General features: G+C 40.0%; 7 protein-coding genes across 17 annotated transcripts in view; 2 read left to right on the top strand and 5 right to left on the bottom strand.

Moving 5' to 3' along the window:
- The window catches only part of ppef2a (protein phosphatase with EF-hand domain 2a), a 14,784-nt gene extending 3,951 nt beyond the window's left edge, over positions 1-10,833 (bottom strand). The window contains exons 1-17 of one of the 4 annotated variants that reach the window (XM_086315134.1): positions 10,065-10,833; positions 9,909-9,917; positions 8,807-8,934; positions 8,656-8,710; positions 8,392-8,567; positions 8,104-8,218; positions 7,766-7,812; positions 7,064-7,230; positions 6,934-6,970; positions 6,088-6,237; positions 5,658-5,996; positions 4,250-4,435; positions 3,945-4,087; positions 3,245-3,351; positions 2,386-2,552; positions 1,507-1,589; positions 1-591 (exon numbers count right to left, since the gene is read on the bottom strand). The exon at positions 1-591 is cut by the window's left edge and continues 3,951 nt beyond it. In XM_086315134.1, the coding sequence (XP_086171260.1) occupies positions 333-591; positions 1,507-1,589; positions 2,386-2,552; positions 3,245-3,351; positions 3,945-4,087; positions 4,250-4,435; positions 5,658-5,996; positions 6,088-6,237; positions 6,934-6,970; positions 7,064-7,230; positions 7,766-7,812; positions 8,104-8,218; positions 8,392-8,567; positions 8,656-8,710; positions 8,807-8,934; positions 9,909-9,917; positions 10,065-10,125 (2,229 nt within the window). In that variant the 5' untranslated portion in view covers positions 10,126-10,833 and the 3' untranslated portion in view covers positions 1-332. Of the gene's footprint in view, positions 592-1,506; positions 1,590-2,385; positions 2,553-3,244; positions 3,352-3,944; positions 4,088-4,249; positions 4,436-5,657; positions 5,997-6,087; positions 6,238-6,933; positions 6,971-7,063; positions 7,231-7,765; positions 7,813-8,103; positions 8,222-8,391; positions 8,568-8,655; positions 8,711-8,806; positions 8,961-9,908; positions 10,004-10,064 lie in introns of those variants that run through there. The other 3 variants (XM_086315130.1, XM_086315133.1, XM_086315131.1) reach the window with 3 other exon arrangements.
- A 1,126-nt stretch (positions 10,834-11,959) lies between these two features.
- Positions 11,960-17,705, top strand: LOC147317796 (flavin reductase (NADPH)-like). 2 transcript variants are annotated; one of them, XM_086315129.1, is made up of 5 exons: positions 11,960-12,034; positions 14,814-14,981; positions 15,069-15,270; positions 15,562-15,726; positions 15,957-17,705. In XM_086315129.1, the coding sequence occupies exons 2-5, from the start codon at positions 14,847-14,849 to the stop codon at positions 16,112-16,114; spliced, it is 660 nt and encodes a 219-aa protein (XP_086171255.1). In that variant the 5' UTR covers positions 11,960-12,034; positions 14,814-14,846; the 3' UTR covers positions 16,115-17,705. The 2 variants fall into 2 exon arrangements, with proteins under 2 accessions (XP_086171255.1, XP_086171254.1); XM_086315128.1 differs by lacking the exon at positions 11,960-12,034 and adding an exon at positions 13,717-14,556.
- Positions 17,706-20,004: 2,299 nt separating this feature from the next.
- Positions 20,005-35,375, bottom strand: LOC147317795 (long-chain-fatty-acid--CoA ligase ACSBG2-like). 4 transcript variants are annotated; one of them, XR_015131882.1, is made up of 15 exons: positions 33,910-34,067; positions 33,584-33,777; positions 32,455-32,738; positions 31,482-31,570; positions 30,774-30,894; positions 30,587-30,667; positions 30,363-30,512; positions 27,873-28,040; positions 27,613-27,794; positions 26,684-26,914; positions 25,119-25,336; positions 22,649-22,788; positions 22,316-22,559; positions 20,385-22,049; positions 20,005-20,333 (listed from the first exon to the last, which is right to left on the bottom strand). XR_015131882.1 is itself a non-coding variant. In XM_086315126.1 (15 exons), exons 2-15 carry the CDS (start codon positions 33,951-33,953, stop codon positions 21,958-21,960), a joined length of 2,238 nt encoding a protein of 745 aa, XP_086171252.1. In that variant the 5' UTR covers positions 33,954-33,981; positions 35,112-35,375; the 3' UTR covers positions 20,005-21,957. The 4 variants fall into 4 exon arrangements, 3 of the variants coding, with proteins under 3 accessions (XP_086171252.1, XP_086171253.1, XP_086171251.1); XM_086315126.1 differs by adding an exon at positions 35,112-35,375 and having other exon boundaries at positions 20,005-22,049; positions 33,910-33,981; XM_086315127.1 differs by adding an exon at positions 35,112-35,375 and having other exon boundaries at positions 20,005-22,049; positions 33,910-33,978.
- Positions 35,376-36,997: 1,622 nt separating this feature from the next.
- hint2 (histidine triad nucleotide binding protein 2) lies at positions 36,998-39,866 on the bottom strand. 3 transcript variants are annotated; one of them, XM_086315123.1, is made up of 6 exons: positions 39,362-39,866; positions 39,040-39,119; positions 38,822-38,959; positions 38,626-38,730; positions 37,363-37,435; positions 36,998-37,275 (listed from the first exon to the last, which is right to left on the bottom strand). In XM_086315123.1, the coding sequence occupies exons 1-6, from the start codon at positions 39,435-39,437 to the stop codon at positions 37,184-37,186; spliced, it is 564 nt and encodes a 187-aa protein (XP_086171249.1). In that variant the 5' UTR covers positions 39,438-39,866; the 3' UTR covers positions 36,998-37,183. The 3 variants fall into 3 exon arrangements, with proteins under 3 accessions (XP_086171249.1, XP_086171248.1, XP_086171250.1); XM_086315122.1 differs by having other exon boundaries at positions 39,040-39,411; XM_086315124.1 differs by lacking the exon at positions 39,040-39,119 and having other exon boundaries at positions 37,001-37,275; positions 39,181-39,410.
- On the top strand, positions 39,720-45,225 carry mrps30 (mitochondrial ribosomal protein S30). The gene is made up of 5 exons (XM_086315120.1): positions 39,720-40,506; positions 40,876-41,021; positions 41,455-41,560; positions 42,424-42,600; positions 44,248-45,225. Exons 1-5 carry the CDS (start codon positions 39,933-39,935, stop codon positions 44,505-44,507), a joined length of 1,263 nt encoding a protein of 420 aa, XP_086171246.1. The 5' UTR covers positions 39,720-39,932; the 3' UTR covers positions 44,508-45,225.
- A 124-nt stretch (positions 45,226-45,349) lies between these two features.
- Positions 45,350-50,073, bottom strand: emb (embigin). The gene is made up of 9 exons (XM_086315121.1): positions 49,914-50,073; positions 49,107-49,184; positions 48,500-48,683; positions 48,130-48,212; positions 47,814-47,950; positions 46,738-46,893; positions 46,195-46,315; positions 46,055-46,088; positions 45,350-45,974 (listed from the first exon to the last, which is right to left on the bottom strand). The coding sequence occupies exons 1-9, from the start codon at positions 49,984-49,986 to the stop codon at positions 45,914-45,916; spliced, it is 927 nt and encodes a 308-aa protein (XP_086171247.1). The 5' UTR covers positions 49,987-50,073; the 3' UTR covers positions 45,350-45,913.
- A 2,246-nt stretch (positions 50,074-52,319) lies between these two features.
- Positions 52,320-67,695, bottom strand: malt1 (MALT paracaspase 1). Of its 2 annotated transcripts, XM_086315116.1 has the most exons (18): positions 67,279-67,695; positions 67,005-67,190; positions 65,802-65,968; positions 65,480-65,601; positions 63,775-63,922; positions 61,672-61,850; positions 61,433-61,529; positions 61,286-61,333; positions 60,152-60,175; positions 60,003-60,047; positions 58,883-59,086; positions 58,390-58,567; positions 57,361-57,432; positions 57,155-57,282; positions 56,587-56,736; positions 55,706-55,863; positions 55,453-55,578; positions 52,320-54,306 (listed from the first exon to the last, which is right to left on the bottom strand). In XM_086315116.1, the coding sequence occupies exons 2-18, from the start codon at positions 67,151-67,153 to the stop codon at positions 53,815-53,817; spliced, it is 2,487 nt and encodes an 828-aa protein (XP_086171242.1). In that variant the 5' UTR covers positions 67,154-67,190; positions 67,279-67,695; the 3' UTR covers positions 52,320-53,814. The 2 variants fall into 2 exon arrangements, with proteins under 2 accessions (XP_086171242.1, XP_086171243.1); XM_086315117.1 differs by lacking the exon at positions 61,286-61,333 and having other exon boundaries at positions 67,005-67,695.
- Between the last annotated feature and the right edge of the window lie 447 nt (positions 67,696-68,142).

Raw genomic sequence — 68,142 nt, 5'->3', positions numbered from 1 at the left:
AATGCAAAAATCACCCATTTTTGCATTTAATTAAATTGTTATTTTCTATAAGATGCCTTTTGTTTTTCAGTTTTGGACTATTTTAGGAATATAAAGGAGACGTGAGTTGCTCAAGCTGCTGCGTTTTGCCCAGACTTCCACCGCTTCGAACGAGCATTCGCCGTCAAACACCCTGACCTCTAACCTCCTCCTAATCCCCTGTGATCCAGGCGGCTGTTGCTCAGCATCATCCTGCATCTTTATGTGCGTCATTAAAAGCAGCTTGCGTTGGCTGCAGCTCCCTCTCCTCCCCTCTGCTGGACGCCGAGCTATCTGTTTAACACGCTTTTTCATCAAATGTTGGGATCTCCCTCCAGCTTGGTGAGGTCGGAGGCCGTGCCCATGAACATGCTGCGTCCTCGTTCCAGCCGGCTCTTCTTGTCCGTGAGCCGAAAGGCCTCCATGAACTCGTCAATGTCTATGCTGCCGTCATGGTTGCTGTCAATTGTGACGGCCAGGTCGGAGATGGCCTCGTCGGTGATCTCCATTTTCAGGTAGACGCTCAGCAGCTTCCAGGTCTGACGGAAGTCCTGCATGCTGATGAACCCTGAGGTGGAGGAGAAGGAGGAGGAGATTAGAGGTTCAAAAAGGAGTAATAGGCAGAAACTGTTAAAGAAAAGTGTTGCTGTCTGTGTTTGCATGTGATCAGAGAGGCGGGATGAAAAGACTAGTAGATCAGTGGGTTAGTCATCGTTAGGAATCAGGCGACTGTAACCTCCTGCTGCCTGTTTCGCACACTACAGGTGGATTAACAGAGGCTAAGCTCAGCAGACGTCTCCCACAGACACATCAGAGCCCTGACACACTTTACTCCGTCTCTCAATCATCTATGTAGATTATAAAAGTTAAGTAATTCCTTTTTCCTTTGGCAGCAGTTAAAAATTAAGTTAAACATAACTAATATATAACAAATAAATCAAGAGAAAAGTGTGCAGAGTAAATATGACAAAACAATTATCTCAATAAGGTAAAAATCCAAAGCCACAATACATACAGAGACATTTTAGTTATTTAATGAAGAAAAGTATTTCTTTCATGTCTTTTGAAATTAAATCTGGCACCTGTTATATATTAATATTAGGCACATATTACTATGTAATTAGTAAATTAAATGTTTTAAGGCAAAAACTGACATTTAATTGAAGTTATATAATCACTATATTTCTGACTGAGTGCATTTGGTTGCAGCTCAGGAGGTAGAGTAGGTCATCTACTAATCAGAAAGTTGGTGGGTTGATCACTGGCTGCTCCAGTCTGCTTGCCAAATATCCTTGGGCGAGATACAAACCCCAAGTTGCTCATCCATTGGAGTGTGAATGTGTGTGATAGAAAGGACTTAAACATGTATTTTTTCTCTGTGCTGTTACTTGGGAATGATGCAAAACTGAGCAATCTAAGGGTAATATATTCCATTAGCAGATTTGCTTCTGCATCGAACAGCAATAAACAGTGGGTGTTTTACCTGAGTTGTCCGTGTCTACAATCCTGAAGATTGTCTCCAAAGTGGAGCGGTGGCGATACAACGTTTCCAGCAGACTCTGGTCAATATGCTGCAAAGACCAAAAGAAGAAAGTCTCATATTCATAAAACAACACAAATAAAGTACAAAAAGGAACATCTGCAGCATTCTGGTGATATTTTATATGCAGCATCTTTCAGATTGGTCAGAAAAATAATGTTGTTTAAGCAGCAAAACTCTGTTTGAATACAACCTGGCAACTGAAAAGATTTATTCCCACGCAGATGTTAATTTTAGGATTCTGGTAAAGATGTTCTTAGTCATCTTTAGGGAGGTTTTCACCTTTTCCCAAAAGGCAAAACAAAAACAAAGGTCAATCCTAGAGTGTTCTGAAAGAGGTCACGTTACTTAATTGACTTCTGACATTTATTGTCTCAAGTTGGTGTCAAGGGGCGTCTCATTTCCCTATTTTGTCCATCCTCGCCTCCCCTGTTTTCCTGCCTGTGACCTGGAAATCTATCTCACTGTGCCATCTTGAAGCAACTCATTCCTAACTCATTCTACTTGGGTAGACAGGAAGGTTACAAGGAAACCTGTAATCGATGATACACAGGTGTATCCTTTACAAATAATTTAAGTCAACAACACATGACAGCAGCATGACGCCACGGAATACACACCGTGCCAGGAAAAGGACACAAATCAATGTTCCTTTGTATCCATTTAACCAATTTCAAGGGTGGAAGGGCAATTTATCTTTTCTACTTCTCTACAACTCCCTGAATCTCGGTATAAAGATCCCTTTTCTAAAGTTTCTCCATATTACATTATTGCATTTTCATGTAAACATTGCTACATCAGCTAAGACAGAGCCGGTGAGTTCTTACATCTGTTTTGGATCCTGTGATGGCAAGCTCGTTGAACCACTCGTAGTAGTCTATCGTGCCTTCGCTGTTCTTGCAGGTGACCAGCTGAGAGCGAAGCATCCTCCAGGGCAGATCCAGATGCATCACACTCTCCACTGCAGAGGCCCAGTCGTTCAGAGACAGCAGACCTAATAGAGGTGAAAGGTCATACTAATTATAAGAGCGCAAAGCTCTAATCCAAGTTTGATCACTGTCTACCTTGTCTAGATTATATCTAAGAAGTATTTTGCCACACAGTTTGAAAACATTCACACTAAAATATTATACTTTGTTATTTTGTGACACATTAAAGCCCAGAAAATGTAAACAGCAGGCTTTTTCTCTGCATCAGGAAGACTGTGAGAGCTAACCAAAAGCTAACTCAGTTCTGTTTTCAAGTTTTTCCAATTCTGTGTGTAAAATAATTAATAAACTACCTTTACTTGTAGGCTGTGTTTCAAAGAGAATCAAATGTTTGCTTATCCAAAAATATGTTGAAAAGTCCAACAACATCCATCCAAGTACCTTTTTTTTCACACTATTTTGTGTTAGGCAAAGCTGTTTGTCTATTGTAAGTGAAATTAAATCCCTGAAACAGAAGTTTCTGTGAAACTCTGAAATCTTCTGAGCTAGACTTTCACCCAGCCCACACGTTGTTTTCATCCTGCACAGGGATCATTATGTTCCACACAAACACAAAGGTGTGGGCTCATATTTCTTTCCAGCAAGTGAATATCTCTTGAGAACTACATGGGAAAAAAAGAAGGAAAGATCTGCAACAAAAAGTAAAGACTGATCTGATGAGGAATGAATCAGTTTATGAAACTCAAACTACACACACCTTTGTTCTCGCTGTCAAACTTTCTGAAGGCACAGAGGAGGTCAGACTTGTGCGCAAACAGCTGCTCCCTCAGGACTCTGAGAGCTGAGCGCTCGGTTCGCCCAACACTGCAGGTGACGAACGGCAAACACAACAGCGTGGCAAACAATGGTTATCAAAGAAAGAGGCAAAAACGGTTTCTCATCAACGTCAGAAACATTTCAGGTGCTTAATTTGTGAATTTTTAAAGTTAATAATGTAGATAAGCTGTGTAGACATGCGGAAACCACTAGTTTCATAAAGCTTCCTTATTGTCTGTTTAAAGGGAGCCTATTGTACTTCCCCTTATTATCTGGCCTGTGTATTCTGTTATAATGGATGCTAGTCATATTAAATGTGGCCAAAGTCTGACATTAGAAAGTTAGTGTATCTCAGGCTTCAGTCTGCTTTAACGGGTCCATAGCAAACAGTTTTTTCTACTCTCTCTACTCTTGGCTCTGGCACACATCTCTGACTGTGGACAGAGGTCTGAAGGTCTGCTTCAGACTATGGATGAACTGAGGTTCTGCACCAAGGCCCTGCATAATCAATATAAGGATTATTTTGATCAGTGAATTATGCAAAGCTACTCTAGCCTTTTAAGACTAAACCAAGTTTGAATTAAGTGAAGAGATGATCTGATAATGAAGAATTTATCTAATGAAGTGAGTGTTAGTAGTACCTCTGTCTCACAGTGAGCTCTCTCGTCATGCTGCTGGCCTGATATTGAATCAAATAAGGCACAAGGTCAGGGCCCAGCTTCACGTAAGCCCCCCTATTGCTCCCCACGTCATAGTAATTGGAGGCAGAGAACAGAGTGAGGACCTGGGTGAATGAAAGAAAGGACAAACCTGTCACTGAAGAGGAAGGAAACACTGATGCTGATCAGGGGAGAGGTTTATGGTACATATGATACTTTAGAGTGAGGCTGATTTTGGTTTTAAAGTACTGAATTTAGACAGCGAGCTGTAGGATTACTGAGCTGACCTTACGGTTGTGGCAGAACTCATAGCCCTCCTGTTTGCACTCATGGGAGCGAATGATGAGCTGCAGATTGTGTCTGTTCAGGAAGTCCTCGGTGACATCAGGGCCCCAGTAGCAGCCTCCACCCCTCACCTCGTTGGGTATGCATCCATCCTGAGTCATCGGGTCACTCCACAGCAGGTCCAGGATCTGGTAGGACAAAGAACTCAAAGTCTTAAAGTTTCTCTACTATATTTAATAACCATTTCTAGCATTGGTGCGTAGTCCAACTTTACTGTCTGCTATTCAGTAAAAGATAAACATTAAATAAGATAAAAAATAAAACAGAAGAGTCAGAAAAAAACCTGTGGAAACACCAGCTGGGGAAAAAGCTAGCCAGTTTTTAAGAGTAGACTGAAGTCAGAGCAGAGAGATTAGTGACGTGGGGGATTACAGCCTCTGAAGTCTTACGCAGGCAACACACAGCACCTCCTGTTAGGTGAGCGTTGATTACTGTCTGTTTGTCTTTCAGGCTATAACTTGAGCAGGAGTGAGGTGAAAGGTCACGACTTCTGACAAATAGTAAGTCAGTATAAAAATATGTGAAGAGTGTGAGTTTGTGGTCAGGTTAGACTGGTGGGAATTTATTTCATTGTTTAATATACATGGGAGTAAAACTACTGAAATCTTACTACAATTTGTCACAGTTACATGCTTCACATCATACGAATTGTAATATTAGACAAAGGCAACAAGAGTAAATAGAGTAATATTTATTAAGGAAAAAAAAAAGCTATCCAAACCTACCAACCTAACATGAAAAAGTAGTTGTCCCCTAAATCTAATCTAATCTAACGTCCTCACCAGCATGACCTGCAATCAAGGAAACAAGTTTTTCAGATTGCTGTGGAGGAATTTTGGCCCACTCTTCTTTGCAGAATTTTTGAAATTCTGCCAAATTGGAAAGTTTAAGGCTATGCCAAAGCATTTCAATGTAAGTCCAGACTTTGACGAGGCCACTCTAAAACCTTCATTTTGGCAGTAATGAGGCCTGAGTGTGGCTAGTGAATGTGAAAAATGTGGTTAATCACAGTTACTTCATGATTTAATCAGGGTGGGAGTCTGGTAGATTTGGTTAGCTTTTTCTCTTCCCATCATCATTTTAAAAAAGACATATTTTTATTAAATTGGGTTTTTTTTGTCTGTTTTTTAAAAGAATTTGAAGCATGCACATGTGACAAATACACAAAGAAAGTGGATTTTGTAGTGGATTGTTTTTTTCCCCCTGTTTCAGCTGTCTCCCGTTAAACATCTGGCTTGTTTACATTTTTCTAGTTTGGGAATAATAAAACTGATTTCGTTCTAACACCGACACAAAAGACTCATTGTTTACTTAGCAGCTTCTAAGAAAACATCTCTGCTCCATACTCGCCTGTTTCCACTCATCCACGGTGTTGTCACTGCTGACAGAGTCGGTGGACAAACACAGAGATTCTTGCTCCGGTTTGTTGATCTGGGCGTTCAGAGTTGGCTCTTCCCTCCTGCTGAGCTCCAGCTGGTTCTCCATGTTCACTCTGATCCGATCCGAGAAGTCCTGCAGCGAACGATTTTGGAAGCAATATCGGGTTCCCATGGGTTTGGGATACGTGAAAGAGGCCCGGCGCTGGAAGACCCTGCTGATGGCTGCGGTGTCCACATCTGCGTCCGAGTCGATGGATATTCCCGCCAAGCTGTGGTGTCTCTTCTTCGGAGGTCTCAGAGCCGAGATGTACTGAAGGAAAACAGGAAAACACAGATTACACACATTGCAAGGATAGTGATGAGTAAATAACAGCTTTACTCATCACATGCTGGTTCCTCACAATGTGTCTGTCAACTCTGGCGAGGACGCCGAGGTCCATGGAGTCAGAGATCCCCCCGTGGAGGACCAGCACCTTCTGGTCGATCACTGTTGCTAATGGCAACCAGCTGAAAATCTTCTGCAGCAGCTTCAGGATCCTCTTCCCGTGCATCTGATGTAAAACACAATCAGCAAAAGTTACTCAGTTAGTGCTTTTTTATTTCTCTCCTTTGTTTTTGCTCTCCTTGCAGACAGAAAGTCAGTTTGCTAAGCGGTAACATGTTTGTGAAGAGTTTATAAAGTTACATTAACAAGGAGATGCTTAAAAATAATGAAATTTTCAGTTTTAGTTTACAAAAATTAAACTCCATTTGTTGATAAGATTGAATGAACCCACAGTATCTGTCTAACTTTAGCATCAAATCACAACCTTAATCATCTCAAAGTGCTTTATATATAGAAACCCAACCATCTACCGTTGGTTAATCCACCTGCAACTGGGAACAGTGGGAACAAAGAACCCTTAGACAAAACTAGTTTATTTCTGTGTGTGACTGAGATGTTGCACTGTAACTTAAGACAGCATGCAGTAAGGAAACCAGTAAGGAGGACACTTTTTGTATTCCTTCTGTCAGTCTTTGGACCAGCTCAGTCCCCCTGACTCAACAGAGACCAGATGTCACCTTCTTTAATGACCGTAAATCCTCTTAGCAACGTGGAGGAGTGACTGGTCTTATGTACATAAGACACTGGTTTAGATTGAGCTTTCCTGGGAAGGCATGGGTAAAGGTAACCACGTAAGTTTTGATTTGCTGCTGCCTAGAAAAGCAGCGATAAGGAGGTGCAGGTTTGCATGAGATGAACCTACCTTGTACTTATTCAACACCTCCTTGGTGAAGCCGTACCTAAACCATCCAGAGGAGTAAAGAAATAAAAGTTTGAATGACAACAGATGAATTTGTGTATACATACACGTGGTGTATGTTTATTAATTTCACCTGAGGTTGACTATGTGGTCCTCGTGGTTTCCTCTGTTCAGGTAGACATTACTTGGGTAAACGAGCAGGAATGCAAACAAGATGAGGAGGATCTCAATAGAGTCCCTGCCTCTGTCCACAAAGTCTCCATTAAACACATAGGGCTTCTCTAAGGACGGCATGCCGTTCTGTCACGTAAACAAGATCGAAGGAGTGCACAGTTAAAGGGACAAGCCGCAGTTTAAGTGTAAACAAATCAACCACATACAAACAAACCAAACAGTAGATTAAACCACTGATGCAAAAAAAGCTGCAGGTAAACTGAAACTAAAACCACCTGATTAACTGACAAAGAAGTTAATCAAAGAAGCACATCAAATACTCTGATTACAGCACCTCAATGCAAAACATGAAAATCATTAGATTCTCAGGAGTTTAAAATTATATATATTAATCTTTTTTAAATTATTTAACTACACAAAAACATTTTTTAAGGACATTTTTGGAAAATTATCCTTAAATTATCTTGAACATATGTAGCAGGTTTGAAGATGAAGCAGTGATAGCAATGAAAATGATGAATTTTTATTGATTTTAATAATCGTGATTTGTAAATTCCATTTTTTAAAATGGTATCTAAAGCTCATCAGATGAAAAAAATCATTATTCTGGGTTCAAAGATGGGATTAATTCAGCACATTCAAAATGTTTAAGTTTTCATACCTTATAGAAAATCAGCAGCAGGTCTTCCAGCTGTCCGTGCAAATCACCTGTAACAACAGGACAGAAGGGGCTGGCTTAAAAATGACTGGAATTTACAGCACACTTAATTTGTATCTATACTTTAATTTAAATTCTGCAACTTTAATGTTTCACTCTCTTCCACTATGAAACAATGGTTTCTGTTGGCCAGCAGAATTGACCAAAGTCCAGTTTCTTATAATAAAACAAGACTAACATTTTAACGCTTCTTTGATTTTTCATTGTCTTTACTAAATATTTCCAAATTTCATCAGTTCCATGTGCTTTACCACCACTATCAAAGAATATCTTTATCATACCACAAATCGTGATTTCTTTGCTGTGGCAGGTGGAGATACGGTTGATATTTGGCAACATGCGGAGCAGTTTCCACGTCTCCAAGAGGAGCTGAAGGACGTAGCGTGAGTGCAGCTGCTGCTGGGAGAGAAACGTGTTAGCAAGAAGGCCTCCAAAACAGAGAAAGCAAAGTCATAAGCATATAGGAAATAACTAGGACCACTGCAAATAAAGCTTTTTACATTACAATGCAGTCAATTAATGGCACGTGCTGAACTTGGATGTAGAACATTTTCTCCAAAAAGACCTACTTTCTTATTCCTGAAAGCCTCCACCAGACCGACTGCTTCCTCTACCGTCAGAGGAAAGGTGAGATGAGGTCCCGAGTAAATCTCCGGCACCTCGATGTTCTTGTAGCAGAAGTACCTCTCCCACTCTGCGTCCCGGCAGACCTCGTTCTCTCTGAAGATGTGCGAGATCAAATTTCCTGCAAGGTGGAGATGGTTCAAACTCAGAGATTTGATTTATAGAGGAAAAAAACAAAAACAAACTCAGAATAAATGCAGAAGTCTTACGTTCATTGCTCGATGGTGTGAAATTGTCCATGAGGTAGCCAAGGAAATTATAAAGCTGCACAGGAAAGAGACAAAAAGGTTGTAGTTTTTTTGTTAATTGCTTTTTATTAAACACTCAGGTCTCGACTGGTTTGTGGCAGCAGTTTCTCACCTTGATCTGGGCCTGCTCTCCAGAGTATTCGATGGACTGGAAGATGTTCCAGGTGTATCTCCGCCTCATCTCTGTGCGGGCGACGTACTGACGGTACCATCGCTGAATCAGGATGGCAGCTCTTATGGCTGAAACACAGAACACATGTGATCAAGAAAAACCTCACATTTTAATCATTTTTTTTCACATGCTACTATTGACACACACAGTATAAGAGGCGCTGCAACACAAAAATCTGCTGTTTTTAAAACCTTTTTAAAGCAAAGCAGGCAAAATTTCAAAACACTTTTGTATTATTAGACTTGACTACCAATTCTAAGACTTTTATTTCCTGATGTGCATTCAAGTTACAAGAGAAAGCTTTAAACTGACTTCTCAAATAGTGCTTGGAGGATAAACCAAGAGGCCAAACAAGGGTATTTATACTATAGCGGTACTATAGTGGATGTGGTGTCATCACCTTTAGATGGGGCTGAATTCAGCGCATTAGATACCCAGAAAATGTCTCTTTCTGAATTAGTTTAACATTGAAAAAGGTTTAATTTTAACACAAGTTAGGATCTTTTTCTCCTCTGAAACAAATATTTTTCTTCCTAACTGTAACTAAGTATTGGCACCAAAACCCAACCAAATGTGAGTTAAAGCTGGAGTTGTAGGTGTCCGATACCCTGTTCTTCCAATTATCTCAGATCCTTTTTTTTTTTTTTTTTACCTTGAAATACTCTTAAAGGACTTCAGGAACACTTTTATTTCCATTCAGATTGGAGGAACAAACAGTTTAGCTGGATAACTTGTTCCTAACTTCCCTGAACCAACACTTAGCAATGAATTTCTACAAGTAATCTAAGAGTAAAGTTACTGTTAAATTTTAAAAAAGGCATAGTGGCAGTTTTATATCTGTATGGTTGACTTTAAAACCATCATCAGAAACAGATACAGGTGTTTACTTTCTCCACTTTTCAATTAAAGCTACATCCTATCTGCAACTTTTAGTAAAAATATTTCCACCTTGACCCAGATACCAGAGGTCTGAGTTTATGTCCAACATCTGCCAAACAGAAACATCAACAAGACAAAAAAAGGTCAAGCAGATGTGGCTTACTTGTAACAGCTGCAGGCAGCAGAGAAAAAAGAAACACCAAAGGACAAACACAAAGACAACACGTAAGAGCCAGAATAAGGAAAAACAGGAAAGAGTAAAACTTTTGCAATCAGCGTGATTGGTCATCGACCATGTATGTCAGTGTATGCGTATCACCTCTTCCACTGGATGTGGTGTGTTTGTGGAGATGGTTAGACTTTGTGACGCCACATCCCATGACTGTTCCTGTTCAAAGGACCAATCAATCATCTCATCAGTGCAAAAGGATTCAGAGTACATTCGGGTAATTCATCTGCTAGATATAATACTTGAGCACATATTTACACGGGACTGCTTAAGTACTAAAGAGTTTTAGGCTTTGAAGCCACTACATTGTTCTCAGGCTGAGATAGAAGTTCATTACTCTGCTTCGTGCACGTTTTTTAATAGCTCTGCTTCTTCTTTTTTTAACTCTAAGGCACCCCTTCATTGACACTGAGAAATGCTGAGCATGGCTCAGAAGCAGCAGCAGTAGGCAGAGAGCTGGAGGACACTGAACTCGTTCAACTTTGTGGCCTTTTAATCTCATTATCCGCTGGTTGGCCTCAATCCTGCCACACAGGACTGTTTTGTCTGAATTCTACGAAGGGTTATATAAAGCAATCTATGGAAAAAAGGAGGCAGAAATACCTTCACAGCTGGAAACCATTTGGCACAAATCAGCATTGAGAATTTGGAAAAAATCTAATAAAACAATGAGCATTGAATTCTGAATGGTTTGGTTTGTTTGATTATTTCATATTGTATCACATTTCAGGAACAAATTAAAGTCTTGTTCTATGCCAAACGTGGATACAAAATTTAGTAATATATGACCATAAGAAAAGAACCAAAACTGTGATGTTTAGCATCTTTTTTCCCAGTTTGAACCTGCTTTTTAGTTAGCTGCTGTAGAAATCCATCTATACAGACTTACTCAACTATTACATCTTGAAATCCGTTGCTTACTTACGCAGTCACCTTCTTTATCCAGTCACCACTTCCCAGGTTATTTGGCTGTCAGCTTTCAGTTCATTTGAGTGTTTAAAAAGCCCTTTGCTGTGTTGCATCCTTCACCAGAATAGCAGCAAGATGTCAGTTAGACCGGTCATTGTACAGAAGCTTCATGTATGAAGCAACCCCGACCATGCAGCTCTCCTGGAATGTGGCTGAAGCTGCTTTAGTCTTTAGTCCCTTGGTGTGATCACATAATCAAAGCACAAAGCCACAAGTGGATAATCTGATCTAATGACCTGATAGGTCCAAATGGGTCTTCATGTAGGGAGATGGAAAGGTTTCAGCGGTAAACATTGGTGGCAAGAGGAGACCAAGTCTGTGTTTACATGTGAGCACCTACTGATGATATGTCTGTAGATAAAAACAAATTCAAATATTCTTCACCATTGACTTGATTTTATTTTGGATTTCACTGACCGTTTTCTTGAATACTCAACCCCCAAGCGCAACAGTTTCTTCAACTCGGATCCTTTTTTTATGATCGCTAAAATTTTGGTGTGTGGGATGTTAAATTTTTTTTAAACCTTTGAAGTGGTGACAAAACATATCTCCAAAAGTTGATTCTGTTCATCTGGACGTAGCGTCATCACTTGGATGAGTGACGAAACGTTTCGTTTTACTTACCTGGATGATTGAGTATGCATCAAGAACATAAAGGCTAAATTTATACACCATCCATACCCAACGCATAGATTTAACCTAGAATAAATAGCATCAGCATAGAGCACCGAAGAATAAATTAGTTTTTCAAAAATCATTTCTGGTTCAAATTTCTGCTGACTTTATAGCTTTTGTTTTTCACAAGAAAATATCTTAAAGTCGAAGATGTTTGATTTGGGTTTTAAAAAACCAAGCAGACGTTACATTTTAGAAGTATTTACTGCGAAATTTGTACTTGTAGTCATTGGAAATATTTACACTAACTTTCTAACTATAACTTCGACATTAGCTTTGAGGGGGTCATGTTATCTCCCTCTATATAACGTCAAAACAAAACATTTAAATCTGGGTTGAGGATAAACAATTACAACGCAGCTGAACGCTTTCGCTCTTGAACGCCTCCCTCACGGGACGCTTTCATAATGACGCAGGTGAGTGAGGAGCTAAACGTCCTTTTCTGCATGCTGCATGACAACAGACTAATAATTTGGGTTAATTTGGCTCATGGTGTTTTGCGCTAAATCTTTTTCTTCTTTTTTTGCCTCTAAATGAATAAATGAAGAAAACAAAGACATAGCAAAAGCGGAAATGCAGCTTCTGGTTTGTGTAACATTAGAGATCATAAAGGTTCAGGGTGGCAGTTATTCCCTGAGTTTCCGGTTTAATAGGCATTTAAAGACATTGAATACAAAAGCCCCGCAGTCCCAACATGTTTCTGAAAGTCACAGCCGCGTAGGCTGTTTCCCACTTTTTTTTTAGCTTTATGTAAGAGGTTATATTGCCCTGGTGCTATCAGCATGGTTGAGTCAAACATTAAAGAGTTTACAGCGTGTGGACTCTTAAAAAGTTAATCCACTGAAAAGGGCTTAAGAATAAAAGATCATAAAAGTAATCACGTGTCCCGATGTTTTTGGTAGTGTAGGTATCATTTTCTCAGCACCTGGATCGCTGTTTCTGTTGTAAGCGCCTTGAGGCGACGTTTGTTGTGATTTGGCGCTATATAAATAAAATTGAATTGAGTTGTTTGTGTCTTTGAAGACAAGGAAGCTTTTTATAACGCTGTATTGTTGTTAAGGGAGGTCAACATATCAGAATTTAATGTAGGAGCTGCTGTTTTTAGGATTGTTATTCAATTTTGGGCGTGTAGCATGATTTCATAATCCACTTCACTACTGAGCGACGGGACAAAGGCAAACTGTAGATGTGAGCTGATTAATGAACTTGTTAATTTAGCGGCGTAGGGTTAAGGTGTTTAGCAGGAGAAGCAGTGCCCCACAGCGTCATTGCAGCTACTGCAGTGGGAAACTGTTGTGGTTTATGAAAAAATTACAAAGTGACTTTAGGACTCACACACAGGCAAAACTCTACAGGCTGTTCAGTCCATTAAGCCCAACCAGTCATGGCATATGACCTGAGCCCTGTTCTGCTGGAAGTTTCTTCCTGTTAACAGGGAGTTTTTCGTTCCCACTGTCACCTACTGCTTCCTTAAAGGTTTTTTTTTTTATTATTTTTTTTATTGCTGGGCTTTCCTGTCTGTTTCTCTTTCTCTCTATAGCCATTGTTTGGCTGTTTATATATTGATTGATTGATAATACTTTATTCATCCCAAGGGAAATTGTTTTAAAGGCTGCCAGGCGATCCAGCGCCATATGTCTGTGTTAACAAGCAGTTGGAGTGGTGTACATATTAAAGTCACTGATGAATGTTTATATAGAACAGTCACTACTGATATAAAACTGTTGAATGAGGGAAAATGGTAAAATTAGAGTCTGCATGGGTGGGTCGCCTGTTTGAGCTGCAGAGTTACACAACTGCAGAGAGGCTGTGGTCCTGATCAGTCCTACTGGAGGTAATTAATAATTGTAATGGTAATAATTAGAATATAAGAGTTACTGCAGGTGTGCTTCATGCAAAAAATGCACTCTCCATTTGGAGTCGCTCATATGGATCTTGCTGCTGCATACTCGATAAAGATTTTTTTGACTTGCGACTCCTACAAAGGGTAAGCAATACACCAAAACTGGATTGCATTTGTACTGACCATTAATAGAGCCAAATGGCTGGTGTTTTTTAAAAAAAATTTTAAAGCTCTGTGAACAAATTTGTCATCTCCAGGTTTTTGTGGTGTTGATGCACTGGTGTTGGTATGAGTGTTACTTACAGTAAAATTGATGTGGACACAGTTAAAGCTAGATCACTAGATGTCTCATACCACTAACAACACATAAGCACGGGATGTAACCTAACCCCTAAAGCTCTGTGTTGTGGCCACCAGTTAAATCTTTTTTCTTTTAAATACTTCTACTTAATTTCTGAGAGAATCCAGTTATTCCATCATTTTGGGATGCCACGTGGCTTTAAAACTGAAATCACTTTTAAGTCTCAGCCTCAGGTGCAGTTATAAAAGTTGAATTCTTGAGTACAGTTCTGTTTTGTAATTGTCTCTAATGTTAAAAACCAAAGAACTAATTCTTAGTGGCAGCGGCATGGTGTTTGACGTCACCATTACCCACAAATGAAAGGACTGCCAACAATCTGAGGACAGACGGTTCACTGCAAAAATGCCTGTGTTGTCCGCAAACAGTGCTCATTTAACATAGCTTCAAGGAATCAGCTCAGAGATGCTTGTCATGATCTTCTAAACAACATCAGTTGAAATTCAGTCAACAATATTGGCTTAGTTTCTGCAGCGAGCATCTGACCAACAACCTCATCATCATCCTCTGCAGTGGAGATGATCCATTTACCCCAGTCTGGATAAAACAAAGGGAACCAATGTGCAGTTTTGTTTGACTGATAGAATGAAAGTTTTCATCTCTCTTCATCATCATATCATCGTTTTCATCCAACCAGATTTAATAATTTTTAAAAATTATGCTTTCTTTTCTTTCTCACACACATCCATGTTTCCAGGCTGGAGATGTGATTTCACAATCTTCTGCTCTGACTTCAGGTGCCAGATTGTCTTTACTGCACATTCATTTTAGCTCTTAAGAGATCAAGAATTGTAGTAATTCATTCATTCATTCATTTTTTGGGGGGTTAGTGATGCACAAGGACAAGCTGTTACATGACAAACCTAAATTTCTCTGAAAGGACATTTTTATTGCACGATAAAAGTAGTTTTATTACGCTTGTGAAAGGGGGAGGGAACTTCAGTGCTGTTAGTTTGAGCGATCAGAGCATTCACAACGTTGTGTTCTGCTTTAGTTGCAGTCTTGACTTGGCTCCAAGCGTTAGAGGATGAAGATCGCTGTGGTGGGAGCCACTGGGCAGACTGGACAGTATCTGGTCAACCAGGCCCTGCTGCAAGGCCACGTGGTCACAGCCCTCGTCAGGAACCCGGGGAAGCTCACCGTGACTCATGAGAATCTCAAGGCAATTATCTGTTTTAAGCTCTGTTACGTGCAATCAACAAAAGTAATCATGCACATTTTAACAGTCAGTCTTGTAACTGTTTTCCAGGTGGTGACGGCTGATATTTTCTCGGCAGACAGTATGAAGACTCATTTCAAAGACCAGGATGTTGTCATGTCCTGCCTCGGCTTCCCAGCCTCCTTCTTCACCGGGGTGACAGGCTACACTCGGTCCATGACTGCTATGGTCAGTGCGATGCAAGAGACCCAGGTGAACAGGATCATCACCATGACCTCCTGGTACACAGAGCGTAAGTGCATCACACAGATGTGGCCCTTTAGATTTGTTTTTTAATGTAACTGATATTTCTGAACTTGCTTTCCCAAAATGTGAAGGACAGGTGTCAAGGTTTGGCTTTGAGTCAAATGATTAAAAGCTTCTTTTTTAGCTGATTTATGAACATAGGCTACGTTGAGTCATGAGCCTGAACTGAATATGTCACTAAGAAAACGGATGGAGGCACTTTCAAAAACTTGGGCTTTGAAGGTTATTTGGCTTTTGTGGCTCAGGCTGTTCACTGTTTTTGATTTACTTTTTTCAGCAAACTCTGGAACTCAGTCATCATACCTGATCAGATTCCTCCTGCTGCCATTAATCCGAAGTGTCCTCAGCAACATGTATGAGATGGAGCAGCTTCTGCAGAAGACGGAGGACATCAACTGGACTGTGGTGCGTCCACCTGGCCTCAAGAACCTTCCGGCCACAGGTAAAAGCAGACGGATTGCATCATGGGTAGGGGGTGTCAACAGAGAATGGCGGAGCTTAATTCAGTGGAAGCTTTCTGACTTAGTGGGATCTATTTTGCCTTAGTGCATAGTCTCACTTTGCTTTGTATAATTTCTCTGAGATCAGCAAATCATGGAGTTCAAGCATGTAACTGGACAAACTGTTAGGTTTTTTACTATCTGGCTGTTGTATTCTTTTTGTCCTTTACAGCTCAAGAGTTTCTAACCCATGAGGGATACTTTGTGCCTGACAACAATGGTCAACCTCCAGGCAGCGCAGTAGGAAGAGGAGACGTGGCTCGCTTCATGCTCTCTCTGCTCAACAGCAACGCCTGGGTCAAGAAGGGAGTCGCCATCACTACTAAATAACAAAGAAGAAGCCAGGCTCTGTGCTCCAACATATTGGCTGTATCCATGCAGGGAGACATTTTTCGGGGATATTAATCTTGCAATATTTACAGTGAAGCATTCAGCGTCTGGTGCATTAAATAATTAAAGTTGTAGTCCTCAGTTTTTTAATGCAGTTGAATCTATTGTTTTGTATTTGCGTTTTACAAATTTAGTGCTTTTATTCAGTCATATAAAGCAACGATCTATAGGCACAACTCTTAATGAAGCTTTGCTTCATAAGATGGGAGTATGTTTATAGTTTATGTGGGTAAAGTATCGTGATTGATTTCTCCTATAATCAAACAGCACTATGTTTACAGCTTGGCTTAAACTTAGCTTTAATAAAATAGCAAGTCCCCCTGAAATCTAGTAAGAACAACCCATCTGAAATTGTTTTTTTTTTTAAGCCTCCAAGCATGGCAATGTATCCATTGTAAACACAGCCAGAGCTATCTTCATGGTGAGATTCCGCTGAAGCTGGAATAACTGGTCTAACTGGGGTGAAGTGCCTATTAGGAAAAAAGAGTTGCTAGTAGAAATAACTGTCTAACTGATCAATGTTATTTTATTTACTTTTTAAAAAAAAAAGTGTGTGTGTGTGTGCGCGTGCGTGCGTGCGTGTGTGTGTGTGTGTGTGTGTGTGAAAACCAGTGACTAACTGTGAGTGCCTTCCCATGCATATTGCACTGTCAGACACATGATGGCAGTGCTGTGCCACATCTAGTAGTTTTAAGTAAAGCAAAGTTACTTGACTCTTACAGGTCGTGTCCATAAAAAAAAAAAAGTAATGACAGGTTATCACCAAGTGCTCTGCATGTGTTAAAAAAAAGAAAGAAAAAAAAGTACTGTACAAGTTGTGTGAAATGAACAGTTCTGAAAAGGGTGAAGGAATATTTGTGCTAGAAGTTCAAATACAAGGAGCAAATTTAGGAAATATCAGGTTAAATGAAATCCTGAGTTGAGAATTCTTATCAGAGAAAATTATTTGTTGCTTGTATGAGTTTTAGTTGCAGAGTCGCACCCAGCGTCGTGTTTTTGAAGAAGTTGATTCCAGCGAAAGTTTTCACTACTGCTTTTTTTTTTTTTTTAAGTGAGGATGTGGCTGTGAGCTGTATGCAGGAGTAAGAGAGTGTTTCATATTCGGCCACTCACATGAGGTGGGGGTTTTTTTTGTTTTGTTTTTTTTACCTGCTTACATAAAAGCAAACTGGCAAGTTACCAGAAACCTTAAGGAAAAGAATTCCAGAGTTTCCAACCCAGTCACAAGCAATCGTTCAAATGCTTTTCATAGCTAAGCACCTGGTCCAGAATCCAGACACACCTTCTCACTCTGGTGGTTACTGTATCTTGTCCAGGCACACTTTCACATGTAGACCGGACCCACTCTACTTACCGAAGTAGAAAAAGAAAAGCCTCACTTCATTTTTTTGTTTTTGAATGATGATATAACTTCCCAGTGTCAAGTTCGTGTTAAGGTTTGTTTTTCATTTTCACATTTACCTATTAAAAGTAATTATTAACACAGTGTGACTACAATGTAAAAAAAAAAAGTAAAGAGATGTAAACCTTCTCTGTGGTATTACTCTTTTCCTCCCATCTGGCAGCTCCATCCTCAACATCCTTTGTCCAGTCTATCCACCATCGCTCCTCTCCAGATGTCTGAATCACTGACTCCACAGTCATTGGTTCTAACCATCAATCTCTTTTCAAACAACTCAACCTGAGCTGTTTCTCTGACATACTTATTTCTAATCTTGTCCATTGTGGTCACTCTCAACAAAAGCAAGAATCTTAGCATCTTCAACTATGTAAATTCACATGAGTAAAAACCTTCCTCTTGCAGATAAAAAACAAAACAGTTATCAGTACTGGAGACTGCGTTGCTGATTCAGCTGATAAATGAAAAAAACTGAGTCAGTTTGGCTCTGACTCTGTGAGAGGACGCAGATGAGGATGACATCAGCTGTTTTAATCAGATGCCACATAAAGAAAAAGGATTACATGCTCAATGTTCTAAAGCAGGGGTGGGGGAACTCAAGGGCTGGTGTCCTGCAGGTTTTAGATGTGTCCTTGATCCAACACAGCTCCTCCTCAGCATGTCTCAGTTCTCCAGAGGCCTGGTAATGAACTAATCATTTTATTCAGGTGTGTTGACCCAAGGTGATGTCTAAAACCTGCAGGACACAGGCCCTCGAGGCCTAGAGGTCACCCACCCCTCTTCCAAAGTAATATGACAGCTGATGGTTCCTGCAGTAAAATGTTTGTATACATTGCTTTTCTGCTGCTTTCGTCCACTTACATGCCAGCTTAGTGATTATTTATTTCCAAATTTTTATTAGAATTATCACGTGTTTAAAGATAAAGAAACTTGTTTAATTTTGGTAACTGCAGCTTGACCCTTACACTTGTGAACATGTCACATAAAAATTTTTTTCGTGGATCAGTCAAGCTCTGCTGGAGCACCTCTGTTCATTCACAAGTGAGAGAGAGAGAGAGAGAGAGAGACAGTGGAAAACATCTTTCACAGAACATTGTGTTAGAGATCATGATAACAAACCTGTATTCTGCTTTCTGTTCCGTGACAGAGTAAGGCATGCTGTATCATGTGTAGGTGATCTGATATTATCGTACCCTATTTCTGTAGTGAACATGAAACCACATTCCAGTACAAAAAAGTTGAGTGGACAAACAATGCAGGAGGATAAGATGTAAATTTTCTGCTCAGTTGAACAGACTGTCTCTGGCCAAAATGCCATCTTTATCTGAAACAAGTTTATCCAAGGATGTAATCTGATTTGTCGGAAAGTGGAAAAGCAGGCATATTATTCCAGTTTATCCTAAAGACACCTCTGTGTGCAGTTGACATGTGATCTACCATGCAAGTCCTGAAATTAGGCCAAGCTAAATGTAGCTTGTGTTTTTCCCATGCTTTAGGTGTTGCCTCTGGCTTTGTTGCCTGCAATTGTGCACAGTCTCGCTACTCATGCACTTAAAAGCGCAATACAAATACAGGCCATTTACCATTTAAATATCCCTAATCTAGCTGGATCTTTTTGGTAATGAGGTTGTCCACACTTAAAGACTTAAACTGGAGCCTGGGAAGCTTTTCCTTATTCGTGTCCAAGAAGTTTTTTTGTTTGTTTGTTTCTTTTTTAGAAGAGCTGAGAAATGTATAGTCATTATTGCATTATTGGCTCAGTGCTAAACTGACAGCTTCACAGCTCCCCGAGTCTTCAGTTGCTCCAAAACACAACAGGTGGGGTAAGAGAAAGAAATGATATTTCTCCCATACTGGCTTCTCATCACTGGATCTGCCGCACCTTCCTGAGCCTGGTTCTGCCTGAGCTTTCTTCCTGTTAAAAGGGAGTTTTTCCTTTCCACTGTCGCCAAAGTGCTTGCTCATGGGAGGTTGTCCCATTGTTGGGATTTCTCTGTATTATTCCAGGTCTTTGCCTTACAATAGTAAGTGCCTTGAGGCAACTATTGTTGTGATTTGGCGCTAAGTAAATAAAATTGAATTGAACTCTTTTCCTCACATATAAAGTCTTAAATAATCAGGTCCCATCATATCTTAAAGACCTTAAGATATCATAATTTCTGCATTTATTCAGGTCTGGATCAGGCAACCCTGAGCCAGGTTATGCTGCTACAGGCTCAGGCTGATGAAGGATGCAGGGACCTGCGGAGCCTGGTTCTGCTGGAGGCCTCTTCCTGTTAAAGTGAAGTTCTTTTCGCTTTAGTAAGACTTTTACTAATGAAATTGAAGGTCTGTATCCTTGAACTTCAGGCACTGAAGCCTTATAATGCATATACATACCTTTTAGTGAAACAATAGGCCATATACATTTTAAATATAGGACACAGACACATTTTTTAATTACAGTTTGGTCATTTTTAATTGACTATCATAGAATGATAAAAGAACCCACCCACCACTTTAATCACACTCTAGATCTTGTTTTAACATATGGCATAGAAACTGAACATTTAACAGTGTTTCCTGAAAACCCTCTCCTGTCTGATCATTTCCTGATAACATTTAAATTTACAATAATTGATTACACAGCAGTGGAGAGTAGACTTCATCACAGTAGATGTCTTTCTGAAAGCGCTGTAGCTAAGTTTAAGAATATAATCCACCCACTGTTATCATCTTCAATGCCCTGTACCAACATAGAGCAGAGCAGCTATCTGAACGCTACCCCAACAGAGGTCGATTATCTTGTTAATAATTTTACCTCCTCACTACGTACGACTCTGGATACTGTAGCTCCTGTGAAAACTAAGGCCTCAAATCAGAAGCACCTGACTCCGTGGTATAATTCTCATACGCGTAGCCTAAAGCAGATGACTCGTAAGCTGGAGAGGAAATGGCGTGTCACAAATTTAGAGGATCATCATTTAGCCTGGAGAAACAGTTTGCTGCTTTATAAGAAAGCCCTCTGCTGAAAAAGTTTTTCATACATTTATTACTTCCAGGCTGGACTACTGTAATTCATTATTATCAGGATGTCCTAAAAACTCGCTGAAAAGTCTTCAGCTAATCCAAAATGCTGCAGCAAGAGTGCTGACAGGGACTAGAAAGAGAGAGCATATTTCTCCTGTTTTGGCTTCCTGTTAAATCCAGAATTGAATTCAAAATCCTGCTCCTCACATACAAGGTCTTAAATAATCAGGCCCCATCTTATCTCAATGACCTTGTAAGTACCATATCACCCTATTAGAGCACTTCGCTCTCACTCTGCAGGCCTACTTGTTGTTCCTAGAGTATTTAAAAGTAGAATGGGAGGGAGAGCCTTCAGTTTTCAGGCCCCTCTTCTGTGGAACCAGCTTCCAGTTTGGATTCGGGAGACAGACACTATCCCTACTTTTAAGATTAGGCTTAAAACTTTCCTTTTTGCTAAAGCATATAATTAGGGCTGGACCAGGTGACCCTGAATCCTCCCTTAGTTATGCTGCAATAGACATAGGCTGCCGGGGGATTCCCATGATGCATTGAGTTTTTCCTTTCCAGTCACCTTTCTCACTCACTATGTGTTAATAGACCTCTCTGCATTGAATCATATCTGTTATTAACCTCTGTCTCTCTTCCACAACATGTCTTTATCCTGTCTTCCTTCTCTCACCCCAACCGGTCGCAGCAGATGGCCCCGCCCCTCCCTGAGCCTGGTTCTGCTGGAGGTTTCTTCCTGTTAAAGGGGAGTTTTTCCTTCCCACTGTCGCCAAAGTGCTTGCTCATAGGGGGTCATATGATTGTTGGGTTTTTCTCTGTATCTATTATTGTGCGATTTACTGTACAATATAAAGCGCCTTGAGGCAACTTTTGTCGTGATTTGGCGCTATATAAATAATAGTGAATTGAACTGAATATCTCAAAATAAATATTAAACTGTGTCAAACTGTACATGGAGAAGCACAAATGTAAAGTTTACAATTTGCACATGTGTGATTGGATAAATTCAAACTACTGATATTCATCTCACATTATAAAAATGGCTTTAATCTCCAGTCTTTGCCAGGTGAGATTACCTTTAGGAAACTGGCAATTAACGCTGTAAAAATCATTAAATACACACAGCTGCTTCAGGTATATAATACATATCTTACATATCTTTTGAGCTACAGTGGGATTTATGATTCATGATATTTCCTTCAGAAACTGACAGACACCAAGCAGTATCTGTGTCATCATACAGTCTATATGTGGCATGTTCGAGTGATATGTTTGGCAAAATTTTGACTCTGACTTATGTCTTTTATTTACAAAAAAGTATGTATGTCCATACATCCCATGACCTCCTCTCACCCCTGTGCAATGCACTCTATTGTTTTCCTGCAGCCACTGCATACATTTCATTTATTTTCTCCTGGTACATTTTCACAACAATGGGCCTCTTCAGTTTCATGGTGGGTCCTAGAAGGACAACAAAGAAAAATAGGTTATTTTGATCTCATGATAAAGTTTAGCATTCCGCTGAGCTTAAAGAGATTAAATCACTGCTGAAAAGACTCCACGGAAACACTGTTTGGCAGTCACTCCAGTTACAAAACATTGACCTCGGTTAAAAATGATTAACAGTAAGTTAAAAAAAAAAAAGCAGAAGCAAATACTTACTTTAAATGGCAGTGCTACATGTACTATACTTGTAGGAAAAGGAAAATAAATTTCAGATAGCTGACCTAGCTCTCCTCCGGTGACGGAGAAGTCTTGTTCCACTATAACCCACTTCTGGACTTTCTGGGCATTGGATGTTGATCGGGCATTAACACGCTCAATGCCAGCCTGAATGGCACTGTAAATAGCTGGCTCCTTATTGGCTATAATCTCGGACACCTTGGTTGCTTTTACGCTGTGCTGTCGGCAAAATTCCAAAGCCTCTTGATTCAGCTCATCTGTGGGCTCGCCATTGTCATCCACGACACACTGCAGAAAAAGAAACAGAAGTGGTAACTCTTTTTTTTTTTTGCTTATTCAGCAACAATGCCTGTATGCAAAAAGAGAGGATCATTTACTTTAAGTGTGAGCAGCATGGAGAGGAACTTGAGCTTGTCTCCAATTAGCATGGCGTTGCTGATGATGGGCAGTTCAGACTTCACTGCATCTTCAATGGGGACAGGAGGGATGTTCTCGCCACCCGCAGTGATGATGAGCTCTGTGCAGGAAAGACAAAAACGCGTCACCTCTTATTAAGTTGGCGTATCTCAGTATCTGGTTGTAGGGTTTTAAACAACTAGCAGTGAAAATAGGTAGTTAGTTCCACGCTTGACTTGACTTTTATGCACTCACTACACAAAAAAGTGTGATTAGACAACAATTCTGAAAAAGCATACTTTGAATTCTGCTGATCATTATGTCCAAATCACTATTTTAATTTATTATACAAACAGATGGGAATTACCTTGAGTAAAATGTCAGTTAATGGTGTAAAAAAGAGAAGAAAGAATTAAAGCTAGAGAAGACAATCATCTTACACCAGCTGTAAGTGGTATTAATTCAAACTGTAAGTCTCTAGGCATCACAGGAACTCAGCCATGAAATGTCCAGGTTCACATTGCCGAAGCTCTAGCTCTGCTGACTCAGTAATTGCAGAGTATTAAACCTACTCTGGCATTAACATCAGCTCAAAAACTGTGTGCCAGGAGCTTCGTGGTGGCCGAGCAGCTCCTGTAGGTTTAATGTGTAGGTGGCCCAGTATTTTTGTCCGCAAAGTGTAAGTAAGTTATGTGTTTGCTTGTTTGTTTTTCAAATGTATAATGTACACTTTTCAAAACATAAGATGTTCTTCTAAAGTGTGTGCTATTTTTCCCCCAAAGGAGTTAGATTTTAATGCTGGTAGTGCTCAAATAATCAGATGGTAAATCTGTGACATGTTTGTGTCAGCTCCTCTGGCGTTGTATTATTAGGGTAATATTTCAACTACTGTTAAAGCTAAGGTAGCTCTGACAACTTTATATACGCTCACAGTCGCTTTATTAGGCACACCTTGCTACTACTGGGTTAAACCCATTCCCACATAGCAGACAGGTCTGGCCCTTTTATACACGTGTGTGTGTGTGTGTGGGGGGGGGGGGGGGGGGGGGGGGGGTCAGAGTGTGACCCCATAAAGACTTCCCTAAACCTGCTAGTCTGGAAGTCCAGCAGTTCATCTAAACAAAAGGCACTTAGACTAAAACTGACATAGTTACGTTTACCCTACCATAAAACAAAAAAAAGGTACGACCTCTCCCATGCTCCTAGGATGTGGGTGTGAATGCCAGACCACTCTGGAATGCACACAAAGTCTTGTAGTGAACAACAGCCTAAGTCATCAAAAGGTCAACATGCAGTATTCTACCATATGCAAACTTATATTATTAAAAGATTATACTGACTACTAAGTGCAATTTTCTATTGACAGCATGCCACATCCGGCCCAATTGTGGTTTGGTTTATGTGGCTCAGGCTCATAGAAAACAGGTCTGGCATCAAGCTGGCATTTCTGACTGACTGGTGTCATGGCAGGGTGTATGTCAACCAGAGGTGGGCTAGGTCTGGCAATGATGGCACTATTTATGTTCCTATGTTCCTATTTTAGTTAGAAGATCCATATGCCATGTTGCAATACTGTACTGCTATGGTAGCCAACGTTTCAAAAGCAGGTTTGACAGGTTTGTGAGTGTACACTTTATCCAAAACCTAGTGACGGTTTACTCATATTTGCCACCAGGTGGCTGTAGAGCAGGTCACCTACTGGTCGGAACGTTAGTGGTTCGATCCTTGGCTCCTCCAGTCTGCATGTCAAGAGTGTGAGTGTGAATGAATGTACTTAGGAAGCACTTAGTTTAGAGAAAGTGTGTGATTGGGCCATGTTGTATAGAGTGCTTTGAGTGATCTGGTAGAATAGAAATAAGAATCAGTCCATTCACTGTCTGAACGGAGGTTTGTCAAGTTACATTTGCACTATTATGTTCTGGCACACAACTTACACATGGCCCACATACCGCAAAGAATTGTGGCCCAGATTTGGTTTGCCAGAGGTAATCCACACTTGGGCCAGCGCAGAACCAACAGTATGTCTACACCTGGCCTTGTGCTGGCCCATGTGTGGGCCACCTCTAGCAAACCAAAGGGCCGTCATTCTTTGCGGTACGTGGGCCATGTGTAAGCACATAGTGTGGGCCAGATCTGGGCCACACCAATTTTGCTATGTAGGTTTTTGCCTTCAGAACTGAACTTTTCTCTCTGAGCAAGGTGCTGGAAACAGGGCAGCAGTTTGAAATGATTTATGCTTTGTGACATGGCATGTTTACCCACTGGGTTATATCTTAGACTCTTCTTAGTGCTTGAACTAGGAAATAGGAAAGCATTTCTGAACTTGGTTAGAAACAGGTTCAGCTGTTTTGTTGCCAGTGGCAGTCAATAGAAGTGTGATAAGTGTGTCACAACTATAACCTAAATGTGTCTTTTGGTGCATTTTCTCCCAGATTCAGAGCTATAGCTTACCCTTGATCCTTCCTGTGATATACAGAAAGTCTTGTTCATCATATCTTCCCAGGTCTCCAGTGTGCAGCCAGCCATCCTCATCCAAAGCCTCTGCTGTTTTGTCTGGCATGTTCAGGTAGCCCATGAAGATATTACGACCCCAGAAACAGATCTCTCCATTCCCATCCGCATCTGGATTCACCAGCTTTATCTTACAGCCTATCATCACCTTTCCACAGCTGGAAAGACAAATCAAAAGCCAGTGATGTGACCAGAATCTGCATTAAAACTTTTAATTGAGCACATAGAAATCAGAGCAAAATAACACAAATGTGGCTTAAATATGATCATTTAACATTTTAAGGAGATGGTTGTACTCCTAAAAACAACAATAACTCCTGGCCCTGACACTTTTTTTTTATATTATTGACTTTTTACAGTAAGAAGCTCCGTAACAAAATTAAATATTTTAATACGTTTGGACAAACATTTTCAAATTGTGTCTGTTTTCTGATGCTTTAGTCTAAATGAACCATCCTCATTTTTATTTAGACGGGAAGTATGAATATATAAAGAGCTGTGGCTGCCTCATGAAAAAGAGAGATCATCTGCAGACTGCAGAGATATTTGAAATAACACATGGTAATAATAGATAATGGAGTCAAAAAACTAATCATCACACAAATTACTAAAACTAAAAATATACAAAATATACAAAAATATGACAGAAAGTGTCACAGAAAGAGCCCAGTTAAGCAGAAGCATCGAGGTTGTGTCATATTTTTTTTTATGTTTTTATTGTTTTACATGTAAACAGGTGTTTCCTCAGGCTTTTAGGACTTATTCTTATGCTTTTAAATATATTTCGCTCTTTCACATACAGTTTTTTTATTATTATTATTATTTTAGAGTATTTCTTCCCTCTATTTATGTGTGAGCATGAGCACTGTCATACAAACTTCCCCTTCACTATAAAAGAGTTCACTTTACTTCTGCTCTATTTTGAATTTATTAGAAAGTTGGTATTTTATACTCAGGCTGTTTAACCAAATATAAGGTTGTTGTAAGTTCCTGGTAATATGGGGATTACCCTGTAACTAGTTTATCAAAGGTCAATGTCAGCACTGGACAACGTGGGCACTTGTAACATACCTGCTCATCTTTAAAGAAATATGCCTCTGCAGTCATCCTGAGCTCTACAGAGCTTGAAGTGACTTTCAAGCTCAGTACAAAAACAAACTCCAATAAACCCACTGTTCAGCACCAAGGAGCAGACAAAGTTAAGTTTTTTTCCCCCTCAGAAGGCAGTAAAAACAAATTCAGAGCTGGAAACAGTGAATCTAGGACTTCAGATGGACTGAAGTGTTGATTCAAAGAAGTTTTGTTGCTGTGATTAAAATAAATAGGCCACTGCTAAGAAGTCTTTTTCCTTATTAGATGCTGTCAGGTTTTTGTTTACAGTTATTACGTTGGCTATAATCTATCAGGTATGCTTGATGAAAAACAACCATCTATCACCTTCAACACAATATTTTTTGACCCCTGCTTTAACCACAATCCAACACTTCAGTCACGTCGATGTCTACCTTGTGACGCGGTATTCATCGATGGAGATGGTGTGAGGGCCAGAGCTTTCACTCATGCCATACAGCTCTTTCAAAGGGATGTTCAGGCTCATGAAGTAATCCAGAGTGTCTTTGGTAATCGGTGCAGCTCCAGTGCAGCATATTCTGCAGCGGTCCAAGCCCAAAGCAGCACGCACCTTCTTGAAGACCAGATTATTAGCCAGCATGAAGCCCCACGGCACCTGATTCTGTCTGTAACACACAAAATAAACCAATATTTTATCAAAATTATTGAGGATCTTTTTTGTTTAGGAATAATGAACTTAACGAAACTTAAAATATGATTTTAAATAAGGTTTTTCTAGGTAAAGCTGAGCATCACTGGCCGTAGTGCAAAACGCCTGGCCAGAGTCTTGCATGATTTTTTTTTCACTCTCTTTCTCCTTTTATTTGTTTAACCAACACAAAGAAAATCAAAGTAATTTGAGAACTGACCAGCTTCAGCCTAAGGCACCTTCTTTTATGTTGTGCAGACCTGATTGGCCTCACCCTGCTGGGTTATCCTGCAGCCCTGGTTTGAGACTTTCCTCTTCTCTTCATGTTTCTTGCTTTACTTTGTAATTTTATAATTTATTTATTCTGTCCTCTTGTACACTGTGCAAGTTTCTTAATGTTTTTCTTGTTTCTAAAATTATTCTGTAAATAGTCCGCTCACAGTGTTTGGGGGCTTGTCCGAGTTACTTCAAAACTGCTTTGAGAAAGGCAAATTTACTACAGTTCTCAACACTATGAGATAAACAAATACGTGAAGAACCGATGACATTACCATCACTCACAACTGCACAAATAAATCTTTCTATGCATTATGAATGTTATAAAGTGATGGCCTGGGGATGTTAAACTGTACAAACATGTGACGTGTTCGTCTAACATCCCTGCTGCTGTCTCACCCATTCATGACACTGTAGTTGTACTGCAGGCCAATGGACTTGGCAAAGCCTGCCACTCTCTTCTTCATTGGGGATGCTTTGGCTCCCACAGCTTTCATCTTCTCCTCGATCTTCTCCCACACACGAGGAACTCCCAGGAAACAAGTTGGGCGAACCTCTTTAAGTGTGTTTACTAAAGAGCCCTGGAAAAATTAATGGTCATTACAGTCAAATATATTTAGTTAATGTTTCCTTTTTCATGAGGTAATAGTCATGCTTACTTTAAGGGCATCTGGCTCTGCAAAGTAGATGGTCCCAGCAAAGCCCATGCAGACCCAAATATCAATCATCTGGGCTGCGACGTGGCTGAGCGGCAGGTAACTGACCAGGATCTCCTCACCGCCTTTTGCTTTTAATATGGTACATCCCACATGGGCAGTCCATGTTATCTGCACATTTAAAAGTGGGGAAAAAGTCACCAGGTATTTTCTTTCGCCAAATATTTGTCTTGAATCTTTAGAGTACTCCTCTCACACATTGATCGAAACAACATTATGAAATTACAGTAGAAGAACTCGCCAGATTATATAAAAGCTCTCTGGTTGAACCACTAGTGCTATGCTTTAACTCTTTGAAGAGTTAAAAGCTTGTCCTTACAACCTACAGCCTGCATAAGATATGCTGCAGTAATTCAGCTTGTTGTGCAAATTCAATTTTATTCATGTTTATTAAAGGTGCTAGAACTAAGCTAATGAAGTGAAAACTGGAGCTTCATAATGAACTATTCCTGATGCAAATGAAACATAAAAAAATAGAGCTCAAATACTTAAAAAGCAGTAAATTGGTACAAGACTATCTCTCTATCTAAGTTTTTATTATTTCAGTTTGGTATGTTTTCATATGTTATGTGAAGTGTAACATTTTGCTCTCTCTTGCAATGATAAAAAATACCAGATCCAGATTTTGGAAAGTTGTTCACTTCTAACTTGAATCAGGCTCAACTTCAGGCAAAATGTTTATGTAAATCCATCCATGAATTGAATGAATTGTGCTAACAAGCGAAACTAAGCCAGTTATTTTGGCTAATCTCCTTCTACGTGAAATTTGTGGTTTTTCTGACTTTTGATCATTTAGAACAGGGGTGTCAAACTCAAGGCACACTTTAGGTCACGGGCCAAACAAGATAAATATTTATTGAACACACTGTTTATGTTTTTTAAACATAAATATGAATAAAAAAAAGACAGGAATAATATTCCAGATTAAATAAACTTAAAAAAATAAACTTTAACTTTAAATATTTTGCTCTTCATAAAAATATATCCTGTCAAAATTATGCAAGTTAGAAATATGAACATGCTGCCAAAACCCCCAGAAAAAATAAATGAAAGCATATACAAGGTTGGAGCCGCATGTAGACGGAGCTGGGCATTGCTTCAGGAATGGAACTAATAAACTGTGCGGGCCATTCAGAGTCGTATTTTCCCTTGAGTCTATCATTACACTGCAGCTCCATCTGAATCTGCACATGTGCAGTTCAGCAAAGTCCGCTGACTTGGTTCAACATTAATTGGCAACAGGGAAAGTGAGGCAAGTTGCACTGGTGCATTTGTGACAACTTCACTTGAAATGTCTTCACCGCATCATACATGCCATGTCCATGAACTGACAGATTTCCTTGCTGAGCTCAAAAACTCTATTGAGAATTTTTATCCCAACTCAGCCAACGGACCTCTGTATGATGAGGAATGTCGGCAAACTCTGAATCTATTTCCCACATAAAAGACTGAAATTGACGGTGCTTTAAACTTTTAGCTCCGATAAAATTTACGGTTTGCGTTACGGTGATCATTACATGCTCCATTTTTAGGACTTTACCACACAGCCTTTCCTGCTGTATGATGCAGTGATATGCAGTTCTCCCCCTGCATCTTTACTCGCATCCTGCTGACTAGTCCACTTTTTTCACCGCACAACACCGGCGCTCCATCTGTTGTAGGTCCAACAAGTTTGTCCCAGGGCAGTTTCATGTCGGTTACACTTTGACATACGTTTTAAAAAAAGTCTTTTCCTGTCATTGTTCCGTGCGATTTAATGTTCAATATTTCCTCTCCACGGATGAAGATGGCCAGCTGTGCAATGTCCATCATGTCTATACTTTTCTTGTCTATACATGTCTGTACTTTTCAGCTTATCCTGACGTTTTGTCTCGTAGTGCCGTCTTAAATAAAATTCCTTAATTACAGCCACATTAGCTCCACTAATAAGACACACGGGTTTACCAGCAATGCCAGTGTAACTACCGCCCCTCCCACCTCTGCCCAGCGCAAAGCACAAGGCTCGCATGCAGAGTGAAGCGGAAATAAGTGCGAGAGAGAGAGAGAGAGAGGGTGAGAGAAAGAAAAAAAAAAAACAACCCATGGCTCGCGATAAGGAGCCGGCTCACGTCGTTCACGTCAAGGATCCGGCTCTAAGAGCCATTTCGTTTGCAACCGACACATCACTAATGCATAACAATAATAATACAGCTATATAAAATGATCACGCGGGCCAGATATAAATGTACGCCGGGCCGGATGTGGCCCGCGGGCCTTGACTTTGACACGTGATTTAGAACAAGACAGAAAAAAGCTGCAATCTGAGCCTTAACAATTTGATGGCTACTTAATAAAATTAACAGTATTCAAAGACTTTTCAGTTCAATCTTAAATCTTAAAAGCCAATACCTTTTAGAAGAAGAGAGAGAGAAATCTCTTGTCAGGGCTACTCACATTGTCATGGCTCAACATGACTCCTTTAGGGTTGCCAGTGGTTCCAGAGGTGTAGATGAGGGTGCAGCACTCATTGGGCCGAAGACTGTCAATCACAGCATTCAGCTGCTCATCGGGCACATCCTCTCCCAGCTTCATGAACTCTTCCCACTACAGAAATAAGGAGGTTGAATCAAAACAGTGCATCAATGATAAGTAAATAAATGTTTGCTATGTAGACGTACTGTATACAGGAACGGAGCTTTCTGCTGTAGCTCGCCTTTGTACTGAACAATGGCTCTCAGATGAGGTAGATGATCTTTAACCTGTTAAAAGATACAAAGATAACATGTGAGGACAGAACCTCACTCACAAGTAATACATGTATTACTTTATAAAGAGATGGTGGTGAATTAAGATGAAACTGCCGACCTGCAGGATTTTGTCGAGCTGTTTCTGGTTCTCCACAACCAGGACATTGGCCTCACAGTTGGCAGCCACATACTGACAGGCCTCTGGTGAGTTTGTGGTGTAAATCCCGGCTGCCAGCCCTCTAAGGGACAAACAATTGCTTGAGCTATATATTACCTTGTATGAGTCACTGTCATGTGTTACCAGTTTGGCTACAGCTTGATGTGAAGTGGAAAATAATTAGATATTTTGTTTGGTGAACAGAAATGAGTATTTTTTTAAACTGTAGATTAAGCAAGAAAAACTAAATAAAGTGAGGGGTGATTACGCCTATCCCAGCTGGCACAGGGCGAGAGGCAGACGGCCTTTCACAATCACACTGATTTTAGAATCAAAAATTAACCTAACCCTGTTCCATGTCTTTAGACTATGGGACACAAATGGAATTCATTGGAGGAATTCTATTTGTGCACTTGTGCAGTTTGTGGCGGTGTCCGAACTGCACAAGTTGAATGTCCCTTAGTACTTCCTGACAGCTTGAAAAAATGCCAAATATCACATCCACGTAATTTTAACTGAGCCTCATGTGGGTGGAGACACAAACAGAGGTTCTGAGATAAGAAAGGACAAAGATAAATGTGCATGTCAGACAGTGCAGAGGTAACACAGGTCCAAAAGTAGACTAATTTAAAATGTTATCAGATTCAGTTCCTTATAGAGTGATCTTACCCGGCCAAGATGCAGCCGATGTCTGAGATGAACCACTCAGCGGAGTTGAATCCCAGAATCCCTACACCATGGTAACGCTCCAGCCCCAACTGATAAAAACAAAGGACAGGTAGATGCTTTTAAAGAAGAAGTGACTTTAATTACACAGCGCAGCAGGCGTATACCTTCGTTACTTCTGCGTCTTGTTTCATTAGCCACTCCACTCACACGGGACACAGATATGGCTGTGAAACATAAAACGTAACACAAGCTGGGCATTTCACACACCCAAGTTTCCAGCATGCTGTTCTCACATCAAGAAGATTAAGATAAGAAGTGCTGTTTATAAAAACTGGGCCAGGAGTTAAATGATTTATGCAGCCTTCAGTTCAAAAAGTATTGTTCAGTTACATAAACACAGCTTTCTAATTAAAAACAACCAAAAAACAAAACAAAAACCGAGTCGATGTTTGTTTAAATCAGAATTCTAACAATCATTTGGTTACTTTGTTTCTAATTCAGAGCATTTGATGGCTTAAAAGTTCTAAGTTTGCGCTTTATAGGAGCACAAGTGTCAAATCCTCTAAGCACCTGGGTTTGAGGTTAATTCAGGAGGCAACAAAGACCTTTTAAGGCCAAAGAGCAAGAATGGGTGCAGGAAAGGTCTAAGGGAGTGATCCCCAGCATCTGCTGATCTCTTGGTTAAAAATGACAACTCTGGCAACTTGGTTTACAACTAACTTTGTGAATGAATGACAACAGCATACGTTAAAATGAATGACTGCACTGTATGCTAAATAAATGCTTAAATTATTTAATTATTTCACAATTCTTAAAATCCAACTTTACTCTATGAAATAATGTTTAAGGCAAATTAATAACATTCTAAAGATCTACGACTGCCAAATAGCTTCTTTGCATTATATTTGAAGTTCACTGAAGTGTAATTTTTGTTCAACAGATGCAGGACGATTTGCAAAACAAGCAAACAAACCTTGAGAAAGCTTTTCGCAGCTGCACGACACTGCTGGTAGTATTGGTTCCAGGTTAGAGTCATCCACTGGCCATCTTTTTTGGAAACCAAAGCTGGATGATTCCCATACTTCTCGACTGTCTCCAGGAACATCTGATGGACGGTGATGGGAGCCTCTGAGCCTGGCCCTGATTCCTCCATTCTCAGCCTCACTGCCTGCTCTCTGCCGGTGCTCCATAACTGGTCAGCTGGGGCTAGATTTGTTGCCAAATGGGCCGTCGACAGGGGAACTGCCTTGGGCTCTTCTGTATTGCGAGAACAAGGGCAGCTGCATATACTCTCCATGAATCACAAGTCAAAAGACACAGCTAGTCAGGTGTATCACAGGACTGCAGATATCTCTGTGCTGTTACCCTAGGTGAGTTACTTTAATGTGCAGTGTGCAGTGAAGGCTCTGCTGTTATCTGAGCTGAAACAGGAAGTTCCACATTACAAATGCATACCTAACAAACAGGTTCAGCCAGAAGAAGTCATGTGATTTTAGTTACAGGACTGAATGAGCACACAGACAACATACTAAATTCTGCCATCCAGTAAAAATTCTCGAGTGTTTCACGTGGTTTTAAAAGGCATGTTCAAGACGATCTTTAGCACTTGATGCCCCAGTAATCCTGTATGCTTCAGCATTCCTAAGAAATTTTAAAGCCTTGCAGCCATCTGTCTTTATGAGAGGAGTGATTTCTTTTAAGTGCTATTGTCTTTTTTGTTTTCATATTTCCCGAAAATTTCTTTTCCTTCCAGCTTGCGGTCATTTTATGTCTGAAAATATCTAAAATGATATTTATTTTCTTGTTTCCCCACAGAGTAGGTTATATCTAGCCTTAAATGCCTTTGTGTTTTGACATTTAAAGTGACAAAGTTTATTCATTAGCTTTTTTACAGTTTGCAAATGCTTTTACGTATTCAGTCTTCTTATTGAAAATAATTATTTAAATCAACCTAAAACAAGATAATAAACAGAATTTGTTGAAAAGAAGTGGGTGTCTTTCACTCTAGCTTCTTATGTGAAAACTTTGTGGTTTCCACCCAAGGACAGACAATTTTCTTTTAGTTTGGAGGCATACCGTTACCATCGCCATTTCACCCTTACCTGTGGAAAATCCTTCAGTAGCTCCCTTCTGCTCAGACGATATGGGAGGCTGGGTCAGTAACTCAGTGTTACTGAGTGGATGGATCTTTGGAGGCAGTGTTGCACTGAAGTCGCCCGTCTTGGCTTTCCCATTGAGTATGACAGATGTGTGGGTCTTTATATCTGTGGCATCTGACTCAGTTTGAGCAGGAATGCTGGAGCAGACATTGAGATGACACGAATGAGAACTGATGATAATCGTAAAATCTAATTTTTAGATAGTTTGAAAAGAAGTGGTCCTATATTATCTATTTGACCTGCCCAGGGACTCATCTCTCTTTACATACCTTTCCATGTTACCATCCATAACTGCAGGGCTATTGCTCTTCATAAATTAATTTTCTTTGAGCTTATGTCTGCTAGAAACAGAGAAGATGAAATTAGCATGAAAACCCTCCAGAAACCCTCCACCGAGGACTCTCCAAGCAGTTAAGATTATGAAACAGCATCACTCCACTCATTTATATGTGACTGACATTCACCAAAGTCAGTGCAACAGGTCACAGCCAGTGACCGCATGTGCTGCCAATCACACACGCAGCAGCAGTGCATGTTGAAACTACTAGTATTGCGGCAAGAAGCATTGCTAAATCCACGTAGACTTACTTTGCCTCCAAGCAGCACCTTTCACCCAGATAATCGTGAAAGTGCTGCCATTACCAGTTAACATACTGAATAACAATCATGTCAGACTTAAAATAACTCTTCCTTGGCCTGTGCTCTACACAGTGAATGAATGCCCTCTAATGTGAATATTTAGCAACAGCAGAAACAAGTGAAAAGTTTTCTGCAGATATTTTCCTCCAAGTTCAATTAACTGCACCAATAAAAGCAATCAGTCTTTTTGCAGGGATGTAACAACAATAAATCTGATAATCAATGTTGCACCAGATTTCTAACAAATGCTGACTTTGTGTTAAAGATTGAAATCTGTCAAGATAAGCAGGATCTCAGTCCAACCTCAAAATTTCAAGATTGCCCTTGACAAGATTTCTCTGGACCAAAGTTCATAAACTTACAAAACTGCAGTTTGGCAACATTAAGTAGCAGAGGAAAAACCTTTGCTCCAGATTATGTAAAAACTTTATAAACTGTCCTGTGATGCAAACAAATTCATTTTAGCCTCACTGGTGACTTAGTTCTCACATTACACAGAAAAACACCTTAACTATTGAAAATGCATTGGAAAATCTAAAAACAGCAGCAGTGAGAGATGTTAACTCTCTGTGGATGTGCCTGCTCACATCTATTCCTACGTTTCAGTCATATGTTTGATTTAACACATTCACTATGCATCTCCAGAGCCGTGTTTAACCTGAAGTGTACATACTCAGTGAGGAAAAATGGAAAAAACAGCACAAACAAGTCTGAATTTCTATGAGTAAAAATAAATCTTTATGCACATCCTGCAGTCTAAATAGCAGTTTATTCTTTTCTCACTTAACACATTCAAAAGACAGAAATCTCTGCTGTAGAAATGATATCCTACCTTCTCTGCTGACAGACCCAAGTGGCATCAACTTCAAGGCTGCAGTCAGGTGTGAGACAAAATTGCATCAACCTTTGCTCAATGCAGGTTCACAGATGTTGCCCCCTGGGGTAAATATCAACGCACAGGGGATTTTGATAAGATTGACGTGTTCCTTGGTCTCACGAGACTTGCACAATCCTTTCAACATCTCCTGCAGAGGTTGTGTCAACCAGATAGAGCTGTACAAGGAGAACTGGCTAAAAAAAGTTTGGATTTGCACTAAAAAGAAGTGAGTTTAATCCAGTGGGTTTCAGATCTGCTTGTAGCTTTGTTTGGAGTTTCTAACAGCTATAGGCACTGGTTATATTCAGTTGCAGGATTATGTGTCAAGCATCCAATAAGATAACAAAGCTTTGATGGGTGGGGGTATTATTAAAGTGTTTATTGTCTCAGTTAAACTTGTGATGGCGGTTATTATCACATGAAGGATGAGGCCGGTCATAGAAATAGATTATAAAACTAGATGATATCTCTCTGGGTTTATGAGGCGATACTTTGACCTAGCAAAAAACAACAACAACAAAGTTTTCAGCATAAGGACAACTTGTGCAAATCTTTGCCCACCTGACTTTATTGGCACATCAAGAAAAAGGAGATGTCAGCAATAAAAAAGGATGCATTCCTTTTAAAAAAAATCTCTTTAGTTCTTTTCTGAGATATAAAAAGAAATCAATAAGAAACGATAATGGAAAAGAAATATTTAATCATTAACAGAGTCCTCTTTTAACCATCTTCTATCCTCCCTGCGCCATTAAAGGCAGTGAACACTGTTTTCTAAGCAAATATAGGGGAAATGTTATGCTTTTGACACATGGTTACCTTGCTCACAGGAACTAAGGTCACTGAATCATACCACCTAGTCACACCATAGCCACTCCAACTGTGACTCACAGTGGTAGTCTGGGCACAAGCCATGTGTTTGAACCATTAATCAGGGGCTTCATCAGTGCCAGCAGCCATACCGACCAGACGGACACTAAAATACACACAAAAATGAGCTGCAGACTGCCTCCCTTTAAACGGGGTCCAATTTGTGATAAGGCTCCACAGAGATAGTAATGGTTATTACATAATAGACCATATACATTTCTCTATTATGAAACGTCTCCAGTGGACGAACATTGCTGACTTGTGTTCAGTGCAAAGTGTGAAACAAAAATACTTAAAACATCAAACTTTTTGCAGTTTTAAAGGTTTCTTCCTTATTAACAACTACGGAAAGCTTACTACTTATTAGTGCTTTACAGCAATACAGCAAGTTCGTTCTAGGAGCAAAACATTTAACCCCTACAGGGTGTCAAATCAAAGGGCCCACACATAAGAAAGCAAATATAAAAATAACTCAAGTGTTTTAAAAGAAAACAAATACAAGTTTAAAAGGTGTTGAGTACAGTCTGGGCAGGTCACTTGTATTTACTGTCTAGGTTTATTAGTTAATATATGCTTATATCACACATATATATTTGCAGCTCCGTTCCCGAGGTTACACTATCCTGTGGGGGGTTGCAGGAGGAGGAGGATTTTCCACAGCATGGCAACCTCAAACACTTCATTACTGTTAAAGCATTAGTATAACATTATATAATTAATCTTATCCTGGGCTTGGGCGTAGCTCCTCAGTTCATTTGCTGTCTGAAATGAGCTGTTGAGAAGGTTTGAAGAGCAGGTGGGTGAAGGAATAAACTGCCTGAAGCTGAGTGTTTCTGGGCAGAGTGAAGCATGAACTTTTCCTCTGAGAGGGATTACTCGCACATATCTGACCTCGTTGTTTTGAATCTTTGCTCTTAAATGTGAGCTGCTACCATGGTAACAGTATCCTGACTTGATTAGAGATTAAAGAACTGACTTGAGCTTTATTGTTCCATAACAGAATGTGTCTTTATTTGCAGCCATATCAAACATCAACTTCTGACTTTTCCTTTTCACACATTTTTTCCAACATATTTACATTGACATCAGCTTTGTGTATAAACAGGTATTATGCCATTATTATTGGATTAAACTGAGACACCACAGTAAATGTGAAGCCCTTATCCTGGTGGCCATTTCATCTGTCTTCCTCCCAGGACGTGGATGTGAAGGTGGTAGACGGACTGAGCACCGTGCTTCCCGTCGTTGATCACTGGGAATTCAGTGTGGATGTAAACAAACAGTCTGTATAGTCACATTAATGTCTGGAGAATCATTACGGTAAAATGGTCTAACTTACCCACTCTGTACCCTTCAGTCAGAGATTCTTGCTTTGCCACATTTTTGGCAACAACCAATAAATGTCCTAAGAGCTGAAAGTGGAGAAAAGGAGAGCTGCAGAGATTATTTCCAGTCGACAGTGAGCTGTAAATGAAGCAGTTATGACTTCTTAAAGATTAATATTTAGCGTGTCCGGTCACAGAGGAGACCAAACTGGATGTGAGACCTACAGCAGGCTCATCCAACTTCGGGACTGATCCTGGGATTTCTGAACTACTTCTTACATGGTAACTTGCTGTGATACTAACCTGGACTAGAGCAAGTTACGTTCCAGATCAGTAATCATCAAGTATGAAATCAACGCCTACTGACCACTCAGATCTCCAGGAAATAGCGTCACCTTTCGTGAAGGATTCCTCAGACGTCTGTGCACGTACAGTAGGAGGTTTTAAAGTTTTTTAAATATCGTCTGAAGTCTTTGTCTTTTGGTAATGAGCACCAATAATAACAACAGATTCATACAAGAAACTATTTGTTGATTTGTTTTCTTTTTCCAATTTTACAACAATGTTATTGCTCTATAAGTGTTACTATCAAATCCTAAAACAGAACACATATTTGTGCTTGTTGATTTTTTTTTTTTTTTAATCTGATTTAAAAGTAGTATACGCCTTCTGTTTTTAGATTTCTTCTTTATTCTTAGACTGTTAAACAAGGGAATCTAGATAACAACAGTAATATCTGTCTGTATATCTACCTAATCTGTGTTTGAATTTTAATCTGGACGGCTCGACTCCTTTACAACTTCCCTGCTATATTATTTTATTTACCTGATATCTATTTAGGATTATAGGTTGCTTCCCTTGTGGGAAATATGAGGCTGCAGACCAGCCCACATTTGTTGCTGGTTATTTGATGTCAACACTGCCCATTCAATGCAAAAACACTCATACTGGTTGTTACATTAGGAAAGCCAGAAAACAAAAGAACATCTGGGCATATTTAACCTGCTCTTTGGTCCAAGACCCTGGTTTAAGGCTACACTCTGGGTAGTACTGGTTTCAAATGAGGGAAAGGTAGTGCCTTTAGTGCTTCACCTATAGATTTCTTCCAGTGCTGTGACAACAGTTTGGGGTGAGCTGGTTCTTAAATGCTCTGGAAATTAATCTCACAGACATGTCAAATAGTAAAAAACATAGACTTATAAAAAGGGAGCATGTGCTGCACAATCTCACTGCTTGTGACATGATCTGAGAGTCTAGACAAGAAAACACCAGTTTACCTCAGCGTCATCATCTTTGGCCTCACTTATTCTGGGAATAGGAATCCTTGGAATAACCAGGAAGTGAACAGGCGCCTGTGGACTGATATCCCTGAATGCCAAACACTGATAAACACAGAAAAAAAAATCTTATATATGAAGGACTGAACTGCAGAAATGTAACCACAAAATGTTTATTTATGAGCTCAGACTGTACCTTTTCATCCTCATAAATGATATCTGCAGGGATGCTTTTGTCGATCACTTTGGAGAAGATGGTTGGAGCTGGGGAGCCGTACTTCTTGCTGGCTTCCTCTGCCAGCCTCACCTCGTCACTTTTGGTGCACAGGGGTCTCTGGGGGTGAACAACAGGCATGCATCACACATGGGAAAATCAAAAAGCTGCTTTAAGTACGTGTCGCAATGAAACCAAACCTCTTGGTGGTGGTGGGGCACTCCAGGTTCACCACAGCCACCACCAGTAGGACAGGTATTGTCAACATGCTGTGCAGCAGCTAATGAAAGGAATATGTTGACAAGAATGACAACAGGACGGTTTATTTTGATAGCAGATACCTCGCTTCGACAAACATGGGGGAAACGGCTGAGCTTAGCCGCTCTTGTCCCGAACAATGGTGTCCGCAAAATCTGACGACAGTACATAGCTGGCTTTTACAGTTTTGGTGGAAATAATTTTGTGTCTATATATTTTTAAAGGCCGAACAGCCTGTTTATTGACAAAAACACTGCACCTCACCAGAGCCGTTGCACCGTCTTAAAAGTCCAACTTTGACGTAGCCTTCGGGTACTCCCCTACCGTTTGGATTGTTCATGCTGCATCAAATCTCTACTAGCGTCTGCCACCGTTTACAATAAGCTACATAGAAAATACACAGTGTAACACGAGTATGACGTTTTTTGCTATAGTTTTGAATGATTTTGGTTTCAAAGTTTAGCGAACGTTTTAGATTTGTACCCACGTTTTTAGCCCGTTCAACTACAAATTCCGAAATTTCTGAGTCAACGTAAATGCACCATCGTTTACGCGACAGGGCTTCATTCAAGACCCTCAACGTTCTCAGAGGCTAAACATAATGCTAATACAAGCTAAGCTTTATTAAATTACACGACCATTTTATTAAATTACAAGACCACTGCCACAAGTAAATAAAATTAAATGTAATGTTCTTTAATACCGGTCTAAGTTTTGACTTATATTACTTTATGTAGGCGTTAGCATTCAGTCTGGCTCTTTTTTCCGCAAGGGGGCGCTGCTCTGAAAGACTGTTGGTTTGTGTGTCAACGAAAAGTGAAGAAGTTAAGCAAACATGGCGGCCCGCACACGGCTACCCTTGCTGTTCCCCAGAAACTTGTTTCCTTTTAGAAGCCAAAAGCTTGTCCACACTGACGTTTCGGTCAAGGAGCCAGCGTACCCTCCAATAGTCCCCTCTCTAACGGCTAAAAGTAAATCTGCGCGGCGGCGACAGATTGAGGAACGGGTGAAGAAGATATGCACCTCCTCCGTGGAGGACAAGCTGTCCCTCATCACTCGCATCCAGCGGGAGAAATTTGTAGTTTACCCTCAAACTTTCGCACGGAACGCAGACAGATGGTACCAGCACTTCACTAAAACCGCGTACATCCCGGGCCTGCCCGAGAAATTCACCCCGGGCTTGGAGAAGACCACAGCCACGGTTCCAGGAATCGACGATGATGCGTTCGCGGACATACGCTCCTTGGTGACCCGTGTGATCCTGCAAGAGCACTGGCAATTTAGGAAACGCAAGCCTTTCATGTACAGACACCAAGAGCAGGTGGTCGGACCTTTTCTGAGGAGCCTGGTGTCTGGACTCACCTACAGTTTGGCTAAATACAACCCACTGCTGCAGCTTTCCAGTCTGGGTGTGTATGATGAAGTGGAACTAAAGACGCTGTAGTTAGTGGTGTGGATACCTTCAGGAAAATAAAGGCATTCATAGTGAACAACACAGACTTATATAGCAACAAACGTTCCAAGTAGATTTGTTGTTTCGGGCAAAAACAAAATACGACTAGAGTGGCCCATTAAATTCTGAAACTTATCATATCACAAAAGTCCAGCCTTTATTATAATAATCTTATGACTATTGCCAAAATAATACGAAGATATTAACAAGTTTTATTGCTCAAAACAAAAAGACAAGGAGTTCCAGATAGCATGAAGTATGAGTGCTATGTTTTTCTACTTAACGATCCTAGTCCTCTAATGTTGATCTATATTTGTTTTCTTAGATCTCAGTCCCCAGGTGAACTTTTATTGGAGGAGGGGTCAGAGAATTATCCCAAAGGGACATCGGAAACGCCACCTCGAGCCAACCAGGTTCCAGATCGACGACCGCCCACACAGTCAGATCAGAGTAACCCAACAGTTGCCTCAGGTAGGCGTCCTTTTCAGACCACATGGATCATGTAATAGCAATAGATGCACAGCAAGGGTTTTTGATGGCCTTGCATAGTGGGGGGAAATCACACAAACCACTTAAAATGTTTTTCAGTGATGTTGTCATTATATATTTAATTCTACTTTATTATATTGCGTCTCATCGCAGTGTTAAAAGGTTTTAATCCAGATTCACACATTTAAAGCATCGCTTTTTCTGCAGTTATATAGCAATTTTCTGATCTTGTCAAATACTCAATGGACTTCACTCAGAGTTCTGCAGTTATTTGTGTATATATTCAACATTATTACCACAAGGGGGAGTTTGGGGGAGACTGAATGGGCCCATGGGCTCTAGACGGCCTATCTTGCAAGTTGGGCTTGCAAATTAATTTGATCAAATTACTTTGTCAAATCGTATTTACTTTTAGTTTATGCCGCTGGAAGCCTCCCATGCAGCTGAAGTTCCAGAGATCACGCTTCGTCCCAATGTGATGCCGCTGTTCAGAAGGCAGTACGACAACAACATCTTCACAGGTGAAACAATGATGTGGGTCATGCAGGCTGTGCTAGGTGGTTCTAGACATGTTTTTCAGTCTAGTGAGTACATGTTCCTGGTTAGTAAACATGATCACATTTTTTTAATCCTGCTAATCTGATGACACACAGCCACAGCACCACTATGTTTTAGCAAAAAGCCCTGTGGACACTGTGTTTCAAATCGAATCAAAACTACTTTAAGTTTGCTGACTTTGCCCTAAAATCAGACTTTGAAAAGCTGTTTTTCTTTTTTTTTCCTATAGTTTTTTTTTTTTTATCACTCCTGCCACCATCTTTGCTGCCACGGAAATCTCCCATAAATCTTATTTCGGGATTCTTTGAATGTCCCGTCTCCCTTTATTATAATATATCTGATTCTATCGATCAGTCATGTTTGAACAGATTTTAGTTGCAAGCTCAGTAAAACAGTCCGTGTAGGGAGCAAAGGAGGTAGAAAATATATATATACTGCCTTAACCCAGAGCCCCAAAAACTGGCCACTGTCCCAAAGGCAAACTGATTCGTTCCCAAATTGTAATTCTGGTCTCACTAACAGGTCATCAGGTTGATTTTTCTCATTATTTACTTATCGTAATGGTCAGCAGGGGGCGCCAATGTGGAACTGACTGGTATTTAGTAAAAGGTATAGATTGTTTTTTGAGAACAATTATTTTAACCCCAACCTTGCTTGTTTTTAATCTTTCTGCTTCTATAGCAAAGTATGATAATAATGTAGCTGCAGGTGGTTTTATATTTGAAGTTTTCATTATCACAGAGGTTACCCAGTGTTTGGCTCATTTTTTTCTTTATTAATCCCCTCTACTTTCTGTTTATAACAAGCCTCTCTGTTTCATTTAAAGGTGCAAAGCTACCAGACCCAGCGTGCTACGGTCACACTCAGTTCCACCTGGTGCCCGACCGATACCACAGAGACCGGATGATTCGGCAGCAGCAGGCTGACCAAGTGGAGGTTTTCCTCAGAGCCAACGCGCTCGCCAGCCTCTTCGCCTGGACAGGAGCTCAGGCCATGTACCAAGGTGAGTTCCTAACACAGCAAAGGTGCAACAGAACTGAGATGCTGTGTTTATAAAACATTACAATACATATTTATGTCTTCATGTAGTTGATTTACTTTGTTCGCTGAAGAGATTTAAAGACATGTCAGAAAGTTAACAGAGCAAATGTCATCATGAAAAGCTTTTTCTTTATGTTCAAGTTGGTTTCTAAACATTTTCTAAAAAGGTCACACACTCACCAGCCACACAATAATATCTATCAGCATCTATCGGCAGCATTTCAGTGCATTTAGGCATGAAGATGCGGTCAAGAGCTGCTAAAGTTCAAACCAAGCATCAAAATGAGGAAGAAAGGTGGTTTAAGTGACTTTGAATGGGCATGGTGTCGTTCGTTGTTCCTCATACACCGGAAACTTCTGAAATTCTTAAGTCAACGCAAAGTCTTTAGCATTTCTTAATACGAAGGATTCTGGCATAACTATTTCCTTCAGCCTGGTGTTAGTATTTCAGAAACTGATGATCTACAAAGAAAATTCCAGTGAGCAGCTGGCTGAGGCAGGAGGAGATTGGTCAGACTGTTTCAGTTGCAACAGTAACTCAAAATCCATCAGTCTTGAACTCTGCTGTGACATTCAGGTGGTAGAGTACAACATAAAAGCATGGATCCATCCCACTCTGCATTAACGGTTGAGCCTGGTAGTGGTGGTAGTTTAATGATGTGGGGGATATTTGAATGGCACACTTTGCTTCTTTTGGTACCATTTGAGCATCCTTTACAAAATCACAGCCTGCCTGAGTATTGCTGGACGTGTCCATCCCGTTATGACCACAGTGTACCCATCTTCTGATGGCTGCTTCCCATCACGAAGCTCAAATCATCTCAAACTGGTTTCTTGAACATGAAAATGAGTTCTCTGTACTCAAATGGCCTCTACAGTCACCAGATATCAATTCAATAGAGAACCATTTGGATGTGTTGGAACAGAAGATTTACATCATGGATGTGCAGCTGACAAATTTGCAGTAACAGTTGTGCGGTCGTGTCACTATTGACCAATCTGAGAAATGTTTCCAGAACCTCGATGAATCTATGCAATGAAGACGTAAGGCGAAAGGCGATCATCCACTTAGTAGCCAAGTGTACCTAATGAAGTGGCAGTGAGCGTTGTTTTGCTTTTTATTAGCCTGGCAGTGCTATAGTGTCTCTGAAATCTCTGGGTATGTGTCGACTATCATAATTAATATTGGTCCAGAATCGTCATTGCAGCCGACCAATCACGTTCTGTGATGTCATAGCTTTGTGACTTTTGGGGGGAGAAGTTTGCCTTTTTGCAGCAAAGCTTTCTGACCAAAAGTCTGATCATGCTTCAGGTTGAAATAAATTTTCAAAAATAATAACTAAGTGTTTAACAAATGTAATATTAAGGGGTGTCTTGTTCCACCTGTCGACACGCAGTGTTACAGGACAAATCTATGACATATCCACTATGTTTAGTCTGTTTCCTCCAGAGCTGCAGAGCTAACAAAGTGACTGGTCAGTGGTATTACTCATGATGCTGCAGGAATAACGCTGATACAGGAATATGGGATTACTGCAGTGGTCTACATTTGGCTTTAAATCTGAGAGAAGGCGTAGCTCGTGTTGATGCTTCCCTCTCCCCGCTGTAGGTTTCTGGAACTACGAGGATGTCACCAGACCCTTCGTGTCCCAGGCCGTGATCACAGACGGCCACTTCTTCTCCTTCTTCTGCTACCAGCTGAACACAGTTGCGCTCTCTGTGGAGACTGACGCCAACAACCCCAGGAAAAACCTCCTGTGGGGCACAGAGAGCCTGCGACTGTACGAGAGCGTGCAGGACGGAGAGGTGGTGGGACTGAACGACGGCGTCGTCAAGCTTCTGGTTCAATTCTTCATGAATCAGCCGTAGTTGGATTGTAAGGGAAGGGGTGGAAATCTTTAGGCAGATTTCACTTAAGATTTTGTTCTCTAAAGAGCAAGATGGGAGTGAAGTTTGCCAGTTTGTATGAAATGTAATGTTGAAAAAAGAAGAATCTGTATTCCTGTGAAAGTAAGTACTGAAAAAATACTGTGTACACATCCCTGATTATTACAGAGGCCTGAAAGATCACAATGGAAATTTGCGTGTGTGTTGGGTATTATACACAGAGTTAAGGGAAGCATAGACAGAAGCAATAATTTAACAAATATCTGTAGCATCTTGGGCGAATCTGTTGTATGAATACATATTTCTGACTCCCGTCATCTCAGCCTGGGCTGTTTCTGCGACAGACGTGTTGGCGGCACACAACAAGAGTTCAGAAATATAGTAGCTTCAACACATTTAAGTAAATTCATTAACTCCAGCCAAACTCAGCATGTCTCACACAGGCTGAGGAACGAGCCGCTCTAGTTTACTTTCTAAATGCAGTGATACAGATTTGTTTCTGACAGTCGCAGCTGAGGGTGTGTCGCCTCTCGCTGTGGTCACAGCTACAACGGTCTACACGATTGTGTGTCGTGGTATAGCTTAGCTTTTCTCCGTGGGGAAGAGGAAGTACAAAGGTTATTCAGGACAAAAACATCCACTGTATTTATAGAAAAAATAATAAATGGCGGATTTTCAAAACTGACTCTTGTTATTGTTGCTTAATCCATCCTAAACTTTTTTTTTCTGTTGACTGCTCTGCTGACGTGTTAACAGACACATTTTTGAAGTGTTTCTTTAGTACTCGGAAATAAGTTTCAAATGAATCCAACACTGAAACGGTGGTTTGTGTAGTTTTTAATCGGCTTGTTTGCATACGGTGCAGTCATTTTTGGGGAAGAAACTATGACTCTGTGACTATTCTCCTACACGTAAACGCAAAACAGATGCACAAATATGATGAATATGTGAAGATATATTTTGATTTACATGTTATTCAAGTACTGTAGATAGATTACTGCAAGGACAAAAGTCATTGGAAGCACAGTGAAAGGTTAGTCAAAGAGTGTAAGGCACTGCTACGAACCACAGAGAAGATAAAAAGGGTAAAAGTCATTTGAAGTTTACGGTGTTGCCAACAAGAAGAGAAAGTCACTTCTGTTATGAGAAAGGGGAGGGGACAAAGATGACGTGATGTGTCAAGAGAAGCATGTCTGGGTTTCTGCACAGGAAGTAAACAGGAAAGGAAAGAGGCCACTTGTGTTGCAAACTCGAGTGTTGATTAGCTGGAAGCTGTTGCACTCTGAGTGTTGAAACAAAGTGATGCAGTTATAACAGAAGCCACAATAACCGTATAAATGTTGCTAGCGTTCACTTTTAAAAATGAGTTTTAAAGCTGGCTGCAGTCTTTAAACTTTGCGCTGCCTCATGGACGTATTACCCTCCAGCTCCTTAGCTTCTTCCTGAGGCCTGACAGAAAAAAAAGAAGTCATTCTTGGATTATGAAATCTGCAAGTATCTTAAAAGAAAAACTGCGTCATTGTACTCACAGCTCGTTCTTTTGGTTGCCGTTCGGCAGATTTTCTGAGAATGAGACCGATAAATACAAGTTAAAAATAAGTTTTGTCATAAAATGTTGCAAAAAGTATATGATAGTGATACAAATAAGAGCTGGATGATGTTTATCTACCCTCTTCTGTGTTGTTCTTCCTGGAATGAATTTTCTCGTAGAGCAGGATGGCAGTGACCAGCACGATAACTTCAGCCAGGATGGTTAAGAAGGGTTTCAGGGGCTCAATGAAGCTGATAATCTTCAGTACAGAAAGAGGAAATATTATATATCACTACTCCTACTGTTTTCAGTCACATCCACAGGAAAGAAGTACAGATGTTTTATCTTATGGGATTAGTAGACCGCACTCGGTGTCTATTCTGCCAAGTAGTTTTAAAAGCTTTATATGTTTGAGTAGTTTTTGTAGTTTGAAGCCTGTGGAGTTGGGCTCTCAGTGGTTCACCAGACCAATCATGACAGGCCATGATTAATAGCATATTTTTTTTATTTTACAAAAGCAGTAACCAGTGAGTTTAAAAAAAAAAGGGATGCAAAGAGAGACAAATTATTTATTTATTATCAAACTAATAATGAATCCTGGGTCTGAATTACAAACTGCTCAGGGGCTGTACAGGTACAGAGTTCCTTTTGTTTACTGACAGCTCCACAAGGTTTACTGACCTTGAGCTCCACATGGCTCACTGAGGTGCCGACGCGGTACACCGCCCCACAGTAATAGGAGCCAGAGTCTTCATCTGTCAGGTTGCTGATCTTCAGCTTCGTCTTCCACCTTTTATTGTGGATTTCATAGCGCTGAGGCTCTTCAACAACGAGGATCTGTTCCCATATATATCAACATACGTTAACATGACACCGTCTGGATTTTGCTGAACGACACAGTAACAACAACAAATTTAAATGTCTTTGAAGCCAAATGAAGGAAAAGAAGGAGAATTAAAAGGAAAGATTCACGAAGCTGTGCTATGATCCCATTTGACACCCAACCTGCCTCCCAACAGGAGCGTTGTAGGTTTTTGCTTTTTATTTTTTCCACTTAAAAAGATAAAATGACCCACACAACAAAAAATCTGATAAATAAATCAAGTTAAAAGAAGACCCCAGTCCATTGGGATGTTATCCATTGCATCTATTATCTTAAACTAATACTGCATCACATTACAGGCACAATTAAAATATCAGTAATACTGAACTTGTTATCCCATTACAAACAGCTATAACTACTAGATACTGAAAATGTGTATTTAGCATGCATAATATAAAGCATGACAAGCTTTAAAAAGTATGCACACTTGCACATATTTCCCCCACTGCCCCAGCACATTCTGGAAACGCATGTATTGTGTCATAAATACAGGTAATTTATCATAAGTACAAGCTCTAATGTTTCCCACCACTGTGCTTTAATGCCTGCTCATGTTCATTTATAGGATCTTATGCAGAAAAAGACCAAACATGAGGAATATGGATAAAAGGATAAACCATCCACCTATGAACAGTAATGAAAAGGTTTACTTCGACTTTCACAAAATATGAGGAGCTGTTAAAAATAGACACTTTGTTTGGTATAAGATAATTAAGATAAATAAGGATAATTCAAGATGTGTAACATGCAAAGCTGCTCTTGAAGAATATTCTTGAGAATAAAAACATGGGAGATGAACATAAGAAATCCTACTTGAAGGAATGTCAATTAAAAATGATCAGTGACACAACTGTACCGGCTCTGAGCAGCTTACCTTTTCTGTCCCATTGACTTTATACCAGGTCCAGGTTCTGGGCTCTGGTTTGGTTTCCTCCATTTTACAATAAATCACCACAAAGTCCCCCAGATAGCTGACTATCGGCTTGTCTCGCACCTCACTGATCTGTGGAGCTGGAGGAAAACGACTGAGCTGATGATGCTTATGAAGACATAGCAGCACTGCACAGCCTCAGTCGAGTGTTATATATTGATATTCACTATAAATAGCTTGAGCAGGGACTTGAGGAGCTGATAGCAAAACAAATGAAGCTGTGAAATGTCTTGCAGAGATTCATTGTTTATTTCCTTACCTGCCAAAATAAAATCTATTTGTGCTTCAGTCCCAAAAACACAGGAGTAACTTCCAAGGTCTTGTTCACTGACAATATGGAAACTGTAAAGCAGAAGTCAAAGAGGGGTTTTAGATATTAACATAATAAATCAAATGCTCCTGTCCTCCAACTATCTGATTATTTTAACTAAACTGTTGCCCTACTTTCATGTAAAGATAGTTACAGCTGACATGGACAGGCATGAGCTGACACTGCAGTTCTATTTAAAACCTTTTATATATTCAGGTCTTTTGATAAAACGTTGTAACAGTTTTTGAGCCACTCGGAGGGGAACTGCAAAGTGGATTTTCTAAAGCTGTCAGATAAAATATGCACATGAAGTACTTACTCTTGTTTGAGAGTATACTGCTCATTCTCCAGCTGCACAGAGCGCTCACTGTCCTGGATCGTCTTCCCATCTTTTGTCCAATAAACGCTAATGTTTGGTAGTTTCTTCTGATTCCCAGTCCACGTACAGGCTAGCGTTAGATTTACAGGCTCATGCAGCTGGATTTCCTCTGTGTGATTTTCACCTGTGTGGAGTTTTGTGGAACAGTTAGAAACACGGACACACACACACACACACACACACACACACACACACACACACACACGTCTCGTTTGTATCATCATGGGGACATCCCATTGACCCTTACCCTAAATCTAACCATAACCTAATTGTAACCCTGATACTAAAGCCACATTTTGAGTGTGAAAAATGGCTTCAACCCTGTGGGGACACACACACACACACACACACACACACACACACACACACACACACAAGGCAAAATCAGGCTCTAATTTAAATCCAGCGCCACGTGGTCACAACAACATGGAAATCCTTACATCTTTGTCATAGCACAATATTTTACAAGATAAATAACTTATCAACATGTGTTCTTTAGCCATATTTACATGAGCAGTAATAAGGAAACACAACATGCAGAAATTACCTTTAAGAACAACACTTTTTACAGTTGTTTTAAGAGCAGTGGTGGGAACCTGTGGCGCTTTGGTTGAGCCCAACGTGTCTGACAGGAAAAGAAGTAAATGTATAAATATACAGAGTCTTTTACTGTGTGTAAAATAATTCAAAAGGTACAATATTATTTATACCAATATTTTAAGGTGATTTTAAGGCAGATATCAGTGTTGCTACTTTGCTGCCGTGTGAAACAGCTCGTAACTGTCTGTGAAAAGTGTCCTCTACATAACGGCAACAAGGTTGTTTCCTTCATCATCTTTTCAAAGAGATGTTTTCTTAAATAATTACATAAATATCATAAGATTGGGATTAAAATGTATTCAGACAAAAAAAAAGAAATAAGCACTGAGTAACTTTAAGGTTTTATCTTTTTGTCTGTTATATAGTTCTTAAACTAACACACATGCACAATCGCAGAATGAAGCATAATGAGGCGACAATTAAAATCATATCAATATAAAAATCCTTTGCAAGCACGATAATTAAGTAACCTAGTGTTTTGATTTTTCCTTTTACATTTTATCCTATGATGATTACAAATATTTGTCTTGAGGGAAACAGTTTGAGACACATGTATAAGGTGAAAAATCATAAACAATCACTACCAGTATGCTTCAAACCAAATTATGTTGCACACAATTATGTGAAAATCTTATGACATTTTGTTCTGGCCCTTACAAGGTTACGGGACCATTTGGTGGAACAGAGAAAAGGCTGAACAGAGCTTGAACACAACCACAAAACACAGCAAAAATGAAACCCAAAATTAATTTACTTGTATTGATGTGTCTGCAGCAGACGCAAAGCAGGCAGATCTGAAAAAGCGGCTGCTTCCAGGAGGCTGACATGGTTATCGTCCCTCTGTCCTCTCTGTGAGCAGGTTCCTCACTGTCTCTACAGACTGCACGGTATAACCACCCCACCCCTTCTCCCTCATCTGCACAAGTGACGCAGCCATGATATCACTCTGCAGCCTGTGGGTGGCTGCCTCCATCCATTATTCACTCAGATGGGGTTCGTGTCTGGATGTTGTGCTGCAGTTTGTGGTGCCCTTCAGGACTGCATATTAACAGAAAATGTTAAAATAATGTGTATCTGTATTTGCGTGTATACTTTGATAAAAATGTTAAATCTGTCCCAGCCTGACTAGCCTGCTACTGTGCAGCTACGTGCAAGGTGTCCTGTTGTGTTATTTGAGAAGGTCACATGAGCTGAATCCCCTCATGAAATATCAAAGAGGGGCAACTAACAAAGTACCAATTCTGTTACTGCAAATGACTCATGCAGTTCTACCTTAATATGAGTATACATTTAATACTATTCAATTGTTCACAGTTATACCAAGTGAAACACTAAAAGTAGCCTCACTCTAGTTCTCACAGCGTGGCGTTTACCTCTAAAGTTACCCATAGTCTAATTCTTCTCCTCACCACAGTAGAAATGTTCACATGTTTTGGTATCAATCTCAATTTGTTCTGCATTTTTTTAATGTTTAATTCTTAAATCTTTTTCAGCCTTAACATTATTATTATTCAGTTGCCTTTTTATTTCCGGTTTGGCTTAAAAGATAGCTTCTTTAACTAACAGTCTTGACTAGGTCAGCCAATACATTGTAAAAATGAAATGGGGCTGCATTGCTAGACTGTGGTTTAGTTGTTTCTGTCACAGTGTGGTACTAATTCTGTATGCCACACATAGTCCGATGAAGTGCAAATGAGTAATCAGGACTATCACCTAGCACGAGTGTTATTATGGAGTTGAGGAACTGATACGCACTCACTGGCCACTTCTTTAGGTATTCTTCGCGAGTGCCGGGTTGGACTGTGTTTGCCTGTAGCACTGCTTTCTTTGTGTCATTCTTTCAACAAGGTGCTGGAAATATTTGTGGTCCATATTGACATGATAGCATCATCCATCCATCCATCCATCCATCCATCCATCCATCTACTGTCTGAATGTCGCAGCAGAAATCAAAACTCATCGATCCGATCTGATCTCATGCAGCTCCATCAGCACTCCCCATTCAGGTCAGAGGAAATTGGTCAGACTGCACATCGTCTTCATAGATGAAACAAGCGCATTCATTTTTATTCAGTAATAGCACATACCAATTATATAATTGAGACAAAAGAAGTGAAATGGTTAGATATTTAGTGGTTGAAAGAAACTTATTGTGGTTGAAAGAAACTTGAAGTACCTTTTTTTTTGTTCAAAACTATAATTTATTTATTTTCTATCTTCTGTCCCTTGTTGTGGACATCAGATCAGTTGCTGTAATTTTGTTCCTAATGCATTCAGATCATGTTGAAATGTTCACTTTCAGTGTTCACTGTGTGTGAACAGCTCCAACAATATATATGAGAATATGATGAAGACAAATTCTTTAAGCACAATATACTAAAAACTAAAAATTGGCAAAGGCAGAGAGACATACAAAAAAACAATTTCTTTAAATCTAGTTTAGTAGGTGGAAAATTCCCTTTTTCCTGTTCTGATTGTAGCTATTCTGTGAATAAAATGAATTGACTGGTGTGAATCGAAATGATTGTGTGACTTTAGCTTGATCTGATTGGTCAAACAATTTATTTCTATTCATTAAGAGAGGCAAACTGGGCCTGGGCCAGGCTTCCTGGAGTGCTAGGCCATGTTTCACCACTGATTTACCACATGAGATTCAGGAGGGCGCTATTTCACACAGGGCATTATACAGTCAAGGAATGAGAAAAAGATAAAAATAGGGAAAGCTTGCCTTTTAATTAGCGAATATCAATCAACTGTGCAGCAGACTGTGTGTACCCTCAGCCAGTGATGTCTCAGCATCAGGCCAAGGCCTAAAGCAGCAACACCAACTTGGGGGTGATAATGTGAACAGTGGCAGAAATCCCAGGAAAGGCACTGGAGTGGAACACTTTTGGAAAGTTTCATGGTTCATTGACAAGACAGAGGCTAAAAAAAGTCCTCTGCTATAGAAGGGTGTAAGCTGGGCTCATAATGTAAGGCAGTGAGTTCGAGAGCAGTGGGCTCAGAGACAGAGGCTGACAGCAGAGAGGTGTTCTGCTGCCATCCTGAGGGGGTCAATAAAAATAAACAGAAAAACATAGGTAACTAATTTTTGGGGTTGTTTTTTTTTTTGTTGGTTTGATTGTTTTTATTTCAGGTGTATTGTTAGAGATCAGTAGTAGAAATTAACAAACATGAGTCATTAATATATGTTTAAGGTACTTTAAGGCTCATTTTCAGCTCCAAGTTTTATAGTAAACCAGCCTTATATGACTTCCCAGTAACACACACAATCAAATTAAAAACAATACTCAAGTGACTACCTGCCACACGCCTTGTAAACGTTACTTATGAACTCGATCTCCCACTCCAAAAGTATGAATATTTTGGAGCAGCCCGGTGGTTAGCATGGTGGTTAGCACTGTTGGCGACTTGTCCAATGTGTACCCCGCCTCTCGCCCTATGACAGCTGGCTCCAGCACCCCTCCACTCCAGCAAAGGATATGCGGAAGTGAATGAATGGATGGATGGATTTAAATTCTAATAAGTTACTTGATTGCAACCACGTGTTGCACTCTACATAAAGTGATCTATACTAATTAGAAGTCATGACTAAAGGGGACAAGAAATGCTGCACTGTTGGGCCCTACTCTCAGAAACTGAAGCCAGGTTTAATAACTAAGGGGTTAAAGTCTCGTGTGGTTGGTTGGTTCCGAAACTAGTGACAGAATCGATAACGCAGAGGAAAATAAGGTCACTAAAACTAAAATTCAGTTTAAGTTGATCACATCTGTGCTGTCTCCCATTGCAACAATGAGTTTTATGTTAAGGATTTACTGTTCACTTTCATTCTGTCTCTTCAGCAGTAAGTGGCTCTTCGCTGTTTGGCTAGTTGCATTCAAACGGGAAAATCCAGGGTTAGCCGTAATGTTCAGGTTTGTAAAGCACTTTATAAATGAGGGCCATATACTTTAATGGTATATATGTAAGATAAAATAAGGAAAGGGCGATCCACTATAAGATTATTTCCAATTTATGCTATTTCTACAATTCAGAGGAAAATAATATTATAGAATTATACTTTTTGAACCAGTATTTGATGGCTGTAATGATATATCACCAGTTAACCCATTCATATATTTACACAGTGAAAGCAGAGAGAACATAAAAATACACACAAATTCCTCATCCAGCTGGTGGATTCAAACCCAAGACCCAAGACTTTTGCTGTGAGGCAAGAGTGCTAACCACTGCACCACCCTTAACCTTCATATATAATAACAAAAAAGCTGCCAAGTCACAAATGTATAAGTAATAATTATAAATACAGGAATACAAACATGGATGTAAACCACCTCTTTTTCTCAGGTTTATTTGATAAAATGCATACCATGTACCATTTTTATTTTAATGCCCACCTAGTTTGTAGTTTAAATGCATCTGGCTAAGAAAAATAGTTTCAGCTCTATTTTTAAGTCTCTGAAATACTGTTACATGAGGACCTATTAGTCAGTTTACTCAAATACATGTTTTCAGTTCTCAAAACAGATTTACAAAGGTCAGCATAACACTTTCTGAAACAACCGATGTATAAAATATACATTTGAAATATGTAACAACAAGAGCAGCAGTAATATAGATTCAGAACTACAGACATTTAAAGCTTCTATTCTGTCTCACTGTGGCTGTAGCTGCAGACTGTTGATGAACACAGTCTGCAGCTCGTTGATGTCGTCTGTGGTCTCTATGGGAATGCTGAGCCTGCCTGGTGAGCTCGAAAGCCCACCGGAGGTGTACGGTGGGTCATAGCGACACTGGCTGAGATTTTCATAGTAGATATCCCCGCAGCCTCCAACTGCGCCCTGCAGATGCTCACCGATGTCCAAATAGCGATGCTGCGGGGAGAGGCGGTTGTAGTCCTGGGCCTGGTGTGACCCGTGATAGAGGTGGTGGCGGTGTTCGGGTCCAGGGCTGTGACAGGGGCTGTGGGATGGACTGTGGGGCATCAGGCAGGTCTGCAGGCAGCTGTTTCGCCGCATGGCCCGGTGGAGATCCAGTCGGGCTATCAGCGGCTTTCCAATGTTGACGCTTTTCGTCCAGTGGATCGGATGATCGTCGTCCATAGCAGTGAAGGTTCCCTGAAGGCACACGGTGAAGACCAGCTCCTCCTGTTGCATGAGGTGTTAGCACACAAAAAGTTGTATTAATCAACACTCAAAGCTGTTGTAGCACAAAATGAAACCACATCAAATAATTTCTGAATTATAAATCATCTTAACAACTGTGAATAAACTTTATGGTGACCAGGTAAATCCTCCTACTTCCAGTGATCCTATAAGTTTTCTATGTGTCAACTATTCAATAGTTTATCTATACAAGAGGAAAAGTTTAATGACTTTTCCTTTACACACGCAAACATCACTATATCTATTAGATCAGAGATTAGCGAGGATTAGCAAGAGGAGAAGATCTTAATAAATCATAATCTGGGGTGGCTGTGGCTACATGTAGCTTGCCATCACCAGTGTGTGAATGGGTGGATGACTGAATGTGTAAAGTGCTATACAAATACAGCATTTAATAATGCCTCACAGCCTCCTAGAAGATCCACATGTGAAAATCCTATTTGATTTTCAACAAATTTGATTTTCACATTCGTTGATCTCTGACATCAACATGTTGTGACCCTGACCATTAACCATCATCTTTTATAGCTGAAGAGTAAAGATTATCCGCAGATGTCGATGTAGCAGCGGAGCAGATGTTACAGATGTTATACAAAGCTTCTCTGCCTATCCATTAAGTGGTGCAGAAGGTGGTCAGGAGAAATCATTAATTTTCCATAAACATTCATCACAGTTATTCATTTGGATGACCTCTGATGGAAAGAATAGCAAATGTGTACTCATTCAAACTAAATTCAAGCTGAATTCAAACAGCAACAGGATTGAAAGGATATAATTCCCTCAGCAAGTAACATGAATGCACTCCACAGCTGGTAGCTTAATATCCAGACACACGTTAGGGATTGCTCCACCCTTTGTGTAATATCTCCACATCTATTCCTACTCCTCAGATCAACTTATCCATCAACCAGAAAAAAGCCAGTTACATTCACACTGTGGCCTGGGAAGTGCGAGTATAGTTAAAACTCCATGAAACACATCCCACTACACTCCGATCAGCTCACCAGTCTCAGACCTCAAATTAACCATGATGTTAGCTGGATCCAGCACTCTATATTTCCTCCAGTTAGGTCCAGCTCCGAAATCTAGCACACTAAGCGATATACTGTAAATATTTATAATTCTTACCCTAAGCTTCTGCAGTGAGCTGAGTCTGGTGTAGAGACAGTGTTGCGGCAGACTGCTGGACAGGAGGTAGATCCCTGTCTCCTCTGGAGTTTCTCTATTCATCAATTTAGGATCCACATCAAGGTCCTAAGGGAGTTTTCACAAACAGAAAAAGTTGCATATTTACAGACACTTATGGTGTAACTCCTCCTTCACTGCTTAGTGATAGACAGATACAAATGTATGTTCTGCTTTCAGATTCATGAGAGCATACCTGTGAGAAGTCAGTGACGTGTGCTTGACAGAAGGACATGTCTGTAGGTTTCTTAACGATGTGAGTGTAAATCACGAGCACATTGGAGAACTCCGCAGCGAAGCCCAACTTAATCTGAGCGCCGCAGTCAAAGTTGAGACACATACTCTCAGGAAGTTCTGCAGTAAAATACAGAAACGAATTTAGACTCACATACATTTAAGTTTGCATACATTTGACCGAAAGTCCACCTGTAACCATTTACTTAAAATGAAAACTGAAAAACTTTGACTCCCATGTCCCAAAGATTAATAATAACAGCTTTATTATTATTAATCATGTGTGTGTGAATAGTTTTTTGTTTTTACATTGCCCTTGTGCCTAAAAGAATTGAAAGAAAAATGCTAAATATGCATTACAGTCCTTTTAGTACAACTAAATAATGACTAACACAACAATATGTCAAATATATATCACTCATTCACCAAAAATGTCTTTAGTTTGTAAAATACTGAATGCTTTCACTGCTTCGCTCTCAAATGCCACAAATAAAACAGGCACGAAAGAAAAAGCAGCATTTAAAGTGAGAGACCTAACAGGTTGGGACAATATTTAGAGGAACTGGGTCCCCCTCAGACACTGTGAAAGCAAGATTTACAACAGTAAGAGCGAATGACTTCTCCATTGTAGGGGCAAATACTAGAAGAGGCACCGTGGCTGTTACAGGGTGCGTCTCTCACTCTACTGATTGTTGCCCCTTCACCAAGTTTCTACCAGTATAAGCTGAGCACTTTTTCACCATTTGTAAAAATCTGACTGAGCCTCCAGTTCTGAGCTGCCATAGGCAAATAAGGTTTTTAACATATAAAAAAAATGCTTTAAATCTCTAGTACTAAACTCACCGTGAGCTTTTGCCCACTGTCGGCTGTGGGCATGAGCGAGATCAGCGCTGTCTCCGGGCAAAATAGGATCCGTCAGCGCTCTCCTCTCCGACAGACTGCTGCGGATCTCCAGAGCCTGCTTCCCCTTTGTAGCGTCAAACTGGCCCATATCTGTGCACAAAACATAAATCAGACAGTCTGCAGTTATTATAACACAAAAAGCCAAAACATCCTTACATGACCTGAAACGCAATCAGATTAAAAACATTGCATTGGGAGTTGAGAGGCATTGGATTTTTAATTTAACAAAAGCTAATGGATCATAAACTTGTGGGTCCTTGAAGGAAACTCCATTAGCCAACAAGCATGGAAGAATAATGGAAAGCAGAATACGTTTAATTAAATTGTTTTATTCTTTTCATTAAACTGACCGCTGAAACACATCCTGCAGGAAACACAGTAACTGAAATGCAATTTAATTTAAATTTTGCCAAAGGATTCAAAATGCTCTGCTGATCATCTTTTAACTAAGTGCTTCCTACATTGTCTCTGATGTTAGCATATGCTGTACTTTTGTGTTGTTTCTTACCCTCGGCGACTCTGTCCAGCACCACAGTGATCTTCTCGTCATCCAGCAGGCGCTTCTTCAGAAACTTGACAAACACACCGTTGGTGAAGCCGGTGGAGCTCAGCTCAAAGGCCTCTGCATCTTGGCACCTGAACAGCCAAACAAATAATTCAACACTTCATATCTGGGAAACCAAAACCATGTATGAAGTTAATTTATGGACTTACGTAGCATATCCAAAGACAATGTTGGCGGTAACCCTCAGGACGACGTTTGAAGTGCTGTCATCGTGAATATTCCTGAAAATAAATATGTAAAATTTTGATACTTTCTAAACTTTAAGCTAGAGAGACAATAGTTTCCTAACTGTCCTTTTCTTAAAGAAAACAGAATATATGCAGTGCTCAAAGAAAATTAGAGGAACACTCAAAGCAGACATTGGGTCTTGAAGGTCGACGTACATGCTCGTAATGAGATGCCGGATTACATCCTGTTTGATCTTCTCACAGACCTGGATCAGGACATCGAGAGCTCCTGGATAGTCCGTGGCTTAATTTGACACATGGTCTTTTATCCCCATACCAAACAGCAATCAGTGTAGTGCTGGCTAGCATGTTTAGGTCTGATCTTCAAAGGATATGCCTCCCCAGACCAACACTGACCCAATACAAACAAATCATGTTGGATGATGTTACAGGCATATTGTTCACCAAGGTGTCTCCAGATACTTTGTCACATGTGCTCGGTGTGAATCTTCTGCTACACCCTCCACAATCTTGAGACTGTGTCGGGAGACACAGCAAACCTTCTTGTGATGACACATACAGATGTGCCATCCTGGAGAAGGTGGACTACCTGTGCACCCTGAATGGGCTGTAGATACCATCTCATGGTATGAGCAGTGACAATGCCACTAACAAACACCAAAACTAGAGAGAATCAGTCAGGAGGGACGAGGAGAGAGCAATTCAGTTCAATTTTATTTATATAGCACCAAAACTGTTGCCTCAATGCAGTTATAGCAGTGGTCAGTAACGGCCACTTGTGCAACCTTTCCTTTTGGGGGCGATGTCTTCTTGTTACCTGCTCAGTGCCACTGGTATCACTTTTATTTGAACCAACGCTGCTAAAATGGGTTCACAATGTTTCCTGCTTTGTAGCAGGACAGACGGATACCCCGGCGGTTTAACTGACTGTGTGTTATACAGTGATGATCTGTGTTCTCTTGATTTTTTCTGAATGACTCTAGCACTCACCTCTTCCTGCACATGTCCAGCAGAAAAACATTGAGGTCCGTCTCCTTTTCCTGCATCAGTTTAAGGATGCTCTGCACACACAAACAGTTGGCTGAGCGGTACGGATTTGGAGCATCTACTGGCACCATGAAACTGTTTCCATAGTTTTCATATCCGTGACCAGCATAGTACAGCAGACCTAAAGAGGAAAGTCGGCATTTCAGTCAGGCAGCTGAGAGATACAAGATCTGGTTGCATACAGCTTTTTTTACTGTTGTTATTTAATGTTTATTTAATTAGAATAACATTTGTTAAGTTATAAATAATCTTGAAAATGCTATGCATTCATTTATATTTTCTTATTTTATCTAAATATTGTTTATGCTTAGATTAGAAGGATTAAAATGGTAGTGTTTCTCTTTCATGCTGTGTTTTGGGATCCGTATATTTCTGTCACCTTCTGGGCTGAAACAATGGCCCAAACCGCTCAGAGGTAAGTCAAATGCAAACGTACCATAGACTCCTTTGTGAAGCAGCAGTAGAAACTCATCTACAGCATTTCTCATCTCTGACTCTGTGAGGTCTAGTAGCGAAACCACCTTGAAGTTTAGCTGCCGCAGGAGGTTAGTGAGATCATAAACATCCACCATTGGAGCTTTAAGCTGCGGGTGGTTCTGGTAAGACAGGTTTCCGATCAGCAGGGCCACTTTGTCAGTTGCTGGGATCAAACACATGAAAGGGAGAAAATGATGAATGTAATAAAAGGAATACCATCCAAAAATCAATGACATACATGGTTTCAGAACTGGAAAGTGAAGTGGAAACAGAAAATAACTGAAGGCGGAAGCGACATGTGTGACAACGGTGCAAAATCCAGTTATGAAACCTTACAGGTGTGTAGCGAACATCAGAACAAAGGCAAAGTTCACTGGAACATGACGTTAAGTAGTATCGGTTTAAAGGTGTTATAACGCAGGGGCTTTCCTTTTTCCCCCACATACGACTCATCTGCTTTGCTTACTTTTAATATCATGTAAATGACAACAAAGTCCATGTTTTTTTCCTGTCCTTATTTGAGTAAATCTGCTGGTACTGTTTTGCACAGGATCGTTTGTTCAGTTAGACTACAATAAACAATGATTTCCAATGGCAGTTCCTATTTTTTTTGCATGGCTGCACAGTACATGTTAGAGCAAGAAAAACATCCATCAGAAGAAACGGGAAATTTACATACATTCACAGCATTTGTGGTTTATTGTTTGCACAAACTAGAAACTGAGGTAGAGATGATAAGAATCATAATAACCAAGAAATGGAGGGAGGAAGGAAGGAAGTGTTTCATACAACAGTGACATTATTATCACGCTGATGTCATAAAACACGCCAGCCTTTTGTGAAGCTTTTCCTTTTTTGGTGAGTAGCTTTTTTTAGTGGGTGTTATTCTCTGGTGTTTAGTGCATGATGCTGCAAAGTGTTATTTTGTCCTTGTGTGTGGCTGCTAACACTGTGCTACAAGAAGGTTTCACATCTTTGTGTTGGCGTAAGTACTGAGACTGAAACTGATCGCAGTAGTATCGCACATGCAAAGTAGAGGAACTGTGCACCAGCTATCAGTCCTGCATAAAGACACTCACCATAAAGTTGTTCAGGAATACTGTTTAGGAAGAATTCATTGGAACCTAAAAAACAACAAGAAAGTCAACACAAAGCCAAGCATAACATAGGAAGTGCTGTTTAAGAGAAATATTTGATGTCTATGCTTGCTGCGCGTGGTTCCTCTTACCTTCTCCAATGGCGTAAATGTCATCTAGGAAAAAAAAAATCATTATCACTCAAGTTTAGCGTACAAAACTGATTAGTTAAATGAAAGGGTGAAACTTAATAGTAATAAAAGTAATAGTAATAATATTCAGAATTAATAAGAAAGAAAAGACCAAAACCAACACTGAAGTAATCTGCTAACGTCTCTTTGTGCACAAGGACACATGATCAGTCTGCTCTTTGTCTACATTTCATTTATAGACTCTACAGAGATTCAGGGGAAGCAAACAGATGCATGAAACAGTGAGCAAAAAGCATTTATTGTTTCAGTATTTAAGTAATATTTTCCCCTGTTGCATCTGATTCAGCTCAAATAAATGTGACTGAGCATTCAACTTAAAATGGCTTGCAACTGTTCTCATAGTGGTCCACAGTGGGATACTACACCACTGGATTTAAATGATGTGTTTCAGAAACATTTTTACACAGATTTCTTTTTTTTTTTTACTTCCAATCTGGCCAGAAAAACAACTTGTTTAAATGAGTAAACACTTTTTAAATGATGCTGGAAGCTCGTAGGTTGTTTTTTTTTCCCGCAGTAGCAAACACTGTGTCATGTCACTCCTAGTTCCCCTCAATCTCTACAACTGAAGTAGAGAGTACAAAATTAGCATGACCCACAGAGCCACAAAAACCACAATAATTGAAAAAACAACAGAATGATACACAGAAACTATTTGGTGGTCTAAATGTTTCTTTGTGAGCATTTGTAACAGTCAAAGGATGCTGAGTGTGGGACTGCAACAGTCATCATCACACGTAATGGACACGTAACCACAACTTAGTGCTGCAGACATTTTTCCCCATACAGCAATCGAGCTCTGTCACACAGACAGAGAAACACGATGAGTGGTTGAATTGGATCACTTCATTAAGTACCACAGATAAATATGAAATGCATTAAAGATGACAGGAAGGATTGATTTTAGTACAATCAGAAAGCATGCATGTGAGTTTTGTGCTGATTAGTGAGAATAATCCAAGACCACGATCCACATGCAATCTGAATGAAGTTGTGATTTCCATTCGCATGCAGCTAACACCTGCTAACTGTTACCCAATTTAAAACACCATGCACCAGTGCCTTCAACTCTACCTTCAGAGCACTCCATTGCCCCTGAAATCTGGACTGATATCCTTGGTGCTTTCAGTTAAGAACAGAGGCAAATAATCGCTCAAATATGATGACAATGAAACTGGTTCAATAGTAATTTTAAACAAAATGTCTTCAAGTGTGACATACCTATCACAACATCAACTTCATTGGTCCACATTCTCTCAGAGCTGCTGCTGATCTCACAGCGATACCTGCCTTGTTGTTCCTGCATCACGTGAGGAATCTGAAATATACACACAGTTATGCCACAACAGTTTTAATGTCTCAAAACACACACACACACACACACACACACACACACACACACACACACACACACACAAACAAGCAATAAAAGAAAAACATTTCTTCCCATATCCTCTCACCATGAGTTTCCTCTTTGTAGAATTCGGAATTGGGACTCCATTTCTGTGCCACTGGTATCGAGGAATCGGCCGTCCCACGGCTCCGCATTCCAGCTGCAAATCTTCCCCAACATGTAGCCGCTGGGACTGAGGCTGGATCACCACCTTTTGTCGACCATCTAAAAAGTGATAACTCTGCCCTGATGATGTGAGGAAAGAAGACAATTACACACAGCACTGCATAACGTATTCTTCATCCGTTAAAGGATTCCCATTTGAGCTGGAAAAAGTGACAGAGTTTCAGGTCCCGCAAAAATAAACAAGTCCTGTTCAGACAAAGAACAGGAAACTGAGGTCAGTGAGCTTCAAACACTAACAATATCTCAGTGATGAATCATTTGTTTTCAATGGAGAAAATCTACATAAAGTCAGAATAAAATGTTGGAATACTGGAGAAAACCTTTGTACACAACACCAAGAAAGAAACTTCTGATTAACTGTGTAAACTGCAAGATTTTGCATACTGTTTTTTATGTTATTTAATTACTAGTACATTATTAGGTTGCAACTGTTGGTTGTTGTCCTCAAAGAGGGATATAGGTTAGCTGGGAAAGTTATTTTTATTAACAGTCAACCAAATCAGGCAAAGCTATTTTACAGTGACAAAAGCTTGTAGTGTGCCATTTATTAGCTTTGAGCAATAAGGCCACATCTTCGTCACAGCATCCATGTTATTTTCATATTCCAAGCACAGGAGCACAGGGTAGCTGGAAGGAAGTAAAACAAAAACTCATAAAAGACAAACATCTGAAGAGCATATGTATTAAATATTGCAAGTGTGCTAGCTATGTGCACAGTATATAGCTAGCGCACACTGCAAGGCATCAGGTCAGAACGATCACAGTCACTGGTCCTTTTTTGAGGATTTAAATTCCACACTTAAACTTCTTCTCTAGTACCACACATTCAAGATGTGTACCAGCAGGCGTGGCTCTGGATTATGAAATACTTCGCCTGCTATCCAAACAATATAACAACAAACTGTCAATCACTGCTGCTTTGCATTGAATAGACAAGAGCTTTTGGTCTTATAACTAATCTGTAACAATTGTGATGTAACAAGAGTGCAGTGTTTAACACCGCGCTAATTCGCACACACGCTAGATTCTTGAGATTCTTGGCTGAGCAGCTGTAGCGCAGAATTAATATTTAGCGCATTTATGCTAATAACCACAGCAATTAACCACAGGAATTACAAAATCACTTCTGCATCACGCTAAAGCCATTCACAAACGCTGCTAAAGAAACTTCAATGTTTTAGCTTTAACTGGAGATAAGATTACCAACGGCTCTACAAAAAAGGCCCTTTCTCTAACAGTAAGAACTCATGACAGCCCTCCTGTCTTGGCCAGAGTTGATGTGTTTTTGGAGGTTTTTTGGTAGGCGGAGTCAATCAATGCAAATGGGAGCACTTGGTCAGTTTCCAGCATTTGAGCTGTATCCCTCTCTCTCTCTTATCTACCCAGCATTATGTTACTTGTTTTGCCTGCTTCAACCTTTTAATATAGTTTTGCATAGTACAACACCTGACACCAGGCGTGGGGGAACTCCAGGTCTCAAGCGCCAGTGTCCTACAGGTTTTAGATGTGTCCTCGATCCAACACAGCTGATTTAAATGGCTACATTACCTCCTCAACATGTCTCGAAGTTCTCCACAGGCCTGGTAATGAACTAATTGTTTGATTCAGATGTGGTGACCCAGGATGATATCTAAAACCTGCAGGACACCGGCCCTTGAGTTCCCAATCCCCGCTCTTACACTCACCATTTTAACTCCACCTGCTGAGATGCTGACAACACTGACCTCATAACCTCTTTTCAGTTAATACTTTTAATTTAAACTGTGTCTCTTTCAGTTTTTGTCATGGCTCATGAGGTGAATCATGACCTGATAACTTAATTTCTTCTATCCACACAGCGGACAGCATATAGACAGTGATGTAATTCAACTCCTAAAGCCCAGAGATGTGAAATATATACAATCAGAGCTGTAACATCAAACATCACCTTAACTGAATATGATTTTTGGACAGATCTACTGAATATAAACCTGCACAATCTTACCGTAACACAAGGTGACATTCAGGACATCCACCTGAGCCCAGTGGCTGAACTCAAAGGCATCTCCACAGTTGACTCTGCAGATGTAAAAACCAGCATCCTTCATCTGGACTGGACTTATTACCAAGTCTGGGGAGAAGCTGTTTGGAACCTGAAGTTTGAAAACCACATTTATTAGTTTACAAGGTTGTTCCCAGCTCAGAAGTGAGACAATTTCGACACCACAGTCATTTTATCTAATGCCTGAAAACTCTGCATGATGGAAACATTATGTCATCATTATGGACATAATAAACTGGAAGGTATATGCATTTTTCTCAACTTGGGCCTGTGAGCTTTGTCTTTCTTTGATCTTCTACTGTCAATGATCTTTATGAGTCGCTGAAATCCAAAAAGGGATGATAAAGTCTTTTACATCACAAGATCAGGAGCAAGCAGGGCATAAGGAGCACTGTTTCTATTTGAAAAAGGTGCTGATTGAGATCACTTCAAGCCCAAACTTGTTAATTTTGTACTTCAGCTCAAGTTTGTGACTCACTGCTTAAAATCCTGACTTCCTTAAAGACTTCTGCCAGGAAGTACTGCTTAAGGAAATGCATTTCAGAGACCGTGAGGCAAAGTTAACAGTTTGGGGGAAAATATTTTTTAAAATAACCTTGCAGTTACCTAAAATTACATTTAGTGTCTTGAAAAAAAATTGGAAAAAAATTGTGTATTTATAAAACTAATGTCCTTAGTTTTAGTCTGTTAGTTCATTTAGGGAAATCAGGCTGAAGAGGCTGACAAACAGCCTCCTTATAATCATTAAAAACACACAAACAACACTGACACTAATGAAATTTAAACATTAACTACACAACACAATGAGCAAAACCACTCTGTAAACTGAGTGAAAATAAACTAAAACCAAAACACAAACTCATTAGAAAAGATCAAAGCTTTGGGTAGAAACTTAGACATGAGCTCCTTCCTCCTAATAATACGACAGCATCTGAATGTGTCTTTTTCTATGATTGAGCACCCATGATGAAGGAAGGAAGTGTTTCATACAACAGTGACATGATGATGAAGGATGTAAAAGTTACATCCTTCAAGTCAGAATGAGTAACACTTATGTATCCCTTTCAGCATGGCGTCACAAGACTGAATGGATGCTGACGCTGACACATGCAGACAATTGCAACTGTGCACCTTTATGAGTTGCTCAGCTCACTAAAAAACATCCCTGCGCTATAGGAAGAGATTCAGGTAAGTTTCTTAACCACTTATTTAGGATCACCCATTAACTATGATGAAACAACAGTGCTATTTACTGCACTGATGATAGGGTAATCATGTCTTCTCACTATTGGAAATACTCTGTTTTATGGGAAAGTCCTGACTGAGAAGAGAATGCAACCGCAGGACTCACTAGTGGTGAATTTACCGGATCATGCAGGTGGACTTTGTACTAGGAAGTTGTCGGTTTAAGCACCATTTAATGTTTGATCAGACCATGTTGGACATTTTTGATCTCACATGCATTTCAGTTGTGTCATTTCTAGTAAAGTTAGTAAAGTTATGGCTGCAGTGAATGTGTGAAAAACGCTAAAGAGGTTTTAACGCAAGTACTTCAATTTAAAGTCAGAAAAAATTCAATGTGTGTGTGTGTGTGTGTGTGTGTGTGTGTGTGTGTGTGTGTGTGTGTGTGTGCGTCAGAGGAACTCACCTCTTCCTTAGATTTGAACCACTGGTACTGTACTGGAGACTTGCCCACAGCATGGCAGCTGAGCCGCAGATTGTGGCCACATATAATGGATACAGACTGGGGCTGAATGAGGATCTGGAGGGCTGCACATGTACAGGATAATTACTGTGAATTTACACTGATTTAGATGGACTGTATACAGCAGAACTTTGTGGTGCCTATAAGTTTCATCCAAACAGCACAATGAACTGCGAGCTTCAGATGAGAAATAAAAAGAATGCAGAAAGTGAAGATTAACCTGCATGATTGACAACATAGCAGCATCGATGTGGTTTTACTCTACCTGGCGGTTTCAGGCACTGCAGAGCCTCTGAGTTGCCTAAAGTTTGGAGGTAGTCCATCAGATGGCCTGTGGTGCAGCCTCGCTCTCCCATCAGCCTTAGCAGCATGAGACTCGGGCTTCCCTCCAGCTCCAGCACCTTCAGCGAGCACATCTCCATGTCGTCCGAGCTGGAAAACATGTAGGTGATTGTCAGCATTTCATATTTCAAATCGTATTACAGTAAAACTCGTCTTTACCATTTTCACACACGAAAACTCAGATCATAAGAAACTGTTAGACAAAGATAAGGGAATAAGTTTACACAAATTTAAAAGAAAGGCAAATTAATGATAATCTTTAAACCATCTGCACTGCTTAGTGCACAATCAGTGAAACACTTTATCTAACAGATAGATGTTAGTGTCATACCGTAACACTTGTATTTGTTGAAGCTTATTACAAAGCTCCTTAATAAGTTATATTTAAGAGCTGATATGTCTTGCTGTTCAGTTTTTGTGATTCTCTATTTACCTGAACTCCCTTCTTTTGTGCTATTTTACACTTGTCTGAGCTTATTTAGTTTGTACTTATTTGATTGAGCCACGTTGTTTTTTAAGTTTTGGCTGCTGTTTTGGTATAATAATGCATATTTCATCTTATAAGCAGACTGCACTGTACGGGGAATATATGTACTCAAACACACGGTGTTATAGTGATATTAGGCAGGTGTGATATCATATGATAATGTTACAGCTGTACAGTAACAGCTAGGATGAAAAAAAACAGAGGCAAACATTAGTCATCATCATTATTTGTTAATAAAACTGCATATAAATAATGACTGGACCCTACACTTTTGATTGATAGTTTCATTAACTGCCATTAACCTGGAAGACGCTGTAAGGAAAAACAAATATTTGTCCAATTTAATCTCTCAATGAGGGTTTCTTGATTTTATTAACTTGGAGTTACATATTTATTTATGCCAGAAAATATACAGGTTAATTGTGCATTACTGTATTACATACTCTACACCTTTATTTTTTAATATAAACCACAACATAAAATTGACAATAACCACCAAACCGAACAGTGTAACTATAATGAAAGTTAATCGCATTAGTCTCCATTAGCTTTAATAAATAAACCGGTGGTTAAGTGTATGCATGCAATGATTTCTGGTCATTTGCTAAGTACAAGTACTAATAGTAATGTTTAACCCACCTGACTTTAAACCGTCTATCATTGCCAACAATCTCTCCAAGTTTTCGCCATCCTTTAGTGCTGGATTTGTCCAGCACCTCACACAGCCTCTTCACAACCGGCTCCTTCAACGAGTTGATCTTCGTGGACCGTTCCAAAGAGTCCGACATGACAGTTCCTCAACCAAAGCTCACCATCAACGTGTTTCTATCGCACGCAAAAGAAAAGTTATGGCACGAGAAATAAAATATGTCTACTTCCTGAAAGAAATGATAAAGTTGACAGACACGCCTACAGCGTCGTCTTGGTTTTTCCCCGTGGTGCAGCTCAGTTGTGGTTTCCTTCTAACAAAGACCACTTATGCATAAAGATGAGTCTCTGCATGTACGCTTGTGAAGCGAGAGGCGAAAAGAAAATCCCGAACTCTGGCCTGTTTTCAGAGTTTACCTCCTTTCATTAATTCAACGCCATTAAGATAAACCAAGTAACTTACTCAAAAATTAACCTGTGTGATATCTCATTTTCTATTCGTAATTTTGTTTGGCGTTAATCGAAAGAGGATAGCCTACTAGCTAGCTCTGTGCAAATGCCAAAGAGAGTGTAGCTGCCCTCTACTCGCCATTTGACTGAGCCAACACGATTATTTGGTATTTGTTCAATGTAGTTAAATACGTCACTGTTTTTTTTTTTACTGTAAACGCTGCTAATACTAGCTAGTATATACCAAATAACCCTTATTTATCAAGGTTAATCTATATATTCTTTTCTTTTAACATGCAACGTCCTCGTATATTAAACGAGTGCTCAGGCTTAAAATCACAAACCAAGTGGCACAGACACAGGAACTTGAGGAGAGGTGAGTCATCTCGCTCAGTTTGCACTCTTTGATTGCAGTCAGCCGCTCAGGTGGGAGCCGGTGACCTCCTCAAAGTGAAGGAGCTAGAAATTTTCTATAGATTATTGGTTGGCACAGAAAATGAACAGGTTTTTTTAAGGATCAATCCTGTTTTCATTTATGTAGGCATCACTTCCTGGAAAGATACATTGAGGACTCAAACAGTTTTTACCCAGTACTGACATTATCAAGTCAAAACTGGTTGTACACAATGTACACAAAAAGGTTATATCACAAAAAAATTATTCTGTTAATCTGGACGTA

This window comes from Aulonocara sp. 'chitande type north' Nkhata Bay, linkage group LG12 (assembly GCF_057382095.1).
Source record: "Aulonocara sp. 'chitande type north' Nkhata Bay isolate Kocher_YH1m ecotype deep benthic linkage group LG12, A_spYH_male_GT1.1, whole genome shotgun sequence".
Classification (NCBI taxonomy): Eukaryota; Metazoa; Chordata; class Actinopteri; order Cichliformes; family Cichlidae; genus Aulonocara; species Aulonocara sp. 'chitande type north' Nkhata Bay.
This window is presented reverse-complemented; position numbering and strand designations above follow the sequence as displayed.

Bases quoted from the DNA above. Each gene is read 5' to 3' on its own strand.
- LOC147317796 (XM_086315129.1), top strand. From the start codon at position 14,847: ATGAAGATCGCTGTGGTGGGAGCCACTGGGCAGACTGGACAGTATCTG. The intron at 14,982-15,068 runs GCAATTATCTGT...ACTGTTTTCCAG, and splicing joins TGACTCATGAGAATCTCAAG to GTGGTGACGGCTGATATTTT. The intron at 15,727-15,956 runs GTAAAAGCAGAC...TGTCCTTTACAG, and splicing joins CAAGAACCTTCCGGCCACAG to CTCAAGAGTTTCTAACCCAT.
- LOC147317795 (XM_086315126.1), bottom strand. From the start codon at position 33,953: ATGAAGAGCAATAGCCCTGCAGTTATGGATGGTAACATGGAAAG. The intron at 33,778-33,909 runs GTATGTAAAGAG...TGTCTGCTCCAG, and splicing joins ATGGATGGTAACATGGAAAG to CATTCCTGCTCAAACTGAGT. The intron at 31,571-32,454 runs GTTTGTTTGCTT...TGTTTTTATCAG, and splicing joins CTGCGAAAAGCTTTCTCAAG to TTGGGGCTGGAGCGTTACCA.
- hint2 (XM_086315122.1), bottom strand. From the start codon at position 39,267: ATGTACTGTCGTCAGATTTTGCGGACACCATTGTTCGGGACAAGAGCG. The intron at 38,731-38,821 runs GTACAGTCTGAG...TGTGTTTATCAG, and splicing joins TCATTTATGAGGATGAAAAG to TGTTTGGCATTCAGGGATAT. The intron at 37,276-37,362 runs GTAAGTTAGACC...CTGAATTCCCAG, and splicing joins GACTGAAGGGTACAGAGTGG to TGATCAACGACGGGAAGCAC.
- mrps30 (XM_086315120.1), top strand. From the start codon at position 39,933: ATGGCGGCCCGCACACGGCTACCCTTGCTGTTCCCCAGAAACTTGTTT. The intron at 40,507-40,875 runs GTGTGTATGATG...TTGTTTTCTTAG, and splicing joins GCTGCAGCTTTCCAGTCTGG to ATCTCAGTCCCCAGGTGAAC. The intron at 41,022-41,454 runs GTAGGCGTCCTT...ATTTACTTTTAG, and splicing joins TAACCCAACAGTTGCCTCAG to TTTATGCCGCTGGAAGCCTC.
- emb (XM_086315121.1), bottom strand. From the start codon at position 49,986: ATGTCAGCCTCCTGGAAGCAGCCGCTTTTTCAGATCTGCCTGCTTTGC. The intron at 48,213-48,499 runs GTAAGTACTTCA...TCTGCTTTACAG, and splicing joins CAGTATACTCTCAAACAAGA to TTTCCATATTGTCAGTGAAC. The intron at 45,975-46,054 runs GTGAGTACAATG...TTTTTCTGTCAG, and splicing joins GGCAACCAAAAGAACGAGCT to GCCTCAGGAAGAAGCTAAGG.
- malt1 (XM_086315116.1), bottom strand. From the start codon at position 67,153: ATGTCGGACTCTTTGGAACGGTCCACGAAGATCAACTCGTTGAAGGAG. The intron at 61,334-61,432 runs GTATGTCACACT...CTTAACTGAAAG, and splicing joins TGAAGTTGATGTTGTGATAG to CACCAAGGATATCAGTCCAG. The intron at 55,579-55,705 runs GTATGCTCTCAT...AAACTCCCTTAG, and splicing joins ACGTCACTGACTTCTCACAG to GACCTTGATGTGGATCCTAA.